This window comes from Lactuca virosa, chromosome 5 (genome assembly GCF_052849685.1).
Source record: "Lactuca virosa cultivar CGN04683 chromosome 5, Lactuca_virosa_CGN04683_v6, whole genome shotgun sequence".
In the NCBI taxonomy this organism is placed as follows: Eukaryota; Viridiplantae; Streptophyta; class Magnoliopsida; order Asterales; family Asteraceae; genus Lactuca; species Lactuca virosa.
In genome coordinates, this window is record NC_136430.1 from 425,738,230 (window position 1) to 425,810,318 (window position 72,089).

At 35.5% G+C, this 72,089-nt stretch overlaps 1 protein-coding gene and 1 long non-coding RNA gene across 2 annotated transcripts; one reads left to right on the forward strand and one right to left on the reverse strand.

Moving 5' to 3' along the window:
• The first annotated feature begins 6,619 nt into the window (after window positions 1–6,619).
• LOC145112806 (dof zinc finger protein DOF3.6-like) lies at window positions 6,620–8,502 on the forward strand. Its single transcript, XM_079048924.1, has 2 exons — window positions 6,620–6,851; window positions 7,087–8,502. The coding sequence occupies exons 1-2, from the start codon at window positions 6,798–6,800 to the stop codon at window positions 8,044–8,046; spliced, it is 1,014 nt and encodes a 337-aa protein (XP_078905050.1). The 5' UTR covers window positions 6,620–6,797; the 3' UTR covers window positions 8,047–8,502.
• A 33,075-nt stretch (window positions 8,503–41,577) lies between these two features.
• LOC145113555 (uncharacterized) lies at window positions 41,578–43,227 on the reverse strand. The gene is made up of 4 exons (XR_013710798.1): window positions 42,899–43,227; window positions 42,660–42,789; window positions 42,414–42,563; window positions 41,578–41,782 (listed from the first exon to the last, which is right to left on the reverse strand). It is a non-coding gene; the product is annotated as an uncharacterized LOC145113555 (long non-coding RNA).
• Between the last annotated feature and the right edge of the window lie 28,862 nt (window positions 43,228–72,089).

The following is a 72,089-nucleotide window of genomic DNA, read 5'->3' on the forward strand; positions in this document are numbered from 1 at the left end:
AATGAGAATTGAAGATCTCATTAATAGGAGCTCAATGATAAAAAGAGCATCGAAAACGGAGCTCGTATGCGAAAGATATGGACGGAACTTAGTCCCTACTCTTCGAGCGCGGCGAATTCGATATAGATTTGTAATTCTAAGATAGAATGAGAATTAGCCGATGGAGTCTAAATGAAAGTCATATTACTCATAAATACCAACATGTAGTTATAAAGAACGTCGAGAATAGAGCTCGTATGTTAAAGATATGGACGAAACTTAATCCCTACTCTTCGAGCGCGATAAATTCGATACAGTTTTGTAAATCTAAGATAGAACGAGAATTAGCCGACGGGGTCTAAATGAAAGTTGTAGTACTCGTAAATACCAACGTGTGGATATAAAGAACATAGAAAACGGAGCTCGTACGTGGAAGATACAGACGAAACTTAGGGCCTACTCTATGATCAAACCCCTATAAATAAAGGATGAATTCTTCATATTTTATTACACCATTCCTCTAAAACTCTCTCTAGAATCCTTCTTTCTTTCTTGTTAAGTTTCTCCAAGTTTTAGGGTGCGATAGAGAAACTCCGAGTGGTCAAAAAGCCTACGAAAGAAATTTTTATAGTCGGAATTTTGCCTGCGTAATTTCCCGGTTTTCGTTAAAACCCCGGTAAGTTAAGCTACACTATTATGTTTTTAGTGTAACTTATATTTATAGTCATAAGTCGTTATTATGAACCTATAAACAATATATGTGCTAAGTATTACAAAATATAAAGTGTTATTATAATATCTTTTAACTACTTGCGGTACGGGGAATCTGGTTTGAAGGGCCGCATAGGGTTGTTGGATTTCAGAAGTGTTATAATGCCAAAATGGGCCTGCCCTCCGGTGTTTCATGTTTGACCCGTGTCTGTACATAGTGGTTGAAAAGTATTGTTTAACACTTATAAAATAATAAGGCTCGTAAATTCTCGCGATAAATATTAGACTAAAATCTATTGGTAATAATACTAGGTTTCGTCGAAGGAAAATAAATTATTAGAAGCGAAGCGCTGCCCGAGTTGGGAATCATCACTTTAAGAAGTGAGTGCATAGTTACTTTCATCTTACACATAGATATGAAGTATTTAATATAAATTACGTGTTATGTGTGCATATTATCTATGTTCTTGATATTTATATTGGATGAACAAAATATACATGTTTTATTTGATTTAAACTGTATATGTATTTTATACCTATAATTATGATGGGTAAAGATGGGTTGATGATATAGATGATGAAATAAATGAACAAAATATGGTAACCAGGATATCAATCCAATGGATCTAACGTATCATAACATCATAGCAAAATACGGTAACCAGGATATCAATCCAATGGGCCGGCCTTGGTGTCTTTGACTCGTAAGTACAGTGATGAAAACTCACCTCACAATCTGACAAATAGCTGATCAATACTCTGCTCCCAAATACCAGCTCAATCCAAATCCTAAATGTCAAAGCATTTCCATTCTAGATCAATAACATTTCCCAAAAAAACCCTTAGTCAAAACTGGTCAAAATCAACAAGTCAACCGAGTCGACTTAGGCTTCGTATGCGGGGCGTACTAGCTGTATGAGGCATCAAGGCTAGATCTACGTACGCCAAGCATACCCTTCAGTACGCCCAACGTACGTAACAGTCCCCCTCTTAACTTATTAAGTGCTTATTTTTTCGACTTAACACGTCCAAATTACAGATCCAAGGCTAAAATACCATCGAGAGTCATAAAGTTTCCAACTTTATAACTTTACATGTCCATTAATTGCTTAATACACAAAATCTCAACATCTTAATGCCTTAAGACCTTCTATAGAATGCATGGAGTAAAACTAACCATCAAGACCACAATGTTATGACTTAAGACCCCCCATAAGGTCTGAGACGACAACGTATTTGATCAAGAACATGCCATTCTAAAGAATCACCATATGTGGGACCAAAGTGCCCTAAAGGAAGAAATGGCTAGATCTACAAGATAAAGTGATCAAGTTATGAACTTTTTACATCCTGGAGGTTGCTAGCAAGTGAGGAATCCCAGATCTAAGTTGCTTCCAAGCTTCAAGTTTCTTGCACCAACTTCTCCTTCTTCAAGAACACCAAAAAGGCACACAAATAAGCTCAAAACACTCTTCTCACTTAGGGTTCGCTAGAGGGTCAAAATCTCAGATGGGGGCTGATGAGAGAATGGTAAATGAGGCTATAATGGTGTTTATATATGGAACAAACCCTAAAAATTAGGGTGTGGTGTTTTTCCACGTACGAGGTGTACGCCCAACGTACTAGGGTCCACCCTTGTACGCTCAATGTACACCCATCGTACTACCCTATTGCCGAAAATCACCAAAATGCAACTATGGGCCATTTTGCACTCTTTCTTATACTCAGGGACTAAAATGAAATATCTAATCATACATAAGGTTACAATTGGAAATACCTTAACATCGAGATATTACATTTGTCTACATATAAATATGAAACTTACTTGGAAAGGGTAAGTATATCAGGAGTTGTAGAATTATGGAACTTTTAGTAGTGTCCGATATTTAAATAAGGATATTACATGAAATTCCACCAAAACACTAGGTTAGGTCACATTTTACAAGAAGAACTTATAGTGACATGTTATTAAACAACATATGTGAGGTGTTCAATAACAAGTTGAATGATGAAATAAACAAACTTATCATCACGTGTTTGGAATAAATATTAGGGAATAGATGACAAAAAGATTGGAAAATATGTATAAGTAATTATCAAGGCCAAAGGACTTTTGACACCAACAACAACTTACATTTTAGGTAGGATCAAGACCTAGATCATTTAATGAAATATGATATATTGTAGAAATTTCAAGTATTAGGTAATTGTCCTTAGGATGGCCAATATGATATGTATGTTAGTAAAATGACTTGATCATGTAGGAAGTAGGAATAAACAAGTATACCGTGTAAGCATATTGTTACAGTGAATTGTTGTGACACCCGTGTTTCAGACTGATTTAGCTTTGTAATTACCAGGGGATAAAGATGGAGTTTGGGGAAAAACTCTATGCCACGATGTGGTGCAAGGATGCCCATATCGTGACATCAAATAAAAGAACGCACATTTCATTGAGCCACCACAGTGGCATCTTTTTTGGCCAAAGTCCATGATTCTTTTAAGGTTCCCTTCATATTTAAACCTCTCTAAGTCATTTCTAAGGCTCATTACCAGCCTATAACATCCTTTTACCTCAAGGAGACACCCCATACTTATTTCCCTTGGTGATTTGTGGCCTTTTTGGAGTATTTGTTGGCATGGAGAAGAAGAGAATATGGAGAAGAAGGTGCTCTATGGGTGGATATTGCAAGGAAACAACATCTTTAACATCGTACATTGCTTTTGGACCTTTGTAAGTGTCAAAGGTTCAAACTTTATGGCTTGAAGTGGTTAGATCTAAGATATCGTCCCATGTTCTTCATGTCTAAGCATGTTTGAATGGAAGGAACACATAAAGTTGGAAACTTTATCACGCTCCTAAGTCCCATAAGCAACATATATTATAGATCTAGACTTTGGTTGGGGGTTCTTGACCATGCGTGAGATTTTGGTCATTTTAGCTCATTTTAACCTAAATTGGATTCTAGACATGTATTAGACATTCATCTCTATAAAGATTTCATCTTTATGTTAGATCTGGTATTAGAAACTCCTCTGGAGTGATCGGGTTAAGGACTTTTTAGGATTAAGCGCTTAATGGTTAAAACATTGTTGTACCTAGCCTCATTTGGACCTAGGGTTTGAGATCTTGACCTCTTTGAGCGTCTTAATGGATAAAGTTGGAAACTTTATCCATTTAGATCATAGAATGGACGATATCTGAGCTTTGGAGCTCTTGGAATTAAAGAAAATGGCTTAATCCATTAAGCTATTGGAAACCCAGCTCCCACGATGTAGCCTTAGGCGGCCACGACGTGGCGACTGGGAAATGCTCATCTGTTCGACTGTATGAGGGCCACGGTGTGGCGATGGATGGCCACAATGTGGCAGTTGACTAAAGTCAATGTTGACCGTTGACATTTGGCATGGGTTGAATTTTGGTTAATTTCTATTTTTAAAAGTTAGACTTAGGTATTACCTCGTGTGGATTATTAGGAGGTGTTTAGCATCTATCTTTTTTGTGGTGAGAGCTATTAGTTGTGGTCGGCGCGACATTAAGCTGGGTTCTAGTCAGCTTTGTGATTTAGACAAGTCTCCTCACTATACTTGTGAGTCGAAGACACCAATACCAGACCACTAGATATTATATATGTAGGAAGACTAGGTGGTGGCCCCTGGAAATTGTAAGAAAGACCTGGATATGGCTCCTAAAAAATTGTATGTAAGACCGGGGTCTGGAACTTGACAGTTATATGTAGGATGCTTGTTGTCTTTATGATACTTGCATGGAAGACCAAGAGGTGGTTCTTGGCACTTGTTTGTAAGACCTGGGTTGTTGGCCCCTGGCTTAGCAAGAAAAGACCATGAAACAGCTCATGGCATGATAGTAATTGTAAGAATATGGTTGACACACAACATTCTCTGTTCTATGCGTGGTATGTGGTATTTTGGGGAACTCGCTAAGCTTTGTACTTACATTTTTATGTTTATGGTTTCAGGTACCCTTGATTCCAAAAGGAAGGGTTCAATGTGACTGCACCACATCCCCCATAGTTTTGTGCATCGATAATTTATGATTTTACTCTGTTGTTTAATTGACATAATCACTTGATTGGTTTTGGAACAACTCATTTGTATGGTTTACTGTTTTTTTTTAAATGAAAATTTTACTATAAATTTTTGGGACGTTACAATTGTAAAATGGTGGTATGTCATAAAATTGTAGGTAAAGCAAAGAGTTGGTTTGATTAGTGATACTATATACAAACATGGAAGCATGTGGCCTAAAGTTTTCCTACATTGTTATTTGTGTTTATATAAGCCTTGTATTAGTACACTATGTACTATGAAGAGTTAGTAACTCGATCCATCTATAGTAGGAATGTTGTTCCACCAAAGATTAAGGTTCAATAAGGAATCAAGGTGGTTCTTATTGCACTAGAGCTCAATTTTTGATGGGAATCATGGTGGTTCTTATTAGATTGACATTAAACCATCACCTGAGTGGCCTTGCGGTCGAGGAGAATGAGAATATAGCCTACAACAAGGAGGACATCATGTCAAATCTCGACATGTTTTATTTTAGAGGTGGCCATAAGGTTAGGCAACGACTACATATTGCATGTATAAGCATCTTTACTAAAGATGAATCCTCTCACTGAACCTCGCAAACAGGGCTCAATGGGTAGTACGAATATAGGCAACCAATTTGATTGCCATAACCAATCACACACACACACACACACACACACACACATATATATATATATATATATATATATATATATATATATATAGATCCGGTAAGAAATTTTTTTTTGGTAGGAAGTTAAATTTTTTTTCGTCTTATTTTTTTTTGGCGAACAAAACAAATGAATCACTAGATGAATCAATAATAACATGATTCACCAAAAAAAATTCCGAAAAAATATTTCGATGATTTATTTTTACGATGATTTTGTTGATATTCACTAAAATTGTCATAAAAGTGAATTTTTTTCTTAATTTACCTAAAAATGAATCATAAATGTGTTTTTTTCGGAATTTTTTCTTGTGAGTCATCTAATGATTCATTTTATTTTTTTGCTAAGAAAATATGTATATAAATTTTTTTTCCCTTCCTACCAAAATTTTCCTTCTTATTTGATCGACTCTGTGTGTGTGTGTGTATATATATATATATATATATATATATATATATATATATATATATATAAAGTAATTTTAACAAAAAAAATTACATAAATTTGGAAAATGCTAAATAGTGTTTTTAAAAATTATTCTAAATTAGACATAATATACTTTTGAGTGTTTTTATGGTGTAAACAATTATGAAATGAGTCATAGATAATGACTATTTACACCAAATACACTATTTATCTCGAAAAAAATGGAGATTGGGTTTGAGTCTGGTCTTCGCTTTGATTTTCTTTTTTTAACTTAAGCTAAAAATATATAAATTAAAGAAAAAAAGATAGCAAGACACTTATTAGAATACCATAGATCACTCTAAAGTATGTCTATAATCCACCATCTAATATATTGACCATGACTATTAATCTGAATATAAAGACAAAACTTGTGTACCTTAAGTATTTGCCTAGCCTAAATAATGTGCATTAAGCTCGTCCATTTGCAAGACAGTCCCCCCTCCCACCCACACACACACAAACACACATCCATAGTACTTTTACATGCATGCAGAAACAGATACCGATTTTTGTGTGGGCGTATCAAAGGAGTCAGTGTTCTCTTTTTTACCCAAGCACTAAGAAGAAGTACTGTGGCACAGCGTCACTATAAGAAAGCTTAAAGGCTAAGAAACTTCGTCCACTCACTTCAAGAACCCTAATTATTATAATGAATACAAAAAGAGAGATGCAAATTACAAAATAAAAATAACAATAGAAATAAGCAAAACAAAAGCCTCCTCTCCCTTATCTTTGCCATCCCATCATCTTCTTCTTTTTCTTTTTATCCTCCTCTCCTCATCCTCCTCTCTCACTAATCTCTCTTTTCTGTATATTATTCTCTTGTGTTTGATTCCCCACACTCATATATTATCAAAATTAAAACCCTTGAAAAGTTTCTAAAAGAGAAAAGGAGAGATCAAATTAATTTATACCATGGTTTTCTCATCTGCTCCACCCTATCTAGATCACCACAATTGGCATCTCCAGGTATGATCTTTAAGCTTATCTCTTTGATACATGATCCTTTTTTTCAATGTTTCATATTAATTTTTCATTCAAATGAAAAAGGAAAAGCATATATGTAAAAGAAGGATGATATATACTCATTCATACATATTCTCTTCAAATCTTTTTCTTGAATATACCATGTACATAACTACCTCTTGTAAGCTCATCTGTTTTCTTTTTTCTTTCTGTTTGCTTGTTTATTTTTTCTTATCAGTTGCAACAATCCAACCATCAACAAGCAAGTGGTGCTGGTGGCGAAAATCCTAATCTCCCACCACCACCTCCTCCTCCACAACCTGGTGGCGGGGGTGGTGGTGGTGGTGCAAATGGAGAAGGTTCGATCAGACCAGGATCTATGGTAGATCGAGCAAGGATGGCCAAGTTACCCATGCCGGAGCCAGGATTAAACTGCCCACGTTGCAATTCCACCAACACCAAGTTTTGTTACTTCAACAACTATAGTCTAACCCAGCCTCGACACTTTTGCAAGACATGCAGGCGCTATTGGACCAGAGGTGGTGCTCTAAGAAATGTTCCAGTTGGAGGAGGTTGTCGGAGGAACAAAAGGAATAGCAAAAACAGAAGCTCAAAATCTCCAAGCCAAACCGGGCTTAAATCTGTTAGTGAAAGTCCATCAAGGTGTAGCACAGAGACTATGGCAAGTACTCAACTCCCTCATCCTCCCTCTCTTCAATTGCCATTCATGAGCTCTCTGGGTCAATATGGAGGTGGTGGTGGTGGAAATATTAGTTCAAATCTTGGTGGATTTCAGTCTCAAAATGAAATGGGTAATTTTCAATTAGGAAGTGGGAGCTCAACTGGGAACAATTTTAACAATATTTTATCAATTGGAGGGGTTGAAAATTGGAGATTGCCTTTCATGGCTGGATTTGAGGTACCCAGTAACAGTAATCTATTTCACTATCAAAGTGAAGGTGTAGCTGAAGCACCATCATCATCCATGGGAGGAGGAGACATACGAATACCAAACTCTGAGATTGATAATAATCAGGTAGATCCTCCAGTGAAGATGGAAGACAACCGAGGCTTAAATTTATCAAGGCAGTTTCTTGGTGTTTCAGAAAGTACAAATAACCAACCATGGGTGGGAACTGCATGGGCTGGATTTTCTGGTGTCAATAGTACTTCCACTACTACTACACATTTCCTATAATCTGATTTGGTTTTTCAGGGTTTTCAGAGGGAGGGAGAGAGGATTTCTTAGTAGATTAATTAAAGGATGCATTTCAAGTACATTTCAGCTCAAAGTTGCATGTAGCAGTCTTATAAGGGAAGCAATGAACTGAAACTTGGATCGTTTAATCTCTAGGTAGCTAGAAAGAATGTGATATTCTCTCCAAGGTCGACTAATGTAGTGTTTCACATCCGCCATCCACTGATGAAGCTAGGGAGAATTAATGGGTTGATGTTGTATGTTAAGTTTAATTTTCCAGTATTATATGATGTTTGTTGATTTTATTTATGTGTTGGTGAGTTTACTTGTACTTCTATGTGGAGTGTTCCGATAATTTGTGTGTGCTTGTGTGGTACATTGCTAATCATGTATTATTTGTTAAGAATAATCTGTTTATTTGGGTTTTCTCTAATGAAATTTTGATAGCTTCAAGAATGTTGACAACTTCATCCTCAATCATCTTGGCTTGGTTGTATATATAAGAAATTAAATCACATTAATGTGCATTCGGTGCATTTTGTTAGTATCTACAACGATTACTTATATATAAAAATGATGATGTTCCAAAAATGCATGTTTATGGAATTCGTGATATATGTGTGTTAGAAAATTTTGAGCAACGTTGTCTTTTAAGAAAATAAATGATCTAAGGATTTAATCTGTAGGAGATGTTTGATTATCTCACTAGGAAAATTTGATTTGCTCATTGTTGTCTAGAAATTTTATATATGTCGCAACTATTTTCCTTTGCAGTCACTCTTGGTGGCTGTCCAAAGAGCAAATCTGAAAGTATATCAAATAATATATGTATTTCAATAATGTATAATAGTTATGAGTATATATATATATATATATATATATATATATATATATATATATATATATATATATATATATATATATATATATATATATATATATATATATTGGCAAGCTCCGTATATAAAAGATAAATCAGAAAGATTTTAAGGTTGTAATCGTCCATGGCAAGTGATTTCTTACTAGCAAGTCACTTTGATGCTAACAATTGTTTAGGGTACCATAGACAGCTAGATATTAATCCTCCCTAAGCATGACCAAATACATGCCTAATTATGAACCATTTTCAGTCATGCCTCACGATCCTTTTTTGTAGTTACTGTACTTAATTTGTTGTGCTTGAGGCAGAAACAAATGATTCAGCTTTTCCTTGCGTCTTGTTTTAAACTTAGCTTCTTTATTTGTAGTTCTAAATCTAATATCATAAACGAATATAAAAGGAAAAAGGAACGTGCTGTAAAATCTTATTAGTCATCATGAAGCACACACAAAAACGTGTGTGAGTATATATATATATATATATATATATATATATATATATATATATATATATATATATATATATATATATATATGTGTGTGTGTGTGTGTGTGTGTGTGTGTGTGTGTGTGAAAGTCTCTGTAGAAAACGTCAAAAATCTACTCAGAACCATGCAACTATATATTTCACCTTCACTTATCTCATAAAGATTATTGATTTTGAAGATGATGGCGGACTACAATAGCATTGATTATAAGTTCAAAAGAATAAATTTGGTCTCTTCATATTTTGAGGGGATGACCTGTGTGTGTGTGAGAAAAGATAAAGGAGTACGTAGTTTGAGAGCAAATCTTGGACTGATAACAAGGGGAAAAAAGTGAAATGAAGGGTGATTGCTTGAAAATAGTGTGATGAGAGATTGATTGTTAATTTGTAGACTAAAAAGTAAGGGAAGGAATCTGGCAAGGATAGATATTGCTTTATTGAAAGGACCAACACCCTCCATTAAAGCTTTATGCCCAACCCATGGAACCCTAAGCTCTTCCTACCCCTTAAACCACTCAAAAGAGAAATAAAGCAATCATAGAGAAAAGAAGGTGGCTCAAAAAACCATGAGGTTGTTTCTTCGGTTAGGTGTTATTTGCACAACATTTTAGTATATGTACAATTATTACTCTCTTTGTTTTGGAAAAGGTACAAGGATTGATGTATGGTGTAATTTAAAAATAGATTATAAAACGTGAAAAAGTGATGAACACTTACTGTTATCAGAAAAACATATTTAATTGATTGTGAGATGCTTGTTTATGATGGTACGATTTTAAATGCAGCATGTAGTGGATAGAGCTTCATCTCAAATAATAACCAGATTGCAAAGTTCAGCATCAACCTAGACAACTTCGACGTCGTTCTATTGTAGAGTGTATGGAGCGGATAAGTTATGTTTGATACCCTTTGATACTAGATATCCGTTGAGCATATCATTCATGAACTCACTTCCTTGATTTCCTATGATTGGGTGCAATATGAAGGCATCAAGCACATTGAGATCGGAATTCATTTTGTTTAGGATCAGGTAGCCATGGCCTTGTTCATGTGGTTCACATGCCTTAGAATTCGCAGTAAGATGATTTCTTCACAAAGGGCCACCCTAGATTGCTATTTAATGATTTTAAATCCATTTTGAATGAGTGGGCATCTCCTTTCGATAAAACTCTATGGTATGTTAGACAATATGTAAATACATTACTTAATCTAGACATGAACAAAAAGATTAGACTTGGATTGGTCCAAAAAAGATTGAGACCAAACTGAAAAAAGACCGGACTAAAAACACCTGATTCTAAAAAAGAACAAACTGTTCGGACACAAGTCCCAAAAAAATTAGACCGTTCTGAGACCGACATAAGAACAAACCGACCCAAAAATGGTCAGAGACGGGTCTAAAAAAACAAAAGCGAAAGTTTATATACCTATACTTTTTTAGTTAACTTCACATTTTTTAATCACACATTACTCTACTTCTTCCTTTCTTTTTTTTATTAAATTTAAATTTATCATTTTTGTTAAATTTTAATATATCATTTTGATGTTAATCACATATTTATTAACTATTAAAACTCAACATTAAAACTAAAACACCAAAAAATATCGAAACCGGTCCAACAAATAACTGAACCATTTTGAGACTGCCCATGCACATCTCTAGCGTCTTGTACAAAATCAGCCCATTGTCCATCGTGTTATGTATATTCTCAAAACTTAAGGAACATTAAAGTTTTTTTGTTTTAAACATTTGCCACTAAATTTTGCTATTCTTACATTTTGGCCCCTTATTACAAAAGTTTGTGGTCTTCAAAAGCTTAAGGAATAGTAACTTTCCTTTGTTTTAAACATTTTCCACTAAACTTTTCCATTTTTATACTTTTGGTCCCTTATTACAAAAGTTTGTGGTCTTCAAAATTTAGCCACAATATTTTTCACAGTTTTCCAAGTTTAGTCTTTTAATTCTCAAAAGCTTAAGGAATAATAAAGTTTTTTTGTTTTAGACATTTACCACTAAACTTTTCGATTCTTACATTTTTGGTCCCTTATTACAAAAGTTTGTGGTCTTAAAAATCTAGCCACAATATTTTTCATAGTTTGCCAAGTTTAGTCCATGCTGCCTTTTATTGTAAAAGAAACCGACCCCGGGCGAAACCCGAAGTTTTTTTACTAGTTTATACAAATCAACAAATAATACATTGGATCTTTTTTTTAAATAACTTGCCTAAAAGTTGTGATTGGAGAATAAACCCGTTGATCAGTATAGAGGCGGTATATGTTTGAAAACTTATAAGTTGTCGATAAGTTAATTTTGTTTTGCATATAAAAGAGTAATACATATTTTTTTAACAGCTATCATAAACACCTTCTAAATCTTACCCTTAAAGGACCTAAACTATACATTTTGCTAACAAACAAACACCTTCTAAATCTTACCCTTAAAGGACCTAAACTATACCTTTTGCTAACGACGTGACTTGAACAATCAACCCATTAGGGGATGAACACATCTTCAACACCTTGATACGGCTAGACCAAAAGTCTTGATAAAAGAGTAATATGTTTGAGATCTTTAGCTTTAACCATTAGTATATATGGTTCAAATGATGGTGATTCTTATGTATCGTGCTGTTATGGGGCAGGAACGCCTATAGTTTCGGTTAAAGGCTCATCTTAGATCTCAGATTTGTTTTGTTACCGTATAAAATTTACATTAGGTTTATATGGGGTCTTTGTTCACTTATACTAGTTGGAAGAGATTGTATCTAGTGGGATAGTTTGTGACTCAAAATGATAAGTGTCAATACCATAATTTAAGTTATATAACACTTAATTAACAACATGACACGATTGGTTAAAGTTTATTAACTTACAATTAACAAGCTATTTATATTAACCCTTTATTTTTATATGAAACATGATATTTATGTGGGAGGAGTTTGCCCCACTGGTTAAGTGTTGGTTTCCAAATTAAGTAAGATAATACTTATTTAATACCACGACACGAATTTACAAAGTTTATAAATTCGAAACTTTTGAGTTTTACATATAAACTATACAAATGCTTGTACAAGGTTTCAAGAGTAAATTTGGCTATTTTATGTTTTCACAAAGAGTGATATGACTTTCTTTTATATGAATTGGAATTCAAAATCCTTATATAAAAAGCATTTTGGTCATGGGAACCGTAAAAGCATGTTATAAGTTTGATTTACTTATATATTTATCAAATGGTGTATTTTTGGACTTGAGCAAATGATATTTCTAAATGAGTCTAAATATACCTTTATAACTCTTTTATACTTTTGATAGAAAAATATGTATTTATAAAAGCCGGTCAACCAGATAAATTTTATAAAAGCATGTATTCTCATGTTATTTAGCTGGTCGGAAGTGTTTGTTTAGAAGACTCTCCGTTATTTTTATTATACCATGTACACGTCGAATCGTTAGGCATGTGTTGCGATTTAGCAATAGTTATTGTCAATGTAATTTCTAATTCCTTAATAATAAAATATTTTATTTGTACTGTTCAATGTATATTTAATAACTGTGATTACTGATTTACGTCACGCACCTCGGCGTTTCCGCCGATGGCCAGGGGTGTGACAAATATATTCTAATTAAATTGATTTGTGGTTTTTAGGATGAATTAAAAGTCGTAAAAAGATATTATTAGTATTGAGGGACTAAATAGTCAGTAAAGGAAATTAAAAATGTCAAGTTATTAGGTCATGCGTGATTGGATTTAAGTCATGGGGATATTGCGTTATTTTGCAAATATCACTTATAACTCCCCCAAGGGCATGCAATCTTCGATTGAGGGGTATACTCGTCCATTTTTTTTGTCTCGCCATTTATGCATTTCCTTTCATTTTTTTCGAATTTGTACACACCAAGATCGCTTAGTGCATCCTTGGGCATGTTGCTGCTGCGTCACTCAATAGGAGGAAGAACAAAAACTCAAACATAGAGGGATACAGATTTCTTTCACTCCAATTCTTGTATTTCATAGGTGGAATTTTGCTTCTTAAAAGTATGCATGTTGAACCATTTATAAGTTTCTTAAAACAATCGGTAAGTGTCTTGATATGTGGCTTAATGGTGGAGGAAACCCAAACCCAAATTGTGTTTTCTCTTTTAGCAACATACTTTCGTTTTTTCCTTTAAAGCAATATACTTTAGGTCATGGTTTAAAGTTTGAATTGTATTTTTGACTCAACGAAGTGTTGCTGCTGGTAAGATCTTAGTTTCTTACCGGGGGTCATTTTTACAGTGAATTAATGCATTAAAATGCCAATTAACTCTTAAAAGCAAAAGCTGGGAAATATTGTGAAATTACCTAATATGTCGCTATTTCGTAAAACATCTAGAAAAATCACAGAAGGCCAGATTTAGGATCCGTCAGTCCTCAAAGTTCAGATTTTGGGTCTAGTATGACCCTTGTTTTTCCCTTGATTTGATGTTGGTTCTAACTCGGGTGAAAATCACCATTTTCACTAATTAGTCAGAAATTAGCTACACTGATACCCTGTTTTTAAAAATCCATAGTAAATTGTATAAAACATGTATGGACCTGTACAAGTATTCCTAGAAAGCTAAAAGTCTAAATTACTAGGATATGGAAAAATATTGTAACTTTTGTAGGCTTTGGTGTTGTTAAAGTGGCCTTGAACAAGTTGTTGTTTCAGGTCAAAATCTGGAAATTTGATTTAGTAATTTGTTTTCATGTTTGGGGTATAGAATTGCCATTTTTACAAAGTACCCTCATTTGATTTTTGATTTTAAAATTATTTCATGTCATTTTAATTGACATAGAAATGTTTTTTATATATTTTTTTCTATATAATATTGAATTTTATTTTGTGTATATAATATAGTACATTAATTAATTAGTATATAATAAAAAATAAATATAAAATATAATTACAATGAATAACATGATATTTTTATGAGATAAGGGATTTTATCTAATGCCTAATAAATATAAATTGTTGAAAAAATTAAGTGGTCAATAAATATTAGTAAAATATGGTATCTACCTTATTGATTGTTTGATATACTATTAACAGTTCATAAAAACTACTGTTAAAGATGATCTAAGTTGTGAAAATGATGTTTTTTTATTTTACTTAATATTTACGAAAAACATTTATGAGTAATTTATTATAAATGTTTTAGAGTAATGTTTTTAATTAATTAACCATAACAATAGTTAAAAATAATACTCAATAAAATAAATACTTTTTTTTAAATTATTTAACAATAACAATAGTTAAAAGTAACACTGCATAAAATATGTATTTAATTTTATTCATGCGTAAACCGCGTGTAGAGGTCATTGCATAAAATAATGGCATATGACAAGTTATTAAAACCTTAGATCATATGACAAGATTTCTCACTAAAGCTTTTCTTGTTTTGCATCTCGCTTCTTGCTAGACTCGTAAAAAAAATTTCTTTCTCCAAAAAATATATTACAAGGTTTCATAATTTAGACTCTCTTCTTTACTTAGAATGAATAAAGATTAATGATTAATTATCAAAAACTCTAATACAAATAGAAGACATGAATAGATTTCTAAAGTCAATGACTTTTATTATTATTTTATTAGCTTAGAAACAAATTAGAAAAGTAAAGTCACATAAATCTTCAGATATTTTTGTAGAACAAGATATATCAAAAAGCAAAATTCAAATTTATCAATGTTAGGCATGATTCAAAAAAGAATAGGAAACAACTAAAATTAATGAGTAGATCCGATTGACAGGAATATACTAAATAGATCTTGTTATCTTTACTTCCCCGTCAAAGCAACTTCTTTGTGGTTTCCAAGTTATAAAACAATAAACTCATGGCATAATACAAACTACAACAAACTCCGTGAGTTTGATCTCATATCTCTTCGAAAAAAGGAATTAAAATCTTCTACCTTTGAGCAAGGCTAAAGAAAGGTTTTCTTACAGTAAATATGTAATCTGAGATTTCTAATATCTCATTCAACTTGTTAATTATATCTTGCATCAACTTGCTAATAACTTCATCCCCCATTTCCAAAAAATTAGTGAGAAACTAATTGTTTTGCAACTAAAGATAAATTTCAAATGCGTTCGAAGAAAACTAATGAAACAAAATGACAATCACAATCCACCCGGAAACATGAGAAGGCATGAAAAGAGTGCAAAGTGCAAATGCGGATGAATTCGGTTTGGTGTTGGAGGACTTTGTAAGGTATGATGTGGTCTTAGTCTTGGTTTGTTGTAATTTTTTTTGGCTTTTTGCTATTTTTTAGTTGGCACTCAAGGTGTAGTGTACAATTCGGTTTTTAAGATTGCTTTTATATTGGTTTTTTAATTATTATTTATGACACAAGTCAAAAAAATGGATGTAACGTGGCCTCTATTCTCAGGTTATTTTAATTATGTGTTTTCGTTATAGAGTGTTTGATATACTATTAATAATTTATAAAAACTACCATTAAAGATGATCTAAGTTATGAAAATGATATTTTTAATTTAATTAACATTTACCAAAAAGTTTATGAGCCATTTATTATAAATGTTTTAAAATAAGGTTTTTAATTAATTAACCATAAAAGTAGTTAAAAATAATACTCAATCAAATAAATAATTTTTAAATTAAATAATCATAACAACAGTTAAAAATAACACTACATAAAAAAATTGTATGTAATTTTATTCATACGTAAACCCCGTATAGAAGCCATTGCAAAATTTGATTGCAATACATGTTTATGTTATCGTATTGTTAAAAAAAAATACAATTTTACATATCAGCATAACATAAGAATTACAATTTCGTTGCTAATATTAAAAATAACATAATCTTAACCTACGTAACAGAATTCGCGTAGTTAATTTAAAAGAAGGAGAAAGAAAGCCGAATATTACTTTTATGGTAAAAAATGAATACAAAAATATATAAATTGGAAAGAAAGAAAAATATAAATAAAAAAACCATTTATTTTATCAATTATAAGTTTGTAACCGATAAATTAGACAAATGAACCTAAGAATAGAAGCCACGTCACATCTACTTTTTTTGACTTGTGTCATAATTAGTAACAAAAAGATAAATATAAAAGCAAATTTAAAAACAGAATAGCTCATACACCCTCAGTTCCAACTAAGAAATTGCAAAAAGACAAAATTTACAATAAATTGAGACCAAGTCGTTATTAAAGCTCACAAAATCATCCAACCCCAAAAAGTTTATCCTTATTCAAAGATTTTATTATTCTTAGGTTTCCTGGTGGATTGTGATTGTAATTTCCTTTCATCAATTTTCTTAGAAATCTTTTAATATTTATCTTTAGTTGCAAAAAGAAACAAATTTTTCACTGATTTTATGGAAATGGAGGATGGAAGTTTAGCAGGTTGATGCAAGATATAATTAAGAAGGTGAATGAGATATCAGAAATCTCATATTACATATTTAATGTAAGAAAAACTTTCTTTAGTCTTGCTAGAAGGTTAAAGATTTTAATTCCTTTTTTCGAAGAGATACGAGATCAAACTCACGAAGTTCGGGGTAGATTGTATTATGCCATTATTTCACTATTTTATAATTTGGAAACCACAAGGAAATTGCTTTGACAGGGAAGTAAATGCAGCAAGATATGTTTGGTATATTCTCGTCAGTCGGATCTACTCATTAATTTTAGTTATTTCCTATTATTTTTTAATCATGCCCATAATTGATAATTTGGAACTTTGATTTTTGATTTATCTTGTTCTACAAAAATATCTTAAGATTTATGTGACTTTACGTTTCTAAGTTATCTTATCCCTTAAAACAAGTTTTCCAAATCCTAGATCATATGACAAGATTTCTCACTAACAAGTTTTCCAAATCCTAGATCATATGACAAGATTTCTCACTAAGGCTTTTCTTGTTTTGCGTCTAGTTTCTTGCTGGACTAGTATAAAAATTTTGCTTGCTCCAAAAAAAAAAAAAATTCAAGGTTTCTATAATCTAGACTCTCTTCTTTGGTTAGAATGAAATAAGATTAACGACTAATTATCAAAAACTCTAATACAAATAGAAGACTTGAATAGCTTTCTAAAATCAATGATTTTTATTATTCTTTTATTAGTTTAGAAACAAATTAGAAAAGTAAAGTCATAAAAATTTTCAGATATTTTTGTAGAACAAGATAAATTGAAAAGCAAAGTTCTAATTTATCAAATTTAGGCATGATTAAAAAAAATAGGAAACAACTAAAATTAATGAGTATATCTCACAGGAATATACCAAATATATATTGCTGCCTTTACTTCCCTGTTGAAGCAGCTTCCTTGTGGTTTCCAAGTTATAAAACAATAAAATCATGGCATAATACAAACTACCACAAACTCCATGAGTTTGATCTCATATCTCTTTGAAAAAAGGAATTAAAATCTTTTACCTTTGAGCAAGGTTAAAGAAAGGTTTCTTACAGTAAATATGTAATCTGAGATTTCTAATATCTCATTTAACTTGTTCATTATATCCTTCATCAACATGCTAATAATTTCGTCCCCCATTTCTATAAAATCAGTGAAACACTAGTTTTGTTGCAACTAAAGATAAATTTCAAAAGATTTCGAAGAAAATTAAAGAAAGAAAATGGCAATCACAATCCACCAGGAAACATGAGAAGGCTTGAAAAGAATGGAAACTACAAACAATGATGAATTGGGTTTGGGGTTGGACGACTATGTGAGCTTTAATGTGGTCTTGGTCTTGGTTTTGTGTAATTTTTGTCTTTTGCTATTTCTTTGTTAGCATGGAGGTGTAGTGAACTATTAGGTTTTTAAGAGTGCTTTTATATTTGTTTTTAATTATTAGTTATGACAGAAGTCAAAAAATTGGATGTGATGTGCCCTGTATTCTCAAGACATTCGGTTTATCAGTTACAAATTTACTATTGATAAAATAAAATTTTTTTTACAATTTCTTTCTTTCCATTTTAGAAAAAAATATATGTTTTTACGTTAAACATATGATAAATTAAATATATTTCTATATTTTTTCCCACTCCTCTTATCTATATTAAATGGTGACATGTGTCATATTTAATTAAAGTAATAATATTTTAATACACTTGTAACCATACAAAATTGATAAAGGATTAATAAAAAGAAAATATAGAAAATATTTAATTTCTCTAATCATAATATTTTCTTTCTCTTTCTTTTAAATTAATAGTCACATAAATATTGTGAGGAACAATCCCTTATTGCAAAACTCAATATAACTGTATGTTATAAATTTGAAAGATTAAACAATATCATAATATGAGATAAGTATTATAAAAGCTCCAAAACAACTTATATTAAATTTACAAGAATTAAAAAATCTACAATTTGACAAAATCAAGTTCACGTTTAAGTAAATAATACAAGAATTAATTGAATGCTTCAATATTTTCATGTAGTAACTATCTTTGATTTATTGAAATTATATAGTAATGATGCAAACATCAAGTGTAGGACGGAATACATACAATGTAAAATACAATAGTAATAAACTATATACTAAAAGATTAGGTTGAACAAGTTGATTTGAAGAAGTTGGTATCAGAGCCTTGGTTTGAGGGATTCAGGCTAGCATTGGTTGCATCTGAACTCTAATTGAGGACTAGAGGATATCTTTTATAAACACACTTTCTGAAAAGTTTTTACAAAAAGAAAATTGTGTGACTCGTATAATCAATCGAAGCTCAATTAAGTTATTCTCATAATACCCCTACATGTTGTTATGTTATATTTTTATAATATGGTAAGCATGATATTAGTAACTGTAAGGATCTGCTCATGATTGCATGCTAGAACGCCTGCGTAGAGAGATGTCATTTATGCATGGTATGTGAGTTGTTAGAGATTCACGATAACGTTTAGGCTAAGGATATTCCAGGAATTTGTAACGACCCGAAAATCCTTTTGTTAACGATAGCTTTTCCTTACTCGAATAATTATTGAAGTTAATGATTCTACATTTATGATGTTAAAATGGAATAAATTAAATAATAATAGTATTATTTAAGATCCAAAAGAATTAATCAATAATTAAGAGAAATATAATCTAATTAAATTGATTTGAGGTTTTTAGAATGAAATAAAAGTCGTAAAAAGATATTATTAGTATTGAGGAACTAAAAAGTCATTAAAGGAAATTCAAAATGTCAAGTTATTAGGTCATGGGTGTTTGGATTTAAATCATGGGGATATTAGGCTATTTTGCAAATATTACTTATAACTCCCCCAACGACATGCGTCAATTGAGAGGTATACTTGTCAAATTTTTTGTCTGGCCATTCATGCATTTCCTTTCATTTTTAACGAATATGTACATACCAAGATCGCTTAGTGCATCATGGGCATGTTGCTGCTGCGTCACTCATTAGGAGGAAGAACAAAAATCCAAACATATAGGGATATAGATTTCTTTCACTGCAATTCTTGTATTTCTTCGGTGTAATTTTGCTTCACAAAAGTCTACGTTTTGACCCATTCATAAGGTTCTTAAAAAATTCGTAAGTGTCTTGATATGTGGCTTAATGGTGAAGGAAACCCAAACCCAAATTGTGTTTCTCGTTTAGCACCATACAATCGTTTTTTCCTTTAAAGTAATAAACTTTAGGTCATGGTTTGAAGTTTGAATCGAAATTTTTGACTCAATGAAGTGTTGCTACTGTTAAGAACTTAATTTCCTACTTGGGGTCATTTTTAAAATGAATTAATGGGTTAAGATGCCAATTAACTCTCAAAGTAAAAGCTGGGAAATAATGTGAAATTACCTAATATATCCATATGCTTTGTAAAACATCTAGAAAAATAACATATAGGGAAATAATGTGAAATTACCTAATATGTTCATGTTTTGTAAAACATATATATATATATATATATATATATATTGTTGAAAATATTACGTGCTCAATAAATACTAATAAAATATGTTATCTAGGTTATTGAGTGTGATATACTATTAATAATTCATAAAAACTATCAATAAAGATTATCTAAGTTAGAAAATGAAGTTTTTTATTTTACTTTATATTTACCAAAAACGTTTATGATCCATTTATAATAAACGTTTTAAAATAAAGTTTTTAATTAATTAACCATAACAATAGTTAAAATAATACTCAATCAAATAAATAATTTTTAAATTAATTAGTTGTAACACCCCGTTTATTTAAATAAATTAATAAATGTAATTCCCGGATTAATTTGTGAAGCATTTTAATAGTGGAGGGTTGTTTAGTAAGTTACGGAGTTGTTTTGAGAAGAATTTTAGAAGCAAGGGTACGCTTGGTAATTAATGGATTTAAATTGAAAAGATTTTATGGAATCATGGACTAAAAGTGTAAGTGTTGGATTCAAATTGAGAATAAATTGTGGAGGAGGGGCTTTTTAGTAACTTTTGGGATTATATTGAAAAGAATTTAGGAGCTAGGGTCTAAAGTGTAAATAAAGGAGCAAAACTGAAAAGAAATCGGATTGGAGGGACCAAAGATGTTAATTGATCACAAAGTTGTGTGATCGGGTATTAAACCTGTCACCCTACTCCACCCATGCGAACCCTAACCCTATATGATGCAGCCGCCAACCTTATGACTCCCTCTCTCTCCGACGCCGCCACCCCTCTTAGTCTCACATCTCCGATCATCGAGGTTGCCGCCCACCGCCACGCCACGGAACCGCCACCATCAAGACTCGTTGCTGGCAACGACGTGAGTCACCGAGAGTTCCACCGAAGACCGGGAAGAACCACTGCATCGTCATCGTGTGAGTCGTACGCCGTCGTGTGAAGCACCAAGGTTATGGTTGTTGTTGTCGTGTCAGGTGAAAGTCGCTATCGCGACGCTGACTGCCGGAGACGCCGGAGTCCATTGCTGTTGTTTGTTGCCGGCGATTTCTGGAGACGAGGCTGACGTCGGGGCCGTCGTACCTCTATCTTCTCCGGCGGGTTTGGGTTCATTTTCAGAGTAAAGACTTAATGGCGTGGGAGTTTGCTGGTGAGGAGTCACGGACCTGTTGGATAAGGTGTCTAAGTCCATAACTATTTCTGGTATGTACTTGACCCGACCCGGCATGGTCCATTTGGGTTGCATGGCACCATGCAATTGGATAAACTAAAATGAGAGAAATAACACTTATGGTTTATTAATATATTATAAGTTCTAATATATTAATAATATTATTTAATTAGTTTGATCAAGAATTAATTTAGAATTAATTAAGTGATCAAAAGATAACTAATTAAATATATGGGTAGATTATGTAAATCTTCCATATCTTATATAGTGGGCTAAGAGGCTCCATGGATTATCAAGTTGGGTTCCACCCATAGGATGCTCCATGGGAGTTATAAACCCATGGGTCATGGAAATGAAGAGTCATGACATATTAGGGTTTACATGAACACTATATAAGAAACCCATTCTCCACCAAAATCGGTTACACATAAGAAACAAGAGGGCTAGGCCGATTTTAGAAGTGTGTATTCTCTCTAAAGTTATTCCAAAAGTATTTGGTGTTGTGTGAAGCATTTGAGGCATTACACTTGGGGTGCTAGGCTCACAAGGTTTGAAGGATCATAATCAACAACAAGGTAAGTTATTCTATCTTTCATTCAAGTTAAAAAAATGTTCCCTATGTATGCTAGATAGGAATATAACCTTGAAATTCAACTTTCCATGATTATTAGACAAACATAGATCCAAGGTTATTAGGGTTGCATGTACACTTAGGAAGTGTTAGAATGCTCAAAACCCATCAGTGGTATCAGAGTCAGGTTCGTTTGTTGTTGTTTTTTTTTTTGTGTGCAAGCAGTTTGAAAAAAAAATCGTTTTTCTGTTTTCTGCTCGTATGAAAGTTTGCACATTTGTTGCTGGAAATGGACTAGAAACATTACCCTAAACTGTTTTGATGTTTTAAAGCTTGTTTTAGATGGTGTAATGTTTATGCTAATCCATTTACAATGGCAATTATTAAAATTACAAGTTTTTTTTTAAGTGTAATTTTTGATTCTTGAAAGTGTTCATATTCATGTTCTTGAACTTATGAAGATTAGATGATCATAGGAATTGTTTGTAACCTTCATGGTAGTTTAATTCATGATCATAATGTGTTTTAATGGAGTCCATAACTTGTCCTCAAGTTATGGAAAACCAAAAGTCTCACTTTTATTAAAGTCATTAAAAGAACACAAGAGTTATAAAAATGAAGAGTCTTCATTTTTATTACTCAATTAATTCATAAGTTATAAGAAATGAAAAGTTTTGGAAGTTTACAAAACTTGCCCTCAAGTTTTGGAACATGTAAAGTCTTGATTAAAACTTTAGTTCCAACCCTTAGAATTTTAAAAGTTAAAATTCAACCCTTATACTTTATAATATTATAAGTTACTAATATATATATGTATAACGTCAAGTCGTCTTACCGCTAGTACGCCTCATTCACGAAGCCGGTCTATAAGGGGGGTATAAGGTTGTTGCCTATAAAATGGCAACTTAATGGGTGTCCACTCTCACCCACCGTTTCCTTGATCGGTGGAGGGTCGTTAGCCGAACGGGTAAGACAAGGACTTATAAATTCTCATTAAAAGTATGATGAATATTATAAAGTAACTAAATTCTTTTATTAAATTCCCAATCTTAGTTACTTTAGGAAAATGTGAATAAGGTTCTAATCCATGAAATTACACTTTACACTTTGTTTAAGTCGTTGGTGGAGCGTGTGTGGTTAACCGGCACACTAACTTGGACTTAACAAGGTAGGTAAAGGGTGACTTAAGGTTTACCATAGCATCGGTGGAGCGTGTGTGGTTTATCGGCACATCGATTGAGTGATAAACCTTGAGGGTACCAAGTGATTTGCATGGTTACTTCACACCTCGTTTTGTGATCCTCGGTATCCCAGTCACAAAACTTGGAGGGCACACTCGAGATTGAAACATGCCTTTGAAAAGTTCATTGAATCTCAAAAGAATCTAGGAATTTCTAAGAACCAATTAAAAACCTAATATTTATATTTCGTTTTTTATGGTGGAAATTGGTGAATTGTCATTCACCTACCTTTCAAATATGTTATAGCTTGGATTACGGAATACCTCTTCTAAGTTATAATATATTGTGATTGGATCCTAGCCTTAATATTACATTTGGGTGTTTTATTAAGGACTCTCTTAATATCTAAACTAATCTTGTTCTCTTCTTTCAGATGTCTTCAAACAATGCTGCTTCTGGCTCTAATCCTAATGGCTCCTTTACCCTTATGAACTTGTGTGGGAAAGTCACTTTTGATGGATCCAACTTCAATGAATGGATCAGAAACATCAGGATGATTACCCGCTATGAGGACAAAGAATATGTCCATGACAAGGAGCTTAAGGAGATTGATGAGACCACTGCAACTCCCCAGGAGATCACTGACTTTCGGGCACATGAAAAGGATGCTACAAAAGTGGCATGCATCATGTTGGCCACCATGACAGCGGAACTCCAAAAGTCCTATGAGGACTTCTACCCTTTTGAAATGCACCAAGATCTGATGGAAAGATACCATCAAAGTGCACGACAAGAGAGGTATGAAATCATATGCTCTATCATAACAACCATGATGAAGGACGGGGAATCCGTCACGAGCCACATGCAAAAAATGCAAAGGTATGTGGATCGGTTGCTGAAGCTTAATGTGAACTTCCCTGAGGAGCTTGCAATAGATATCATTTTGCACTCCTTACCATCGTGCTATGATCAATTCCGCATGACATATCACATGAATAAGGAAGAGGTCACACTCAGCAAACTTCAGGGACTCCTCAAGACCGCAGAAACAGGTCTTAAGGGTAAGTCGGTTGTTAACACTCCTACTCCAAACTCCGCCCCGGTTTTGGCAATCGGGAAAGGTAGAGGGAAGAAGAGGAAGAGCTCTTCGAAGGGTACCACGGCTAGGACCCTTGATGGCTCTTCTTCAAGTGGAACCAAGAAAGGTTTTGTCACTCCTTCTTCTGACCCTAAATAGGCTGAATGCTTCTATTGCCATGAAAAGTCACATTGGAAGCGGAACTGCCCAAAGTATCAGCAAGATGTGAAGGATGGGAAAGTTAAACCCAACCATGCAGGTATTTACACTATCTTATCTAATAACTCACCCCATTCTAACTCTTGGGTCCTTGATACCGGTTGTGGTATTCATATTTGTTCTGATTTGCAGGGACTAAGAAGAAGTGAGAATGTGGAGCATGGAAGAATAAACTTAATCATGGGGAATAGGAAAGCTTTACCTGTCACCAAGATTGGAGTTTATACTTTATCGCTAAGTAGTGGGTTTAGTTTAGATTTGAATAAATGTTGTTATTCGCCAGAAATGACAAGAAATATTATTTCCTTTCATGCATTGTATAAATAAGGTTTCACCTTTTCATTTGATAATGAAGTTGGTTCGATTAATGCTTTCTTTAATAATCTTCTTTATTTTAAAGCATTACCTTGTGATGGTGTGTATGAAACTGTATTTGTGGTTGATAACTTAGGAAATAATGTATTGTGTATTGATTCTGTTAATGATAATAACTTGGATAAAGCATCATTATGGCATTGTCGTCTTGGACATATAAGCAAGAAACGCATAGGCCAACTCCAAAAGGATGGAGTATTGGAGTCATTTGACCTAAAGTCAGATGATAGTTGCGAATCATGCTTACTTGGAAAAATGACAAAGTCACCCTTCACAGGTTCTTGTGAGAGGGGTGAAGGTTTGTTGGATCTTATACACACGGATGTGTGTGGGCCCTTCAAACATGCCACAAGGGATGCCAATCGTTATTATTTGACTTTTACTGATGATTACAGTAGATATGGATATGTCTACTTAATCAAGCATAAGTCAGAGACTTTTGAGAGGTTTAAAGAGTTTAAACAGGAAGTCGAGAATCAATTGGGCAGGAACATTAAGATGCTTCGATCCGATCGAGGTGGTGAGTATCTTAGTTCATAGTTCCTCGACTATCTTAGGGAATGTGGGATTGTCTCACAATTGACACCTCCCAGGACACCGCAGTTGAATGGTGTAGCTGAGAGGCGTAATCGAACCTTGTTGGATATGGTTCGTTCCATGATGAGTCAAGCTTCGCTACCAATCTCATTTTGGGGGTATGCCTTAGAGACTGCCGCCTATATCCTTAATCTAGTTCCCACAAAGAAAGTTGCCAAAACTCCTCATGAGATGTGGACTGGTAAAGTACCCAAACTAGACCACATTAAGATTTGGGGTTGCGAGGCTTTCGTGAGACGCGAGACTCATGATAAGCTCGAACCTCGAAGTGAGAGGTGTATTTTCATCGGCTACCCACAGAAATCCTTTGGTTACCTCTTCTACAGACCTAGTGAGAATGTGGTCTTTGTAGCTAGGAGGGCTTTCTTTCGAGAGAGAGAGAGTTCATAAGCCAAGGAGACAGTGGGAGGCAAGTTGACCTTGAAGAAATTCAAGATTCAAGTGGTGAAGGAACTTCAAACCCTAGCACTCAACTTGAGGAGGAAACTTCTGTTGAGCCAATTGACAAGTCTGTACCTCTGAGGCGTTCCACAAGGGTTAGGAATGCACCTGAGCATTACTATGGATTCCATATTACTGCGGAAGGTGATACACTTATCAGTGATGAGACACTGATAGGTCTGGATGAACCTAACAGTTACGCGGAAGCCATGGCAGGCCCTGAGTCAGCCAAGTGGAAAGAGGCAATGGACAGCGAGATACAGTCCATGTATGACAATCAATTTTGGAACTTGGTTGAGAATGTACAAGGTCGTAAGACTGTAGGGTGCAAATGGATCTTCAAGAAGAAGACCGACATGGATGGTAATGTACACACTTATAAGGCACGACTAGTTGCAAAGGGTTTCTCACAAACTCCGGGAGTTGATTATGATGAGACCTTTTCTCTAGTGACCAAGATTAAGTCTATTAGGGTTCTGTTAGCCATAGCCGCATTTCATGACTATGAAATATGGCAAATGGATGTCAAAACCTTTTTCCTTAATGGAAAGTTGGCTGAGGATGTTTACATGAGTCAGCCAGAGGGTTTTGTCAACACAGAGTACCCTAATAGAGTGTGTAAGCTTGAGAAATCCATTTATGGGTTAAAGCAAGCACCTCGCAGATGGAATCTTTGCTTTGATGAGAAAGTCAAGGAATTTGGCTTTTCTAGGAGTGAAGATGAATCTTGTGTATATGTCAAGGCTAGTGGGAGTATAGTTAGCTTTTTGGTATTGTATGTGGATGACATACTACTCATAGGAAATGACATCCCAACTCTGCAGGAAGTTAAGTCCTGGCTTGGGAAGTGTTTCTCTATGAAGGACCTAGGAGAAGCTGCCTATATTCTAGGGATAAGGATCTTAAGAGACCGGAGTAAAAGACTAATTGGACTTAGTCAGAGTACGTACTTGGATAAGGTGTTGAAGAGATTCGGCATGCAGGACTCCAAGAAAGGAGAGTTACCCATCCAGAGTAATGCCAGATTGAGTAAGACACAAAGCCCTAGTACTGAGGCTGAGATAGCATAAATGAGTCGAATACCTTATGCTTCGGCTGTAGGATCGATCATGTATGCTATGACGTGTACTCGACCTGATGTAGCCTTTGCTTTGAGCATGGTTAGCAGGTATCAGGGGAACCCTGGCAAGGCACACTGGACTGCGGTAAAGAATATCCTCAAGTACCTACGGAGGACTAAGGACTGGGTCCTTACCCTCGGTGGGAGTGAAGACTTGAGAGTTGTAGGGTATAGTGATGCTAGCTTTCAGACTGATAGGGATAATTTCCGCTCTCAGTCAGGCTGGGTCTTTACCTTAAATGGAGGAGCAATTTCTTGGAAGAGTTCCAAGCAAGAGACAGTGGCTGATTCTACTTGCGAATCAGAGTATATAGCAGCTAGCGAGACAGCAAAGGAGGCGATATGGCTGAAGAACTTCATTGGAGACCTTGGAGTTGTACCAGCTATTAAAGAGCCAATGGAAATTTTCTGTGATAGTGAAAGTGCAGTTGCCTTAGCCAAGGAACAAAGGGATCACGGGAGATCCAGACACATCGACAGAAAATACCATTTCATCAGACATCGAATAGAAGAAGGACTCCTCGTGGCAAAGAGGGTATCATCGGATGAGAATCCAGCAGATCCCCTCACGAAGGGACTGACTCGGGTTAAGCATCTCCAGCATGCTCGGAGCATAGGGCTGAAGGATGATATTAGATTTAGTAGTTAGATAACCTTGAAATTTGTAAAGTGTAATTGACATTAGATGATGAATAAAAGGTGTCTTATTTATGAGTAAAGTGTTGCTATCTCTTGTCGATCGTTTACTATATTTCTTTTGCATGTTTTGACTTCCAGAATAATTATGTTTGGTATATCATATTATTCGAACCTCCACAGTCGGTCATATGTCGGAAGTAGGTATGAATCAAGACTGTCATGATTGGTTGCAGAGGTCTAAGTTGTTGGACATGGCTACAACACTCATGAGTGCTCATAAGTTCTGAGTATTGGACTCAACCCACGCTCACTGGAATCACTTCATGGAATTTATCTCGAGTGATCGTGAGATGGTAATATCATATAAGTCTTCAAACCTAGAGATATGATTTGTTACTTATGAGTTGGTTATGCATTGATTGTACGTTAACGCATTGGTAACTCGATGTTATAAAACGTGCTTTTGTGTATAATTCAATGAGTGGTAGAACAAACATATGAGTCGAAGTTTATCTGTTCCTTCTTGGATTAGAAGCTGGTATCTGGGCCCCTCGATGATTTTGTTTTGACCTATGTACCGGGCCCGGTCAGAACTAAGTTGATGTGTTCAATTAAGTTCTTTGTCAAACAAATCGGAAATCGGGAAACAAACTGCTGGACAATAAGTAAGACATTGTTCCATGTATTTGTCCGGCTGATATCTAGAACAGAGGATTATATGATCACTTATCTTAAATGGCGTATCATCATCTTCTCAGTTCCGAGAGACCTTGAAAGAGCTACGATTGCCGATCGGTTCCTGAAGTATTGTAGTTATAGTTATTAGACTTATCCAAGTGGGAGATTGTTGGATAAGGTGTCTAAGTCCATAACTATTTCTGGTATGTACTTGATCCGACCCGGCATGGTCCATTTGGGTTGCATGGCACCATGCAATTGGATAAACTAAAATGAGAGAAATAACACTATGGTTTATTAATATATTATAAGTTCTAACATATTAATAATATTATTTAATTAGTTTGATCAAGAATTAATTTAGAATTAATTAAGTGATCAAAAGATAACTAATTAAATATATGGGTAGATTATGTAAATCTTCCATATCTTATATAGTGGGCTAAGAGGCTCCATGGATTATCAAGTTGGGTTCCACCCATAGGATGCTCCATGGGAGTTACAAACCCATGGGTCATGGAAATGAAGAGTCATGACACATTAGGGTTTACATGGTGTAACCCTAGATGTGTCAACACTATATAAGAAATCCATTCTCCACCAAAATCGGTTACACATAAGAAACAAGAGGGCTAGGCCGATTTTAGAAGTGTGTATTCTCTCTAAAGTCATTCCAAAAGTATTTGGTGTTGTGTGAAGCATTTGAGGCATCACACTTGGGGTGCTAGGCTCACAAGGTTTCAAGGATCATAATCAACAACAAGGTAAGTTATTCTATCTTTCATTCAAGTTAAAAAATGTTCCCCATGTATGCTAGATAGGAATATAACCTTGGAATTCAACCTTCCATGATTATTAGACAAACATAGATCCAAGGTTATTAGGGTTGCATGTACACTTAGGAAGTGTTAGAATGCTTAAAACCCATCAGGACCGACATGGGCGGCTGTCAAAAGCCATGGTCACCGCCGTGTCGCTGTTGTTGCCGATGGACGCCGTGTTGCTGCTGCTGCCAGACCACCGTGAGCCACCAGGTGGGTGGTTGGGTCCATAGTGCAAATGAGAAACATGTGCAGGTGTTGTGTGTTTATTTGGCCGGAAAAAGTCATCGCCGCCACAAGCCACCGCTGGCCACCACTAGGGTGGCTGTGTGTGTGTGTGTGTATTACGTTAGTTAGTGTGTGTTTCTATTTTTGGTTTTGAGCATTGTATATGTAATTAGCATTGAGTAATGAAAAAGATAATAATAACCACCACCGTAAGGTGGTGGCCGCCGCCGTGAGCCGCCATTAACCACCACTACCCGAGGTGGTAGTGGGTGGTGCCCCACAAACAAACCCTAATGGGCTTAAAGTTTAATTTTGGGCCATGGTTGGGTGGAAACCCTAATTAGGGTTTAGAAAATCCTAATTGTGAGTATTTGGGACTTAGACTTATTGGACCCACTTTTGGGCCATTGAGATTGGATTGTGTATTAAGCCCAATCACTCCATAGCACTTATCTAGTAGAGTAAAGGACTTAATGGATTAAGTCCTTAATGAGTTAAGTAAGAACACTTAACCCTAATCGTTAGTTTATGTGAAACCCTAATTTCACTTGGGTTTATTGTTGGGCCTTTCTTTTGGGCCTTGATGATTAGGCTATTAAATGGGCCATCCAAAATCAAGCAAATGGACTAGAATAATTAATAGGCTTTAGGGTAAGGCCCATAAGAGGGGTTGGGCCCAATTTGGAAAATTGGGCCATAAATGGGCCATATGTTGGGCTTTAATTCCTAATTGACTTTGGGCCTTGGGCTTGAATAAGCCAAGCTTAGGGTAATGTAGTAATTATCCAAAGTATGTACTTATGGTTATGTAGTGAGATCCAATTATTAATTGGGTGTTATTTTGGTGTTGACAGTTCGGGAGTCTGTCATTCAGTAGCTGGGGGTTGAGTCTGCATGACTTCAGCAGTGTGGGATCGAGCCTTCTGGACTTCAGCAGTGCCAAGTGAGTCTTCTCACTATACCTTACCCAGAGTGGTAATTATGTGTGACCGGAAGGTCTTATGTGCCTATACGTGAGATGTGATATATGTTTTATGTGAGTTGCTATGTTATGAGTTTGCCTGGTTTGGACCGGAAGGTCGACAAGGTTTGGACCGGAAGGTCAACAGAGTAGGACCGGAAGGTCTACAGAGTTAGGACCGGAGGGTGTACAGAGTCAGGACCGGAAGGTCTTATGTGCTTACATGAGTTATGCGATATTATGCAATTTGTTTATGTGATATTATGCATTTTGTCTATGTGATATTATGCATTTTTTTATATGGTATTATGCATTTTGTTTATGTGATATATGTTCTTATCTATGTGATATGTATATGTTATGCCCTGAGCTTGCAGGGTGTGGACCGGAAGGTCAACAGGGTATGGACCGGAAGGTCATCAGAGTATGGACCGGAAGGTCAATAGAGTAGGACCGGAAGGTCTACTCGGATTGTGGGACCGGAAGGCCCCTGAGACACATTGACCGGAAGGTCTCGTAAAGCTTTAGCCTCGAGTGGCTAATTATATATACGTGGTATTTTGGGGATCTCACTAAGCATGTGTGCTTACCGTGTTATGTGTTATGTGTTTCAGGTACTTTGTTTCAAAGGAGAGGAGCCGGCTTAGTCGCAACGCATCACACTATGTTTTCCGCACACGGGATCCTTGGGATTACACTCTGATATGGTTTTATGATACTATGTTTTGATTATTGACACTTTGGTTTTGACATGAGATATTATTATGAAAGTTTTTATATTGATCGGTTTTATGTAATAATTTAATAAAAATGAAATTTTTAGCCTTAAATTTTGGGATGTTACAAGTTGGTATCAGAGCCTTGGTTTGAGGGATCCGGGCACACTCTCGGGTGTGTCTGAACTCAAACTAAGGACTTGGTATGGAAATTTTCAAAAGTTTTATAAAAGAAGTTTGAAAAGAATTTGAAAAGAGAACAGAACTTTGAAAAGAACAAGGTGTGTGATGCGTGCAATCAGCCGAGCTCAAGTAAGTTTTCCCCAAGATACCCATACATGATATGTTATGATATGATATGATTGTGAGAACTGCATGCTAGATTAAGCTAAGGATCTAGGGAGGATGCCTTATATGCCTGTTGTATGTGTATGAGAACTGCATGCTAGATTAGGCTAAGGATCTAGGGAGGATGCCTTATATGCCTGTTGTATGTGTGTGAGGACTGCATGCTAGATTAGGGCTAAGGATCTAGGAAGATGCCTTATGTGCCTGTTGTATGTACTTGTTGAGCTGTATGATAGTACTGATCAGTTAGTAATAGGATAGCATGGTTAGGTTATGCCTGATTATATGAGCATTTGAATGGCATGTACTGATCCCTGAGTAAAGGATAGAAAGGTTTGATTGGAATAAGATGGTTAGATTTTCCATTGTCTGAATGTTGTTTGCTTTGTGCTTTGTGAGACTCTTAGTAATGTGAGCTAGCTATATTCATGAGGTAGCTAGTTGACATTACTGGGAATCTTTCAGCAGCTGAGGACTGGGTAAATTCGGGAACCTAGGAAAGCCTAGGATATGTTTCAGTGGGTTAGTAGCGAGGCTCAGAGAGACTTGGGTACCAGTTTGAGGAAGTGACTTGGAGGATTCGGGAGGATTGCTGAGGAAAGTATGGATAGGTGTGGAAGGTAGTATTGGGCCCGTACTACTGAAAGCACAAGATCCATACGCGAATCGATGAGAGTCTTGGAGAATCTGAGAAGCTTCGGGGAGAAGTTTGTGACCCGGTTTGGGGGACAGAGGATGTCCCAGTTGTTGCATCTTAGTCATTGGAAAGTGAGTTAGTAAGCGTGGCGGGGTGTCAGACCCTGAAGGATATGATTTTCAAGAGGTTGCAAATGCGAGATCGACTTGGAGCACTTTGAGCAGCGAGGTTTGTGCTAGGTGCGTATAGTAGAGGGTCCCGGGAAGAGACCCATGACTTCTGATCATCGGGTGAAATGCCAGCAGGGCCTGAGACAGTGTAGCACATATAAGAAAGTACACAAGGGAGTCTGTCACTCCAAGGGTTTAGACTACTACAGGTGTGGCAGGGTTGGTCATGCCAGCTGAAGGTGATCAGTATTCCTCCAGATGTTCGCGGATATTTTATCTTTTGCCACTTCATGGTGGATGTTGGGAATCTGTATCGCCTTGGAATTGCGACTGAGCTTGGACAGGACAGATCTCAGGTCGGTTTTCTGTTAGTGTTTGGGTTATCAAGGATCATATATGCCATCCTGCATGTTGAAAGGTCCTTGATGAACCCACAGAGGGACGTACCTTGCGGAGTGGGTTCCGCGTGTACCATTATCATTCCGAATCTTTGACGAGATCGGTGCAGGAGTATTATTCAGAGAACATTGGGTCAGGATTAGAGCGATGGTTCTCCAGTGAAGTCAGAGATCAGTGGTTCTATCATTGTTTGGATATTGTCATTAGCTACCTACGGAAGAACTTTGGAGTTCAAGGCACTACCATTGCTAGGGAAGGACTGGTAGCATGAAGACAGTGGACTCAGTTACAAGTGTTAAATGTATGGGTGTTCGATCATTGAATGTTCGAGAGAATTGCATGTTTTTGCATGGGTTGTGCTTGGTTAAAGTTCAGTAATGCTACGACAATGGAAGTGAGAACGAGGATTCGTCAGCCAGAGTGAAGATTAAGACCTCTGGTTGTCAGCATAGGAGGTGGATTGAGGTGTCAGACTGGACCAGATTTCATGAGTACTCTTCAAGATTTCAAAGGATGGGCGATCTTAGGATGTAAGCGGTGATCGATCGCTAGCATTAGTAAGCACAGGGTGTCATCATTGGGATACTAGGAAGCGAGAAGGATTGGGAGTCCTTTAATTCTCACGAACCGTGAAGACTTAGCTGAAGCTAAGTGGGGGAGAATCGATCAAGTGTCCAGGAACAGAAGTAGGTGTGAAACTAGGGTGAGTTTCGCATCCCCGTTAGGGGGAAAGTGTTGGATTAATGTCTAAGTCCATAACTATGATTGGTAAGACTTGACCCGACCCGGCATGGTCCATTTGGGTTGCATGGCATCATGCATTTGGATAGACTATAATGAGAGAAATAACACTTAAGGTTGGTTAATATATTATAAGTTCTAATATATTAATAAGGTTATTTAATTAGTATTGATCAAGAATTAATTTGGAATTAATTAAGTGATCAAAAGGAGACTAATTAAATATATGGGTTGATTGTGTAAATCATTCATTCTTATATATGTGGGCTTGTGATCCAAGATTTGTTATGTTGGACTAAGTCCATGGGGTGACCCATGGATACTTCATGGAGGTTAAAATCCATGGAGCATAAGGAATGGGTAAAGTTATGAGTTACATGGTGTAACCTTAATAGCCACCATATAAAAGAATCCCATGGCTCAAGAAATCGTGCACTAATGTGTGAATATGAGGGCTAGACGATTTCAAGGAGTGTTCCATTTCTCTCAAGTCATTCCATGTGCATTTGGTGTTGTGTGAACCATTTGAGGTGTCACACTTGGGGCACTAGGCACTCAAGCTTCATGGAGACAAGCTACATCAAACAAAGGTATGTATTCTATCCATTTGATTACCCAAGTATCAAGTATTGTATGCTAGATAGGGTAATACCTTGGAAAGTTCATAATTGCATGTATAATAGAGAAAACATAGATCCAAGGTATTTAGGGTTGCATGTACACTTAGGAGTGTTAGAATGCGCAAAACCCATCAGAAAGACGGTCGAGTGGCCGTCTAGGTTGAGGATTGGATGAGTTGGAAGTTTAGAAAACGTTCCAACGTTTGGTTCATGTTTTTCCTAGCAGTCAGATAGTGATAGAGTGTTGTAAGACTGCGGGTGTATCCGTAGCATTCACTAGGTTGGTAGGCAGCATGAGCGCGTTGTCAGATCTCGTAAGGAGCAGTAGTAACCATCAGCTCGGGTGCAACATTGAGGATATGGAAATCCATGGATTGGATTTCGGAATTACCCAGAAGGATTAGATCAGGTTGAGCCAGTGATACGACTGTAGGAGTGCCACTACAGTTATGGGATCAAGGAAGCGATGGACTGTATAAGATTGCTTGTGATATAAGGCTACCATCGGTTAGGTAGCAATCACTTTTAGCCTGTATTTGGTGACGTTAGGATTCGACGTATGGACCCGATCGGTTGGATCGGGAGGTTGTTAGAGCCACAGTGACATGATAACTAGTGGTAACTAGTTCCAGAGAAAGGATTTCGTTTAGAAGTCGTGTATAGCGACTGTGTGTGAGTCCTTTGGTCTCCGTAGTCGGATTGGAACCCGATATTTCAGACGATTGTCGAACGAATCGAGGCCAGGCAGGCCTCGGGGGGGGGGGGGGATTTTGGAGAGCCGTCATGTGGCAACATGCTGCTTCAGGCAGCTCAGTGTTCAGGCAGTTCCAGCATTTTGGGCAGTATTAGTATCTGTGTTTTAGTTTGCAAGTACGGTCGAATAGCAGATAGCTTGGGATATGCTAAGTCACTTACAGCAGGACTATCTGAGTTTTGGCCAAGTATAAGTAAATCACAGGGATAAGTGATCTGTGATTCTGTTTTTCTAGTGGGAGCCTGGAGATTTTAGGAGATGAGTAAGCAGCTGAGAGACAAGTGGAATGGACTCGGCAATAATGATTCAGTAAGAGTGGTCTGTCAGGGATTCAGACCATCTCGAGACATCAGACTTCAGATGAAGTAGATGTGATCTTGTCGTGAGGGATTAGTTCGCCTGCAGATGTTAGGGCTTCGTGATGATTGGTCACAGCTACCCTGAGAAGGCTAGGGTGCGCCCATGATGGTGACCATGTTACTAGAGTGGTTTGGCGTATAAGAGATGGTAAGGAATGATTTCGAGGACGAAATCTAATTTAAGTGGGGGAGAGTTGTAACGCCCCGTTTATTTAAATAAATTAATAAATATAATTCCCGGATTAATTTGTGAAGAATTTTAATAGTGGATGGTTGTTTAGTAAGTTACGGAGCTGTTTTGAGAAGAATTTTAGAAGCAAGGGTACGCTTGGTAATTAATGGATTTAAATTGAAAAGATTTTATGGAATCATGGACTAAAAGTGTAAGTGTTGGATTCAAATTGAGAATAAATTGTGGAGGAGGGGCTTTTTAGTAACTTTTGGGATTATATTGAAAAGAATTTAGGAGCCGGGGTCTAAAGTGTAAATGAAGGAGCAAAATTGAAAAGAAATCGGATTGGAGGGACCAAAGATGTTAATTGATCACAAAGTTGTGTGATCGGGTATTAAACCCGTCAGCCTACTCCACCCATGCGAACCCTAACGCTAAATGATGCAGCATGAAAATTTTAGCCTTAAATTTTGGGATGTTACATTAATCGTATAAATAGTTAAAAGTAACACTAAATAAAAAGTTACATTTAATTTTATTAATGCGTAAACAGCATGTAGAAAGCCATTGCAATATATGTTTTTCTTATCATATTGTTCAAAAAAATTACAATTTTGCATATTAATACAATATAAGAATTACTATTTCGTAGTTAATATTAACTACATAATCTTAACCTACGCAACGGGAATCACCTAGTTAATTTAAAACAAGGAGAAAGAAAGAAGAATATTACGTTTATTGTAAAAAAAATGAATACAAAATTTATAAATTGGAAAGAAAGATAAATAAATAAAATAACATTTTATTTATCAATTATAAGTTTGTAACCGATATAGAAGACAAATGGACCTATGAATAGAAGTCAAGTCACATCTACTCATAAGTTTGTAACCGATACACTAGACAAATCGACCTAAGAATAGAAGCCAAGTCACATCTACTTTTTTTTACTTATGTCATAATTAATAACTAAAAAATAAATATAAAAGAAAATTTAAAAACCGAATAGCTCGTTACACCATCAATGCCAACTAAGAAACAACAAAAAGACAAAAATTACAACAACCCGAGACCAAGACGTTATTATATCTCACAAAACTGTCCACCCCAAAAGATTATCCTAGCTTGTTCATAGATTTCACGATTCTCAAGTTTCTTGGTTGATTGTGATTGTCACTTCCTTTCATCAATTTTCTTAGAAATCTTTTAATATTTATCTTTAGTTGCAAAAAGAAACAAGTGTTTCACTAATTTTACGAAAATGGAGGATGAAAGTATTAGCAGGTTGATGCAAGATATAATTAAGAAGGTGAATGAGATATCAGAAATCTCATATTACATATTTACTATAAGAAAAACTTTCTCTGGAAAGCCAAAAGTCTAAACTACTGGGATATGGAAAAATATTATAACTTTTGTAGGCTTTGGTTTTGTTAAGGTGGCATTGACCAGGTTGTTGTTTCATGTCAAAATCTAGAAATTTAGTTTAATAATTCATTTACATGTTTGTGGTATAGAATAGTCGCTTTTACAAAGTAACCTCATTTGATTTTTGATTTTTTATTTTAAAATTATTTGATGTAATTTTAATTGACTTCAAAATGTTTTTTTATATATATTTTTCCATATAATATTGAATTTTATTTTGCCTATATAATATAGTAGACTAATTAATTAGTATATAAAAAAATATAAGTATATAATATAATTTAAATGACTAAAATGCTTTTGTTACGAGATAAGGGATAATATAAAATACATAATATATATATATATATATATATATATTTGAAAATATTATGTGTTCAATAAATACTAATAAAATATGTTATTTAGGTTATTGAGTGTCTGATATACTATTAATAATTCATTAAAACTATCAATAAAAATGATCTAAGTTATGAAAATGATGTTTTTTATTTTACTTAATATTTACCAAAAACGCTTATGATCCATTTATTATAAATGTTTTAAAATAAGGTTTTTAATTAATTAACCACAACAACAGTTAAAAATAATATTTAATCAAATAAATAATTTTTAAATTAATTAATGAAATAAATATTTAAAAGTAACACTACATAAAAAATTACATTTAATTATATTCATACGTAAACCGTATGTAGAGGCCATTTGGATTGCAATATAGGTTTATCTTATTATATTGTTCAAAAAAATTACAATTTTGCATATCAACTTAATATAAGAATTATTATTTCGTAGTTAATATTAACAACTACATAATCTTAACCTACGCAACGGAAATTCGCCTACTTAATTTAAAAGAAGGGGAAAGAAAGAAAAATATTATGTTTATGGTAAAAAATATATACAAAATATATAAATTGGAAAGAAAGAAAAATAAAATAAAATAACATGTATTTTATCAATTATAAGTTTGTAACTGATATACTAGACAAATAGATCTAAGTATAGAAGCCAAGTCACATCTACTTATAAGTTTGTAACCGATATACTAGACAAATGGACCTAAGAATAGAAGCCAAGTCACATCTACTTTTTTTGACTTGTGTTATGATTAATAATTAAAAAATTAAAGATAAAAGAAAATTTAAAAACCGAATAGCTCGTTGCACCGTCAGTGCCAACTAAGAAATAGCAAAAAGCCAAAAATTACAACAAACTGACACCAAGACGTTATTAAATCTCACAAAATCGGCCACCCCAAAAGTTTATCCTTGTTCATAGATTTCATGATTCTTAGTTTTCGGGTTGATTGTGATTTTCATTTCCTTTCATCAATTTTCTTAGAAATCTTTTAATATTTATCTTTAGTTGCAAAAAGAAACAAGTGCTTCACTGATTTTATGGAAATCGGGGATGGGAGTATTAGCAGGTTGATGCAAGATATAAGGAAGAAGTTGAATGAGATATCAGAAATCTCATATTACATATTTATTGTAAGAAAAACTTTCTTAACCCTTGCTCGAAGGTTGAAGATTTTAATTCCTTTTTTCGAACAGATATGAGATCAAACTCACGAGTTCGTGGTAGTTTGTATTATGCCATGATTTCACTATTTTATAACATGGAAACCACAAGGAAGTTGCATCGATGTGGAAGAAAAGGCAACATGATCTATTTGGTGTATTCCCGTCAGTCGAATTTACTCATTAATTTTAGTTGTTTTTGTTGGAACCTGAAAGTGAACTCTAGCAATCTCTATCTTTTGGATGTTCCGGAGTCAGTCAGTTTCGAAGTGAAGAGTGTTCCGAAGTCAGCTGTGGTCCGAAGTCATTTGGTGTCCGGAATAGAGAAAATATTCAAGTGTTGATGTATGCTTCCGAAATCAGTTTATCAATATGTATTAATTACTTTTGTCATTTAGTTTGATGTAACGTATCATAGAACTTAGTCTCTTTTGTCAACTTAGATAATCAGAGTGACAGGAGTAACTCTATTATCCAGTCCTATGTATGTTTTTGGTTTGTACGATGTAACTTGTTCTCCTATTTCAAGAGCATTCAATGACAAACTAAATGGCGGGTTGTTTTTCTCCAAAGATAGATATTTTCACATTTATTTCACTTGCACCTTTCTCTCAAATCATTCTTTCAAACATTCCCAGTGTTCATTTATTGTCTTTACCTTGATCATATTCATAGTCTCATATTCAATACTTGAAGTACTTTGTTGATACTCATATTTAGTCTTGACTGGTCTTGCCAGACTTGACTGGAACTATCAATAAGAAGGAGACACTGATCTTAAGCATTAAATCAAGGTTTGAGTTTTCAAACCTTGTCCCTGCGTAATCAGATCCTTGTTCTCACAATTGGTATCAGAGCTTGAGTGGTTGTCCTTTGAATCCATAAGAACAGATTATAGTTGATTCGAGATTACCTTGGTATTTCAATCATTTTTGTGTTCAGGATAAAAGTTCTTCTATATACCACTTTTGCTCAAGATATCTTAACTTCAATGTGTAAGGTCGAAAATATATTGTAATGTGTCGAAGTATGTGTAATAGATGTCTTCGTTAGTTTTATTATGTATTTACTAAGGCACCTTTTAGTCGAAGCCGAATTCTTGCCTTAGTATTTTTTGTATGCTTTACTGTTTTCCTATAAATAAGAAACGTTACTTAGAGTTAGATAAGAGTTTTGGGAGTCTGTCTTGTCTATTTCTCTCTTTGTAATTGTGAAGCATAATTGAGCTGAAACAAGATCTTATTTACTCTCGGTGTTCTTAATTCTCGTAACTCTGATTCTACTTTCATTATTCGATTCAATACTTCATCAATTGGTATCAGAGCAGGAATCATATCTCTGCGATCTGATTTTCATTCTGAATCAAAAGGTTTTTGAATCAATTTTTTGATTCAAAAGTTTCCGCACCTTTAATTGTGAAAATTGTTCTTGATCTACAGTTGTGATTCGATTTTGCAACTGATTTGTTGAATCGAGTGTTCTACTTGAAATCTCTGATCGTTTCAGCAATTTGCTTTCAAAATCTCTTAAGTTTTTCTGAAAAATCCATACGTTCATGGCGAATTTCAACCTGAATTCAATGATTTCTTATTCTCATCTGCTAGGATCTTCAACTAAGATTCCTATGCTCATCTTGAATACTATGATCAGTGGGCTGATCGCATGCAAGGCTACTTGAACGGGCTGGATGAGGAGCTTTGGTCATGTATTACTGGAAATGGTACTCCTCCACCAAATGTTCAAGAAATTGGATCTCCATCTGAAACTTCAAGTGTTACTGACCAATCTGATAGGCTGAAGAAAGCTTGAGAAAAGATGTATGATAGAATTGCGTGGTGTGTTGCCTCCTGTTGTGTACAACTATGTCAGAAGCTGTACAACTGCAAAAGACGTCTGGAACAATCTCAAAGAAAAGTTTCAAGGAAGAGAGAAAACTAAGATCAATTCAGTCAAGCAATGTTTGGTTGAGTTGGAGGAATTCAAGCAAAAAGACAACGAAACAATTGAAAGCTACTATGATCGTTTGAATGAACTTATTTACAAGTGTAATCGCTTTGGGATTACAAGGTCAACAATGGAGTTTAACCTTACTTTCATCATGGAGCTTCGAAAGGAATGGAGAAGTGTTACTTTGATGGTAAAAACACAATCAAGTTTTGATAATTCATCTTTGAATGACTTGTACAATCTTCTGAAAACTCACGAACGAGAGGTAAATGAGATGGCAGAAGAGTCGAAACTAAGTTTAGGAGGTCCTATGGCACTTGTTTCGAAAGTAACTGAGAAAGAGTCGATTGAAAAAGAGAATTCTGATGAAGAAGGACTTCTTATGAATTCAGATGATGAGGCGATTGCTTTTTACTCAAACAATCGAGTAAAGAAATTTTTCAAGAAACCGTTCAATCCAAAGATGAAACAAGGTGATGCTAAAGGAAGTTTCGTTAAAAAGTCAGCTAGTGAGGAAAAGAAAAAGTTTGAGAAAAATGAAGCGAAGACTAATGAATCCAAAGCTGAGAAGAAACTTAAAGGAGATTCGGGAATTGATTGTCACTACTGTCACGGAGCTAATCATATGGCGAATGATTGTATGCTTCGTAAGAAAGATGAAAAGAAGAATAGAGTCAAGGACGAAGCATACTATGTGGAGCGTTTAGAAGAAGTTCGGGCAAAAGCGAAAGGAACTTCTCTGGTGGCGAAGAGTGAGGATGATGATGAAGGAACTTACCAGATTTGATCATCAGGTTCGGATGATGAGGAAATGTGTAATCCTACGCATGGTGCCATGTATGCAAAGTATGAGGAAGAAAGTAACGAAGCAGTGATTGGTCGTTGTTTTATGACCAAAGGAGGAGATAAATCACCCATGTCAACAAAGGTACGTTCTATTCTTCAAACTTTTAATATTCCTTTAAGTGCATATGATTCTGAACTATTTGATTTTGATGATACTGTTGCTTCACTACAAATTAAATGACATTTAGTGGCATAGAAAAAATGCCACTAAAAACCGAAAAAGTGCCACTAAAGACCCCCCTAGCAATCAGCGGCACAAAAAAAAGTGCCACTAAAAGAGCTGCCACTAAAGACCTTTAGTGGCACTTTTTGGTTGTGCCGCTGCAGACTAATCTGGTTTTAGTGGCACTTTTTTATTATACCACTAAAAAACTTGTAGGTTTTAATGTCACTATTTTTATGCTACTATTTAACTACAAAAATAATTAATTTTTTTCATGCTTTTAGTGACATTTTTTAACAAAAAAATTTATATTAATAAATTAAATCCATTTTTTTAATTTTAAATGAAATATAAAACAACAATAAGACAATTAAGATAATAAATGTAAAACACAACATCTTTACTTCAATTCAAACTTTTCCTATAACAATATTCTCAATAACTAAAACACAATTGTCTTGAAAAAATAATAAGTCTAAATCGTGCTAGTACTCAAAACATAATGTTTCTAACTTCAAGATCAACAACATTACAAAAATCAAACGGATTGCGAGATTTTGTAGCAACTCCATGTGATTGTGCTCCATCCTGAACCAAACAAATATAAAAATAATAATAATTATAACTGATATTTGTAGGTTGTGCATGCTTATTGAAATCAAAGAAGTTAAAAGAAAAAATAAGAAAATGAGAATTAGGCTTATTAAAATCATTATGTTAGCCAAAACATGTAAAAATCTAACATAAAAGAAACATATGGTCTTTAGTTAGACTTTTAACAGATGCATAACTCATAGATCAGATCATAGTCTTCTCCATATTTTATATTACCGTGTTCTTAAAAGTCTTGAAACAAATATAGTATGGATCATAAAATGAAACATGCTATGAAAACAAGATTTCATTGGCTCCTCTTTTGTTTTAACACAACTATTTCCTCTTCAATTTATTCATAATACAATACCTAATACATCATGAAAGTATACAAGAGAAATACAGGTTATGATAGATTCAGAAACAACTAAACTGTTCCAAACACATACACAAACAAATATAAGAATCAACATACACCCTAGAACACGTATCATATCACGACTTAGAACAAAACCCACATACATAAAATTAAATCAATCTTTAAAGATAATCACATGACGTTATTTTTACATAAATCTAAGTGATTTAAGGAAATCATAGTGATTTACGGATATGAGAAACAAACCTGTGAATATTTGTTCAAAAATTAAGGACAACAACAATAAGAACCGCATCGATCTTGGAAGTGAGATATCAGTCATCTTTCTATCTCTCTTGTCCATCCTCTCTGTATCTCTTTCCTCCTCATTCGTTCCTTCCTTTGTCCATAGCTTTCCTGAAAAAAACGAAAAAGAAAGTGTTTTTAGATTGCTACAAAACTTTTAATTTCGAAAATGGAATGAATTAATCAATGAATAGAAAAAAAAATTACCATTCTGTGATTCCTTTTTCCCAAGAGAGATAAGCAATTTGTAAGTTCACATCTATTATGAAGCATGTGCTGGTCCGATCTAGGGTTGCATCCCCGTCGCCGAGAAACCTGTATTCGTTCGATGGTGGGGCTGCGTCACCGTCGAGAACCACGTGTGGGTCACCGTCGACACATTTGGATCTTCTTCATCAGAATCACAAACATCTAAAATTATATAGAGAAATTAACAAAAATATTACCTTTTGTTCGCTAGCCAAAAGAAACTTAGAAAGAATTTCACCCTAAATGGGTCGTCGATATGCTTAGAGCTCCTGATTTTCCGGAAATGTATGAAATTAGGGCCGGATACTGAGAAGAATTTTGAGATGGAAAGAATCCATATGTACAGTCATCGATTGACTATTGTGGCCATCAAGATCGTCACTCCGTTCACAATCACCTCCCTTACAACCACCTCTATAACATAATCATGCTTCCCCTCCCTTCCACTATGTTCGTATCAAAGAAGAGAGAGAAAGAGCGGTATGAATTTCTTTTAAGAAGGGAAAAGGGTGACTTTCGTTCGGGACTGCTACCGTATCGTTTAGGAAGGAGAAAATGGAACGAGTTTAGGGATGGTGATATGTAGAATTGAGAAGAGAGATAGAGAGCAATTGATTAGGGCTCTTCTGATTTTCATGTGAGCGAGGGATTTTTCCCTCTTTAAGATTTTGGGGATAAAAGCGGGGGTTTTAAAAAAATTCGACGTATCTCTCCTTTCATTTTTATGACTGAGCGCGTTTTTTCTCTTTTTTTTAAGATGTGCCACTAAAATATAACAATAGTGGCACAAAATTAATATGCCACTAAAAAATTGTGCCACTAAACGTCATTTTATTTGTAGTGCTTATTTTGATACTTTGGTTATCTCTGCTAGTAACGAAGCTAAGAAATCAACTTCTCAGTTGCTAGAGGTTCAGAAGCAGTTAGATTTCAAGAAAATAAAAATAGAAAGTCTAGAGTTACAAATTACAAATATCATGTATGATAGGGATTCATTGAGTAGTGAAGTAAAAATGTTGCTAGCTCAAAGGAACATATATTGTGATTCTGCGAAAAGACTTTATGCGAAATTAACTGCTTTGCATCATTCATCTGATATAAGCAAGGAACAACATAGAAAGTTATTACCTTTTTTAGCTTACGAGAGAGAGAGAAGGTTGATAACATTTCTTATGATTGTGAGAAAACAATTGCCGAATTTGATAAAATTCCTGATGATAGATATGCTTATGGAATTGTGAAAATTGATGAATATCTTGATGCAGATGAATTAGTTGATATTGTGAATGATACCTTGACCAAAACTGAACAAATTAAAATTTTGAAAAGAACTGAGAATTCAACATCTGATTCTAAATCTAATTTTGCTGATATTGAAGATAATTTTGATAATATTAGCGAAATTAGTGATTTTGAGGATGTTCTTAGTTGTCTATCGTTAATGTTGCATCTAAGTCTAAAGGAAAAGAAAAGTGTAATGATTCGAAGGTTAAGATTGACACCGACAAACCCTCAACTTCGAAAGTTTTTGATTTCGATCATGTGAGTCTCAAAGATAGTCAAACTGATAGTAGTGATGATGAAAATGATGATGAAGTTTCGAACAAAACACCATCAATAAATAACGAGTCGAAAGAAACAGCAATTCCACGAATTGTTGTTGATCAAGTGTATGGTGACACTGAAATATTCGATAAGATAATGACTGAAAAGGGTGCTCATTATCTCGAAATTAATCAAGTGGTGTATCCGAACTTCAAATGCTCAGATGATGTCGTTTTTCCAAATCAAGTGTTTGTGACAAAAGGAAATGTCGAAAGCATTAAACCAGAATTTAACAAATTGGTTGAGGAAGATAACAAACAAACATCTGATGAAAGATTTTTTGCAAATCGGAGTGTTATTGAAAACAATCTCACAAAGAATACATACACTTTTCAAAGACAAAAACCTCAAAGAAAATGGATTGAGAAACAAAAAGTTTCAAATGAAATTCCAAAACAAAAACAGCAGAAAACTGAACAAATTGTCAAAATCAACTCAAAAGAATTTAAAGATCAAATTGACAAATTTTCGAAAGATAATGACATTTCAAAAAGACAAGCACGAAAGAAAGTTTTCTGGCAAACTGTTGAGTCTCGAAAGAAACAAAACAGATTGACAAAGAAAACATCTGAAAAGACAGAATTCAAATCTGTTAAAACAAAGTCTTTGTCAAACTCAGGCAATCAGAAAAATCCCGCTCAATTTAAGAAATCATTGTCTGAATCCATTTCACAAACTACATTTTCGAAAGATAAAACTCAAGCCACTACATCATTTTCGAAAAATTTCAATCAATCATCACAGAAATTTCCAAATCAAAATTTTCAAAATCGATTTTCTCCTCATTCACAACAAAGATTTTCTCAAAATCAAAATTTAAAACACACTCATCCATCAACTCAATCAAAGAATTTTCAAAATCGATTTTCATGAAACACAAATGTCGAAAACAGTTTTAAAAATCGACAATTTGAAAAATTTCGTCCTAGATCAAATGTTGATTTCACTCCTCAAAAACCAAAATTTCCAAATCCTTCTGGGAAGCAGAATTCAAAAGTTTCATACACTAAGGATTCGTCAAATGTGAAGAATATCGACCATTGGCTTGAAGGAAAAGGAAAGATGTTCCAATCTCGAAATTTTTCCCAACAACAAATTCGAGTAGCTTATGAGAAATATGTGAATTATTCTTCAAACGAAAGTTCATCTTCAAAAGAATCAAATATTTCTGCGAAAACATGGAAATTAGTTTCGAAAGATAAACATGTTGAAACACAAGCTGCGAACAAAAAGGCGAATGTCTGTGACAATCCTAAACCTTCGAAAACGTATGTTTCTGCTCCTTTACCTAATGATGTCGACTTAATTGATATTTTCAAATCAAAAGTTCGTGATTGGGTTTTAGGTTCTTCATTTCACTCAGTTTTCAAAGCTAATAACCAAGGACCCAAACAGCCTTGGGTACCTAAATTCTTTCGTTAATTGCAGGTTTTGTGTGACGAGCAATATGATGATAAATGGTACATAGATAGTGGTTGCTCTCGTCACATGACTGGAAAGAAGGAGAATTTGCGTAATTTTCGAAGTTTGGACAATGCAGGTGTAGTGAAGTTTGGGAACAATTACAAGTGTCAAGTAAAAGGTTACGGGAAAGTAACGAATGGACAGTTTACTGTAATTCGTGTTGCTTATGTCAAAGGTCTTCAACATAACTTGATAAGTGTTTCACAACTTGTTGTGGGCACTGGAAATCAAGTGGTGTTTAACGAAGCAGGAAGCATCATTTCAAATGTTAACACTAAAGAAGTTTTGCTCACATCCAAACGACATGGAGACATGTTTACTCGCGCTATCAAACTAATCGTAGGAAAACCAACTCAGTGTGTTTACTTTCGAAAGCTTCAGCTGATGTTAGCTGGCTTTGGCATCGAAGACTTTCTCACTTGAATTTTCGAAATATCAATAAATTGGTAGTTGATGATCTTGTCCGAGGTTTTCCTGTGTTAAAATTTGATAATGATACTTTATGTGCATCTTGCAAACAAGGAAAACAACATCGCAAAGTTCATCATGTGGTTATTGATTCAAAGATTGTTGAACCGTTGGAATTACTTCACATTGACTTATGTGGACCATCGATTGTTGAGACACTCAACAAGAAACGATACATTTTAGTTATTGTTGATGATTTTTCACAGTTTACTTGGGTTTATTTTCTCAGGTTAAAATCTGATGTTGCTCAAGTAATGATCGACTTTATCAAAAAGATTGAGATCAGCTTAAAGAAGAAAGTTCGAAAAATCAAAAGTGACAATGGTTCTGAATTCAAGAATAACTTTCTTGATTCGTTTTTAGTTGATCAAGGGATTTCGCATAATTTCTCTTCACCATACACACCTCATCAAAATGGTGTGGTTGAGAGAAGAAATCGTTCTCTCTGTGAAGCAACACGAACAATGCTTACATATGCGAATCTTCCTCAATATATTTGGGCTGAAGCTGTTTCCACTGCATGTTTTACTAAAAACAGATCGTTTATTCATCGTCGTTTCAACATTACTCCTTATGAAATACTAAATAACCGAAAACCTAATGTCAAATTTTTTCATGTTTTTGGTTGCAGGTGTTTTATCATGAATCTAAAGGATAATCTTTCGAAATTTCAGTCTAAAGCTAACGAAGAAATTTTCTTGGGATATTCTCATAATTCGGTTGCATACAAAGTGTTGAAAAAACGAACACGAAAAGTGGAAGAAATGTTTAATCTTACCTTTGATAATTATTATGTTAAACAAGTCGAAAAATGTTTTGATCACACACCAATTATTAATGAATCAAATGTTGAGTCTGAAATTTCAACTTCGAAAGATTTTGATTATGATTTAGTTTTTGGTACTCCAGATATGGCTGCTGATGCTGAAGTTAATGCAACTGATAATCGCATACCTGAAGCTTCAAAGCATCTTGATGATTCGACATTCACACAAGATATTTCAGACTTAAATTCAACATCGAATTCTCCAAGAAATGACGAAAGCATGCTTAATGATCAAGTGGAGGGGGAGCACTTGAATTCGACAACTCAGGTTGAGGGGGAGCATCCTTTCGAGGGGGAGTATAGGAGATTGGATAATGATGTTGAGGGGGAGCATCCTGTTGAGGGGGAGCGAAATGATTCAATAATGTCGAATAGTGATCATAATGAAAATTTTTATGATTCAAATGACAATGTTTCTGTTACAGAATCTGAAAATGACGAAATGTTTGAAGATGCACCATTGGATTTTGATCCAGCATATCCACCTTTACATAAATGGACAAGAAATCATCCAAAGGAACAAGTTCTTGGAAATCCACAAGACGGTGTGTTAACAAGGGCACAACTTCGTGCAAAAAATGAGGTACTTAATGAGCATCAAGAATTTTGCATGTTTAACGTTTTCATTTCGAAAATTGAACCAAAAACAGTCAAGGTTGCAATGGAAAACTCAGATTGGGTTGTTGCAATGCAATCTGAATTGGCTGAATTCGAAAGAAACAAGGTTTGGAGATTAATTCCTAAGCCAAAAGACGTTTCGATAGTTGGGTTAAAATGGATTTTCAAAAACAAAACAGACAAAGATGGTAATATTGTTCGAAATAAAGCTAGGATTGTAGTAAAAGGCTATTCGCAACAAGAAGGAATAGACTATGAAGAAACCTTCGCCCCTGTCGCAAGACTCGGGGCAGTTCGAATATTTTTGGCCTATGCAGCTCATAAATATTTTGATGTTTATCAAATGGATGTGAAATGTGAATTTTTGAATGGAGAGCTCGAAGAGACTGTGTATGTTGAACAACCCCCAGGTTTTATAAATGAAGAGTATCATGATCATTGTTATATTTTAGATAAGACTGTTTATGGGTTAAAACAAGCACCAAGAGCATGGTATGGCACTTTAACTTCTTTCTTAAAACAATCGAAATTTAAACAAGGATCATGTGACAACCGTCAATATTTGGCCAAGTCAAAGTCAACCAAAGTCAACAAGTCAAACCGCTCAACTCATCTAACCCTTGTATATTAGGGTTTCCATTATGATTCTTATTGTACTACTCGTAATCTTAATACAAAGTATCACTTAGAGTTTTCACGTGTTCGGAAATTCAAAACCCTAATCAGGGCAAGTGATGAAACTATTCGATAAAACATTATTCCTTAACCCTCGGGGGCATATAACAATCATAACGAGACTTAACGAGATGTACAAACCTTGTGTTACAAAGCCAAACACTTAAAAAGATCGCAATTGAAATCTCTCCCAAATCTCTCCAAGTATGTGAAATCTCTCCCAGATCTCTCTCTGTATGAGAAATCTCTCCAAGAATGTGAAATCTCTCCAAGTATGTGAAATCTCTCCCAGATCTCTCTCTGTATGAGAAATTTCTCCAAGAATGTGAAATCTCTCCCAGATCTCTCTCTGTTTGAGAAATCTCTCCAAGAATGTGAAATCTCTCCCAAATCTCTCTCTGTATGAGAAATCTCTCCAAGAATGTGAAATCTCTCCCAAATCTCTCCAAGTGTGTGAAATCTCTCCCAAATCTCTCTCAAAATCTCTCTCAACTTTTTATAATCACTCGGGGCATCCCGACCCTTAATTTAGTCGAAAACCGCTCGAAAACGGAAGTTTACGCGAAAAACAGCCTTAAGGAGCCGAACCCTCTTAAGGATCCGAACCCTCTTAAGAACCGAACCTCACTTTAGGAACCGAAACCTCCTGAGAACCGAAACCACCTCCTGAACCGAACCTGCTAAGGAACCGAACTTAACCTTCGGTCCGAGAGGCTACCTTCGGTCCGAGAAGACTACCTTCGGTCCCTTCTGATGAGTCGCCTGCGAGACCTCTCGGTTCCCATATACAACCGAACCCTACCTTCGGTTCTATGCTCCTAAGGAGCCGAACCTTCGCACCTTCGGCCCTGAATTTCGGATTTTAGCAATTTCTACCCGGTTTTCAATATTTTTAGCGTTTTGAGCCCGTTTTTCGTGATTTTAACGCGGGATTTTCACCAAAACTCGTATTTTAACATAATAAACCCTAAATATTCATATTTTAATTTTATTTTGGGGAAAATCCTTGCCTAAGAATAAAATCTAGTATGTAAGATTTATGGGTGGAGTGTTGACTTTGCCTTAGTGTATGACACAAGCAACCACCCCATACCCACTCAATGACCAGCCCTTGTCCTTCCACCATACCTGGTCATTTCATTGTCCTTTCCCACCATTTCTCCAGCCACACTCTTGGTCAAAGGCTGGAAACTCTTATCCCTCCTTACATTTCTCTCATTCTCCACCAAAGAACAATCTCCATTCTCTCTCACTTCTCTCTCTAAATTTCGAGATTTCAAGGCTGATTTTCAAGTTCTTCATCTACTTTTTGTAAGTACCTTCATCATACACTTTATTTCCTTACATTTCTTCACTCAAATCATGAGTTCCTTACACAAATATCGTCATATTTGTTGTTAGATCTTCGAATCTTCAAGCATCTCCCAAGTATTCTTGAGTTGAACACTTCTTTTCTTCACCATACATATTCTGAAACCACTCAAGGTGAGTTCATACCCCTACATTTTTATGTTTTCATCAAGTTCTAGGGGGGGGGGGAATACAAGTTAAAACACCAAGAACACAACTAAACTCAAACAACAGCCTTCATCAGAAAAGTTGAGTCTTAATCACGGACTGTTTTGACTATCTTAAACTTAATATCTTTCAAAACTGATTAATATGCAAATAGTTCAGGTTCATACCTTAAAAATTACTACTTGCACATCTCCATACGATTTTTCTACGATGTATGGTGATTTTTACAAAACTGCCTATCATTTCAGAAACGAATTCGGACCAATCTGTGAATATGAACATTTTAACACAAGTTAAAGACTTATAAAAATCATAAAAAAATTATGAATAAACTAGACACATTTTGGGAACTCTCAGAATTTACGGATTTAGTTTTCGACTTGGTATGATTTTTCTATGAATTTTATAAAATAGTGTAGAAAGGTCAAAAACTAGTTCACAGCTTACAACTTTCATAACACTTTGTAGTATGTTGAGCAAAGTGCATAACAATAAGTTCTAAATATCAAATGTATTTTCTTGTTAGTTTATCATCATAAACTGAAATTTAGTCATTCATGGTAAGGTTTACTCATTCATTTCGAACACATATAATAAACTACAATAAGCATAGTTTATGGATTTTTACTACGTGAAAAAGGTTTTACTCTCAAAACAAATGGGTTTTTTTATATACTACATGATAAACTATAATAGTAATAGTTTAAGGATTTCATATCACTGATTTATTCATATCCTCCTGAAAACACACACATATCCTCGGTCCTGGGATTTAAGACTACATGATTTTTATAAGGAAAATATTGGATTTTCTTTGGAAACACATTACTATTAGGAACACTATAAGTACAAAACACACACATATCCTCGGTCCTGGGATACATGATTTTTTATAAGGAAAATATTGGATTTTCTTTGGAAACATATTTCTATTAAAACTACATCTCATCTAGAATTGCTAGACTTCAGCTATAATTGCTAAGTGTATATGCTAGAGTTATATAAGAATCTAGTCTCAATCGACTTAGAATTGGTGGGCCCGCCTTATCTCCTGTTCCTTGTTTGGTTGTGGACCTAGGGCAGACCCATTATATTCAACGGTTTATTTAACTTAAATTTTATATAACTTATATACGATGGGCGATTATAGAAGGAATCTATGGGTCTTTCTAGGGTTCATTATCGCATAACATAGGAGCATTCATTTCATACTTAACAAAGAAAATATTGGGTTTTCTGGAAACATACTCTGTCGCTTTTACAAGGAAAACGGTTTCTTTCTCAAACAAAACTCTTATGAACTCACCAACTTAATTGTTGACACTTTTCAAAACTACTTGTATTCTCAGGAAATCAGTGAAACAGGAAACCAACAGCATTTTGAGGATGGGACGTTAAATCGTCAAACAGTTCATTTTGTCATCATAATGTAATTGATTTTGAAACATGTAAACATATACTATGGTGTAACCTTTTCAATTATATTTATGATGGTTGTATTTACTTTGAGCACTATTATACTCATTGTTGTGATACTATACATGAAGTCCTCCACCCCCGGACGTTTCTGCCATCCTTGGTTTGGGGGTGAGACAGATTGGTATCAGAGCATTGTTTATAGTGAACTAAGTATATCGAATCACATAAGATATACAAACTATAAATGCATTGGGACTAAAGTCTATGATTAAACATTTTCAAAAGACTATACTTTTAGAAATAAATAGTTTCGTGTTAAAAGTATACATGCATGCATACATACTAAGGACAGCATCATACTAGAACAAAATAAAAGCAGTGATTGTTGAATGACACAAGTAGGCTTAGGGATGTATAGTCAGGTCTGGGAATGACATAGCCTGATCAATTATGTCTATCCCAGAAGTGATTAGCGTATGCTCGGGAATGGTTGTGTTGTTGCAACAAGACTAAAAACTTACCAACTCTATCTACAAAGAAACATTGAAAACATAAGACAAACATTAAAATACTATAGGAGTATTTGGTGATACTATGATCAACTTATGTGAAAACTAAAGACCCCTATTTGTAGGTCTATAATGACTAAGTGCATACGCTAATGTTATATATAATTAAAGATATTATAGACTCCGAATCTATGACTATTGCTCTACTTCCTGTTCCTTGTTTGGTTGTGGATTTAGAGTAGAGTCATTTATTCGAAGGTCTATCTATCTCAGATTATGTATAACTGGTATGCACTATGTGATTATAGACATGACTAATAAGGATCACCCCCTATAAGTAATTATAGGATTAGACGTCTATTAATTATCTCTTCCACCCCTATTCTCGCACGGACATCACGACAAGATCTTACATACCAGGAGGCCCCTACTTTCCGAACCTGGAGAGTTAGTGGGTGATGAGGAAAATAGTCAGAGGTGGAGCCAGATGTCAGCAACTCTCCTCACATAGCCTGGGCTCTCGCGAACCATCTCGACTCCATCGAACCTGTGCCCCGTTGGGCAGCATTGATCGAGGGATGGAGTCGCCATCAGCAACAGCAAATCGCCATTTGGAGACGTATTATCGTAAGCAGAGTTCAATTTTTTTACTCACAAGACCTTGTAGATTAGGTCTATGAGTATGCGTTGGTGCTACACCCCTCCATGTGTAGGCCCGACCCCGCGAGTTAGTGATTCCACTAGTCGAGAGATTTATCTGCGGTCCAAACTTTTCTTGCAATGATGTGGTGTGGACCTACATCAGGCTCAAAACCTTTCTCTAAAAACTAAATATACTAAAATCATACAAATAAAAGGGGCATGCGTATTATTTCATTGCGAGCAATACTACTAAAAATTTATAAGATTATCATATATAGACTCTCGTTATGAATTGTTTTCAGAACACCATAAACAACTGGAACACGATACACTCAGAACTAAGATAAAATAGCTCCCGACGTATAAGCCCTTATTCAAGACTCACTATCATCTCACCTTTTTAAGCCTCATAGTTGAAAGGTGCCTTTATTTTCGTAGACCTATAAGGGTGCGATCATATCAGCACTAATGCACCGGATCCCATCAAAACTCCGCAGCTAAGTGTGTTTGGACAACCATGATCCTAAGATGAGTAAAGCTTAACGCCCGTACGAAACCTACTTCTACCCACTACCATAACTCCGTCTCAGGGAAGTTAGCAAAAACATCGAGAATAGTTCAGTAAAGGTTATGTCTTCACAAGAAGGTAACCAGCCAGCAAGCAAGGCAGCAATCCTGCAGATAGACCCTTCTACCTTTCAAGTTGCAGTCACGGCAGCCGTGACAGCCGTCATGGCGCAACTCAATGCTAACAATGCCAGCAGAGATGGAAGCGGTACCGACGATACAAATCGTTGTAACAATCAGGAACACCGGCGGGTGTCTACCAACGAAGGCGCCTCAGGCCACAAACCTAAGAACAAGAAACGAGAGTTTTGGAACGAAAAGAAGTGTAACCTACCTCAAAAATTTGCTAGAAGACAGCAATCCGTGGATGCCCCTGCCATTACAACATCAGTCACGACACATGCTTCGACACTAGCCACAAGGTCTGTCACCCCAGCACCGGCCAGACCATATAATGGAACACTCCCAAAGTGTAACAAGTGTAACTTCCATCACAATGGGGCTTGCCGGGAGATGCACTGTAAAAACTGCAACGAGAACGGACATACTGCCCGTTTCTGTAGGAACCAGACCCAGCACCTCGCTTCAATCACCAACACCAGGGTAGGCCCAGTATGCTACCTATGCGGTGAAACGGGACACTTCAAGAGAGAATGTCCAACTAAGAAGAATGACGGGGGAGCAGGAGGAGTGTGACGAACAAACCAGCAGGAGCAACAAGGGAACCCTATTAGGACTCTTGTAATTTTTCCAATGACAAAAACGTTTGAGTACCATATGTTTGTAATGAATTTGGAATGTTGCTAAAATTACCGTCTTTCAAAAAGTAGTTAAAATACTCTCTCGTTCAAATCAAATCAAAAACACTCATATATGACCTTAGGATCATTATCGGTGAGCTGTGACGACTTTGTGCCTACATCGGGGTTAATTATAATCAAAATACTAAAGACTTAAAGCGAATAATTCCGTCTTGACTCCTGTTCCATGTCCTGTTCCATGTCTAGCAGGAGCAACAAGGGAACCCTATTAGGACTCTTGTAATGTTTCCAATGACAAAAACGTTTGAGTACCATATGTTTGTAATGAATTTGGAATGTTGCTAAAATTACCGTCTTTCAAAAAGTAGTTAAAATACTCTCTCGTTCAAATCAAATCAAAAACACTCATATATGACCTTAGGATCATTATCGGTGAGCTGTGACGATTTTGTGCCTACATCGGGGTTAATTATAATCAAAATACTAAAGACTTAAAGCGAATAATTCCGTCTTGACTCCTGTTCCATGTCTAGTAGTGGGGTTAGGGTGGATCCACTCACTCGACGATTTCACCAGTACCAAATTACATGCGACTGGCATATACCGCTCGATCATAGAGTGACCTGTCGGGGATCATGATATAAAGTATCACTACTTGCTATCAGAACACCCTCACTACCAGTGCTAGCTGCTGTGGTATGAATCATCTGCGGTAATAATAACATCGAACAAAATGGAACACACTGAAAAGAAACTCAAGATACTCTATCACTCTAACGAACACCTCTTGCGAATACAGCTTAACACATGTTTTACCTAAAAAGATACTGTTGTCATCATTCAATTTCGATTGGTATAGTCCTCACCTCCCCGATTAAACAGCTACGAGAGGACCCTTCACCTAACCCACTGAATATCGAAACCTTCGTCTCCCATAAACACAAATCTGACACGGACCTCCGGGTCATCTCTCACTGTGAAACCCCAAAAAACTCACCAGAGGAGTATTATACCTTCCGAAACCTTACCACAAGTATTTCCAGAAGACCCTTCGGGAATGTCACGCATGCAACAGATATGGTTCAAGCACAGAAGCTTGGGACGAATACGGTTAGTCTATCCCTACTAAGTGCATACACGAGGATAATATATAATTAAGATTTTACGGAAATTGGATGTGTGTTTCCGCCCTATTTCCTGTTCCTTGTCTGGTTGTGGACTTGGGGCAGAGTCACCCATCCAACTGTCTCACCAACCTTAATTACATACGACCTATATGCGCAAGTTGATGATAGATGGACCAGGTACGAGTCCTACATCGAACTTCGGGACAAGGCTACCCAGGAGTGCGAGTGAACGTCCTATCATCCGAATAAGTCTAGTCGTGTAAACCGAACCCATATGTTCCCTACCGATCTAATCAAACGAGAAACACTAAAGCAGGCCCTATGCAGCGCTCCGAGGAGAAGTTATCACTTATGACTTAGTACAATTCGAGAAAGGCTGAAAGCATCTCGAGAACACGACAAAACCCGAATAAGTCTTATCATCGATATAAAAACGTAGGATTTTTACTAGTGAATCTATGATGGCTAGTGTAAACATTATGGTCATATATCATTAAGATTCTATGGACTTAGAATGTGTGATTCCGCCTCATTTCCTGTTCCTTGTTTGGTGGAGGGCTTAAGGCGGGGTCACCGGTCCGAATGCCCTTGCAATTTTAATGATATAGGACTAGTTTACACCAAGCGATTATAAAAGATCTGGTAGGACTTATAATGCAAATTTCATCACAAATTGTTGAAACACTCGTAATGCTAGTACTCGCTAATTACATTATAAAATATTCGGAGTAGTAATACCAAGAATAAAGCGGGGAGCATAAAGGCACACATAGAATACACTATCATTCCAAAACAATAACTCCTTTTAAATCGACTCAGCTCAAGTTACAATAAGAAATTCCAAGGTCGTCATTTAACATCAGGCGGGTTGGTCCCCACCATAATCAATTTCCTGTACTATGAAAAGTTCCCCCATCTTTCCTCCAAATTCTTGAAGTCCCAGTCGAAACACTAATTTCGGGACGAAATTCTTTCTAACGGGGGGATGATGTAACAACAGTCAATTTTTGGCCAAGTCAAAGTCAACCAAAGTCAACAAGTCAAACCGGTCAACTCATCTAACCCTTGTATATTAGGGTTTCCATTATGATTCTTATTGTACTACTCGTAATCTTAATACAAAGTATCACTTAGAGTTTTCACGTGTTCGGAAATTCTAAACCCTAATCAGGGCAAGTGATGAAACTATTCGATAAAACATTATTCCTTAACCCTCGGGGGCATATAACAATCATAACGAGACTTAACGAGATGTACAAACCTTGTGTTACAAAGCCAAACACTTAAAAAGGTCGCAATTGAAATCTCTCCCAAATCTCTCCAAGTATGTGAAATCTCTCCCAGATCTCTCTCTGTATGAGAAATCTCTCCAAGAATGTGAAATCTCTCTCAAATCTCTCCAAGTATGTGAAATCTCTCCCAGATCTCTCTCTGTATGAGAAATTTCTCAAAGAATGTGAAATCTCTCCCAGATCTCTCTCTGTCTGAGAAATCTCTCCAAGAATGTGAAATCTCTCCCAAATCTCTCTCTATATGAGAAATCTCTCCAAGAATGTGAAATCTCTCCCAAATCTCTCCAAGTGTGTGAAATCTCTCCCAAATCTCTCTCAACTTTTTATAATCACTCGGGGCATCCCGACCCTTAATTTAGTCGAAAACCGCTCGAAAACGGAAGTTTACGCGAAAAACAGCCTTGAGGAGCCGAACCCTCTTAAGGAGCCGAACCCTCTTAAGAACCGAACCTCACTTTAGGAACCGAAACCTCCTGAGAACCGAAACCACCTCCTGAACCGAACCTGCTAAGGAACCGAACTTAACCTTCGGTCCGAGAGGCTACCTTCGGTCCGAGAAGACTACCTTCGGTCCCTTCTGATGAGTCGCCTGCGAGACCTCTCGGTTCCCATATACAACCGAACCCTACCTTCGGTTCTATGCTCCTAAGGAGCCGAACCTTCGCACCTTCGGCCGTGAATTTCAGATTTTAGCAATTTCTACCCGGTTTTCAATATTTTTAGCGTTTTGAGCCCGTTTTTCGTGATTTTAACGCAGGATTTTCACCAAAACTCGTATTTTAACATAATAAACCCTAAATATTCATATTTTAATTTTATTTTGGGGAAAATCCTTGCCTAAGAATAAAATCTAGTATGTAAGATTTATGGGTGGAGTGTTGACTTTGCCTTAGTGTATGACACAAGCAACCACCCCATACCCACTCAATGACCAGCCCTTGTCCTTCCACCATACCTGGTCATTTCATTGTCCTTTCCCACCATTTCTCCAGCCACACTCTTGGTCAAAGGCTGGAAACTCTTATCCCTCCTTACATTTCTCTCATTTCTCTCATTCTCCACCAAAGAACAATCTCCATTCTCTCTCACTTCTCTCTCTAAATTTCGAGATTTCAAGGCTGATTTTCAAGTTCTTCATCTACTTTTGGTAAGTACCTTCATCCTACACTTTATTTCCTTACATTTCTTCACTCAAATCATGAGTTCCTTACACAAATATCGTCATATTTGTTGTTAGATCTTCGAATCTTCAAGCATCTCCCAAGTATTCTTGAGTTGAACACTTCTTTTCTTCACCATACATCTTCTGAAACCACTCAAGGTGAGTTCATACCCCTACATTTTTATGTTTTCATCAAGTTCTAGGGGGGGGGGGAGAATACAAGTTAAAACACCAAGAACACAACTAAACTCAAACAACAGCCTTCATCAGAAAAGTTGAGTCTTAATCACAGACTGTTTTGACTATCTTAAACTTAATATCTTTCAAAACTGATTAATATGCAAATAGTTCAGGTTCATACCTTAAAAATTACTACTTGCACATCTCCATACGATTTTTCTACAATTTATGGTGATTTTTACAAAACTGCCTATCATTTCAGAAACAAATTCGGAGCAATCTGTGAATATGAACATTTTAACACAAGTTAAAGACTTATAAAAATCATAAAAAAAATTATGAATAAACTAGACACATTTTAGGAACTCTCAGAATTTACGGATTTAGTTTTCGACTTGGTATGATTTTTCTATGAGTTTTATAAAATAGTGTAGAAAGGTCAAAAACTAGTTCACAGCTTACAACTTTCATAACACTTTGTAGTATGTTGAGCAAAGTGCATAACAATAAGTTCTAAATATCAAATGTATTTTCTTGTTAGTTTATCATCATAAACTGAAATTTAGTCATTCATGGTAAGGATTACTCATTCATTTCGAACACATATAATAAACTACAATAAGCATAGTTTATGGATTTTTACTACGTGAAAAAGGTTTTAATCTCAAAACAAATGGGTTTTTTTATATACTACATGATAAACTATAACAGTAATAGTTTAAGGATTTCATATCACTGATTTATTCATAAAAGGTGATTTTACTTCCTCCATGGAAGAGGTTTTAATATCAAACTATGTGTAAACTAGTTAACTTAGGTTGTGAGACAATTCTCTCCCCGTACGTTCGAGTATGGGATCCCAATTCCTGTAAGTTATAACCAGAGTCTCGTGTAGGGAGAGCGTGATAATTGTTTATAGATCTATATTGGGATTGACACCCCACACCTCGCTGCTAGCTACAGCCGGACCGGCAGGTCTGCGGGTGACAAGAGTCATAGTATCTTAACGTCTGAAAAACGTTGTGCATGTTATTTCTCGTCATAGTATGGTTATAGCGACTCACATAGGGAGTTAACAATCTTTCAAGTTTACAAGGAAAATTCTACTTTGAAAAGGGGTTTTATCTATTTAAAACTACAAATACGTTATAAGTACAAAACACACATATATTCTCGGTCCTGGGATTTAGGACTACATAACTTTTATAAGGAAAATATTGGATTTTCTTTGGAAACACATTACTATTAGGAACACTATAAGTACAAAACACACACATATCCTCGGTCCTGGGATTTAGGACTACATGATTTTTATAAGGAAAATATTGGATTTTCTTTGGAAACACATTACTATTAGGAACACTATAAGTACAAAACACACACATATCCTCGGTCCTGGGATACATGATTTTTTATAAGGAAAATATTGGATTTTCTTTGGAAACATATTTCTATTAAAACTACATCTCATCTAGAATTGCTAGACTTCAGCTATAATTGCTAAGTGTATATGCTAGAGTTATATAAGAATCTAGTCTCAATCGACTTAGAATTGGTGGGCCCGCCTTATCTCCTGTTCCTTGTTTGGTTGTGGACCTAGGGCAGACCCATTATATTCAACGGTTTATTTAACTTAAATTTTATATAACTTATATACGATGGGCGATTATAGAAGGAATCTATGGGTCTTTCTAGGGTTCATTATCGCATAACATAGGAGCATTCATTTCATACTTAACAAAGAAAATATTGGGTTTTCTGGAAACATACTCTGTCGCTTTTACAAGGAAAACGGTTTCTTTCTCAAACAAAACTCTTATGAACTCACCAACTTAATTGTTGACACTTTTCAAAACTACTTGTATTCTCAGGAAATCAGTGAAACAGGAAACCAACAGCATTTTGAGGATGGGACGTTAAATCGTCAAACAGTTCATTTTGTCATCATAATGTAATTGATTTTGAAACATGTAAACATATACTATGGTGTAACCTTTTCAATTATATTTATGATGGTTGTATTTACTTTGAGCACTATTATACTCGTTGTTGTGATACTATACATGAAGTCCTCCACCCCCGGACGTTTCCGCCATCCTTGGTTTGGGGGTGTGACAGATCTGTTGATCCCACTCTTTTTCGAAAGAAAGTTGGGGATCATCTAATGCTTGTTCAAATTTATGTTGATGATATTATTTTTGGCTCTACTGACCCTGCTTTGTTTAATGAATTCGAAAATCTGATGAAAAGCAAATTTGAGATGAGTATGATGGGAAAAATCAACAATTTTCTTGGTTTAAATATTCGTCAAAACAGAGAAGGAATTTTTATCAATCAAGAAAAATATACCAAGAATCTACTTGAAAATTTTGGATTGACGAATAGCATGAAATTACGAGGACCAATGGCGACTGGAACAAGGCTTACACCTTCGTTAGATAAACTTGCTGTTGATTTAACTCTTTACAGAAGCATGATAGGTTCGTTACTTTACCTCACGGCAAGTCGACCTGATATTATGTTTTCTGTTTGTAATTGTGCTAGGTATCAGTCAAATCCTCGAGAACCACATCTCACTGCAGTCAAGAATATTTTTCGTTATCTCAAAGGCTCAATTTCGTTAGGATTGTGGTATCCTTCGAAAACTGGATTCTTCATACAAGCTTTTTCAGATGCTGATTTAGGAGGTTGTAATCTTGATAGAAAAAGCACAAGTGGCGGATGTCAACTTTTGGATGGGAAGTTAGTAAGCTGGAAGTAAAAAAAGCAAACATGTGTTTCGATTTCCACAACAGAAGCTGAATATGTTGCTGTTGCAGCTTGCACTTCACAAATCATATGGATTCAAAGTCAACTGCGTGATTATGCAATCAACATGAAGAAAATTCCGTTGTATTGTGATTCACAAAGTGCAATACGCATTTGTCACAACCATGTGCAACATTCGAAAACCAAGCACATTGCTCTTCGATATCATTTTATAAAAGATCATGTGGAAGATGAAAACATTGAAGTTCATTTTGTAAAAACAACTGATCAGCTTGCTGATATTCTTACAAAACCATTGGACGAAAAGTCATTTGTTAGAATTTTGCAAGGACTAGGAATGATTGAAGCAAGTTCTGTTCCAGGATTAATTTCGAAAGAATGACAAAGTGGTGATAAGCAAATGTGTCGAATGCGAGGCAATGGTGAACGATTCAGAGACCTCTCGTATTAACCATTCTGAGGTTACTGTTCATATTCAGCGCTTCGATATGCTTTGTTTTCGACTTCCGGGAAAGAAAATTTTCGTTAGTTTAGTACATACTTAAATTTCCGTTTATTGTTTTTAATTTCGAAAAATATGAAAAGACAAATATATTTTCGTTAATTTGTGTTCCTTTTCGAAAAATCAAAAATACCAAAAATATTTTCGTTATTTTTTTTCTTTTCAAAAATATAAAATCCAAAAAGATTTTTGTTATTTTGTACTTTGTCTTTTCTTCAAATTGTGCAGATTCCGAGGATGTTTTACAAGGTTCATGCTTGCAAGTCTAGGGTCACGTATTCTTTTGAAACTTTGTACTAATTAGGATGTCCCTAGAAGCATGCAGCAACATGTTGACCCAAGCCTCCATTGACTCAATGTGTGATTTCGAAAGCCTTAATGGAATTTTTCATCACGAAAATTTCTTCCCAATCAGGCTTGTATTCACATTAGTCTACTGAGCTACCTAACTCTTCTCAAATGAGTTAAGAGTTTTCTGCTTGGTCCAAAAATAGTAGAGGTACAACGGGATTCGTGAACCAATCTTTTTCATCAAAAAGTTCTTACACTTTCACACACAATGACATATGTCCAAGAGATCCCTGGTCAAACCAATCAGGATTTAGACATATCAAACTTTTGTGTTAATGATCTAACATCATGAGACCGTGATGAAAGTGAAATGCACAATATCGAACTCATTTAAGGAATTGACGGGGAACTATGTTCCAGATCTAACGAAACAATCGTTTCTGTACCAACTTTTGAAACTCCAAATCATATTCAATTCTTTTGAGTGATCTTGATCAAATGTTCGAATCCCACGATGTTTGTTACCCAACAGGATCCATCCAATATTTTTTTTGAATAAGATTTCCGGGTGAGTTTCATTTGAATTCTATGTCACTTCATATATTTTTCCAAAGCATACTTGTCACTGACTACACTGGACAAAAAAGTAATTTCTGTTACAATTATTCACCTTATGTTTAGGTTGATTTGTAACGAAATTTTTAAGCCACCCACGAAGCCATATAAAAGAAGCGCTTCGATACTCCTCTTCAAGTATTCGATTGTAATTCACGGGAAAATACACAAGCTGTTTATTATCTCTCTTGATAATTAACGAAGCAACCTTTGCCCGGGGTTTAACTACTTTTGTGTCGAAATTTTATTTTTCGACATCACAGATCCCAAATTTTCGTTATTTTGCTTCTTATCTCATTCTGTTGGCACACTGCACTCACGAAATCCTTGAGGTTCTGAGTATTACCAACTCAGACTGATGATTTCAAAAGTCTGGCATATGACTTCGTTTCTAATCCCAAAAACGAAAGAGCCTAACCTCCATGCCGAAGGTTTTTAATCTTATCCACTTGGTACTCACGAATAGTTTGATGTGACTATTTGGCAACGTGGTCCGACATTCAAGGTACTTTATCTGACATGATACTCATAACGGCTAGTGTTGCGAGTTTCAAGGACAGACGTGGCTTACTCTTTAAAGAAACCGTTTGGAATTCCATTGGGGATACATATAAAAGGAAGTTGTTATCTCCTTTTATGATTATGCGTTCAAACTCTCAGACGATCACAAAGCCCTAAAATTTATTTGTTCTTCAAGAATTTCTCAAAACCCTAATCAATGATTGTTGCTCAAACCGACACTATTGACGACATTGCATCTCAACCAATCATGAAGATTCAAAGCACCAATTATCAAGTAGAGGGTGATGTTTCAGTGTACCCTGAGGCACTGCAAATGTTGATCGTAGCCTTGAAACATTCTGTTTTATCTGCTGCGATATTCAATTCTTTCGTTGTTCCATTATCTTGGATTTCTCTAGCAGGATCCACTGCAACTTACATCAATGCCCTATATGTGATTACATTCAACCTGGTGAAAGATAAGAAGATTCGTCTTTCCAAGAAACTGTTTTGTCAAATTCTTGAAATCCCCAATTCTCCACCGTATTATACTCTAACACATGATCAAGTCATTCACATGTTCAACGAAATGGGTCATCAACCCCTACTCACCAAGATCAGTGATTTTAAGAAGTCAAGCCTTCCAAGCATTTGGAACTTTCTTTTTGGTATTTTTCTTGGTTGTTTGACTGGTCGGAGTGTTGGATTAGACAAGGGAAGAATGGAAGTATGTGTCATGGTTGTTGGGCTATACTATGATCTTGCTATTGATTTTTTGACTCAAATATGGAAAGAGTTTCTGAAGAGTGTGGAGAATACAAATGTGGTACAGGGGATTTCATGTGCACGATACTGGAGCTTAATTCTTCGTTATGTGTATGAAAAAGAAGGAATTGAGGTGTCTGCTGATGAACAAAAAGCTGAGTTTTTGTAGTATAACTTTCCAAAGGAGATTGAGGATGATGAGGAGGTGTTTCCACATATTGCAAGAATTCCTGATGGTATGCTTAAGAAGATCGATCCATCAAATTCTGTCTTGGTGGCTTATTTGCAGAATGTAAATCCTTTCATTGAAACTGGTATATTGTTAGACAACAGTAATCAAAGTTCATCCAAGAAGTCAAAGAAGTCTAAGAAGGCTACTAATGAAGTTGTTGTTCACGAAAGTCCAAAGAAAGTTCAGTCTAAATATCCTAAGAAGGTTATTGTTGAACAGGAGAAAGTTTCGAAGAAAATTGACAAGCCTAAGAAGAAGGTGGTTACTGAGTCTTCGAAGGAATTAATTCCTTCCAAATCAGGGGTTTTTAAGCGCCTAAGGAAGATGTCTCATAAACTTCGAACCTCGTCTGATGATCTCTCACCAACTGTTCGAAAGACACAGATAAACAGTAGAGGGGTAATTATTCGTGATATACCAGCCCCAGTATCCCCATCCTCAAAGAAATGACGAGCTGAAGATGTGGCAAAGCATATTGCCGAAAAGAGAAAGAGAAGGAAGTTGGTTATCTGTGAAGAATCATCTGATAGTGAAGTTGTTCCAGATACACCATTAGGATCGAATTCTCCAAAACTATCCTTACCACAAACCACTACCTTAATTTCATCAACAACAACAACAAGTCCACTCGAAATTGTTCTTACCAAGTCAGTTACTGAGGAGGTTCCAATTTCTAACATTGTTGCAAACATATCTGATACGGGTGCACCTGTTAATATGAGTGTTGAAGGGTCACAATCACTGATTACTCAAGGTATTCCTAATCCATCTCTTTTCGCACCTATTTCAACTGTTGATGTTTCACTTCCACCTTTTGTCACTCAAGTTCAAACTGTCACCACCTCACCTACATTCAAACAAATTCTACAACAGCCAGTTACCACTCTTTTCCAATCTCAATCCACCAATACTAAAAAACCAAATTCCGATGATGAAACAGATGGAGGAGGTTTCGGAGGAACGTTTGATGATCTACACTTTGATTCGGAAGAAGAGGATATACCAGATCACATGTTGATGTCTGGTAAGCAGTTTAAAATCCTGAACAGGAAACTTAACTCTATTCTATAATCACAAGCTGATTCTGGAGCAAAGAATTCAATTTCGGGAATAGAAGTTGATGTTATGTTAAAGGCTATGGAGCTTCGAATGCAGAAATAATTAGACATTGTGGATAAAAATAACGAGTTGAGGGTCAAGGCTCGGGCTGATTCATTTAACTCTGAAATCAAAGATCTTCGTATGGTAGCAAAAGAGCGTCATGTTCTTTTTGTTAAAGATGTCAAGACCGTACGAGAAGATGTCAATCGAAAACTTGAGGAGCTGAAGGTTGAAATCTCAAAAGAGTTAAATGAGCTAAATTCCAACTATTCGATAATCAAGTTGAATGTTGACACTATAGCGGCTGTATTTAGAACGATTTGTCGAATGGTATCAATCCTTAACTCCTAAGTTTGAAGCAAAGGCTAAAGAATATGGTCAAATTTTCGACAAGATGGGAGCTTTACTTGGTGAACTGAAAGAATTAGTATCAAAACCTGCTCCAACTTCGTTTTTAACTCCTGAGTTTTTAACTTAGAAGTTACACAGTTTGGATCAAGCTATTCAGAAGGCTGTTGTTCCAATTTAGAAGTTTGCCAATATGTTACCTACTGGTGCCCCACCTGTTGTCACAGGGGTGCAAGGGGGAGAAAATGATAAGAAAGCTCAAGTAGGTAAAACTTCGAAGGTTTTGAAAGAAGGAAAAGATCAGTCCACAATTGTCGAAAAAGTGATACCTAAACAAGTTTCAACAAAGGTAGTATCAACTCAAATTGTCAGTCCAATAGTTTCGAAAGTCAGTACAACACAAGCCATCAAAACCACAACAAAACCCATAATGAAAGGAATTGTGATTGGTTCAACAACTGAAGGAGGGAGTTCAAGTTCTTCAAAGCCAAAGATTTCTGAAGCTGAAAAAGATAAAGGGACAGAAATTGTGATTGAAAAATCAAAAGAAGAGAAGAAGGCTGAGATAGAAGCTGAAATGGAGAAACAGAGACAAATTCAAAGCATAATGAGGCTTCGTGAGAATGATCCACCACACATGGATAAGGGAGATCCTAAGAAGTTGCATCGTTACGAAAACATCGAAGCTAGAGTGTCATACAATCAAATGTATGCATTCGAGAAGAAACAACGAAGGAGTTATTCTATCGAAAATTCTGATATGAATCAACTTGATTTTCATGTTAACGAAATGATGTTCTTAACAGCTCAGTATAAGGTGATAGAGAAGTTCAAGAACGAATATGACTTTCTTCATATGAAACTTAGGTTTCATGCTGTTGTTGGAAAGGAACAAGATGAAGTTTGGTCTCTCATCAAGATCACAAAGGTGTTGAGTATTACAAAAGACGTAATGTTTGAGAACATGATACATAACTTTCGTTATCATGTTTTTAGAGCAAACAAGGTTGCTTGTGATTTCTCAATTGCAGATTCCCTCTCATGAACTTGAATGATCTTCTTCAAGTTGCTCTAATTTTGAAAGACATTGATGCTTCACAACTTCAAGGAACTGATAAGGAAATTTTGAGACTAGGTCTTGGTCATATCAAAATTTTCATAGACAATTACTATGATTGTCTAGCTTTGACTGATGTTGAATTGTCAACTGCTCTTGGGAAGGAAGTAAAAGTGGCTATGGAAGTGACAAAGACTCAAGATGAATTAAATAAATATGCTGATGGGGAGATATGTTTAAAGCCTTTTGGATCGGTCTTTGCAGGAAAAGATAAGAATGGGAAAGCTAAAAGATTTTTGTTCCAAGTAAGTGAAGTGGAAAGATATACTACAGCTCAATATACGAACTTCATGGTTCGTATGAATAACTACAGAAAGAACAATGATGGTGATAAAGCAGAGCTAAAGAAGGTTATGAGCTGGTATACGGAGATTCGTAGAATGATGCATTTTGCTGCACATATTCTCACCAATTGAGAAATTCGACATTATTACAAAGGGGGGATTGTAAGGTCGAAAATAAATTGTAATATGTCGAAGTCTGTGTAATAGATGTCTTCGTTAGTTTTATTATGTATTTACTAAGGCACCTTTTAGTCGAAGCCGAATGCTTGCCTTAGTATTTTTTGTATGCTTTACTGTTTTCCTATAAATAGGAAATGTTACTTAGAGTTAGATAAGAGTTTTGGGAGTCTGTCTTGTCTATTTCTCTCTTTGTAATTATGAAGCATAATTGAGCTGAAACAAGATCTTATTTACTCTCAGTGTTCTTAATTCTCGTAACTCTGATTCTACTTTCATTATTCGATTCAATACTTCATCATAATGGTTGCTTCTAATTCTCAACAAATGTATTCAATGCAAATAGCAAATAGCAAATAGCGTGGGTTGCCCTACACGTGCCCCACTGCTAGTTGTTGAAGAATATGATCACTGGAAAGTCAGAGTGGAAAGATTTTACTTGGAAAAGAAAAAGGTGAATCTACCTGGAGATCCGTTAAATAAGGTCCTCATATTCCGGTTCGAACCATTGTTAGAGATGCTGCTACAACTCGCTTGGGACAGGATCAACAACGACAAGCACCTCTCACTGCTGATGATCTTGAAAAGCTGCATGCAGATCAAGTTGCTTTTTCCGAAATGGTGTTTGGTGTTCCACCTTCTCTCTTTGAGCATATCAAACTATGCAAGTCTACAAAAGATATTTGGGACACACTTCAAGATTTGTTCGAAGGGTCAGAGAACATGAAGGGTAAGCGTCTAACCTCGGTTGTCAATGAGTTCGACACTTTCACTACAACACCTGGTGAATCTATTGCCTCAACCTCAAATAGATACATAATCGTTGTCAACAACATGACAGCTCATGGGATAGTCTGAACCCCACTTGAGTACAATCTCAAGTTCATCAACAGCCTCGGAAAGGGGTGGGGAAATGTGAAATCGTGTCTTTAGAGTAATGGATCTCTGAAAAAGCTGAAGCTCTACCAACTTTTTGTTGGGTTTTATGTACTTTAACATCCCTATGGTGCACATAAAACCCTAATGCTTTGGATCTAAGTTTTCTATAGTTATACATGCAACAAAATTATCCAAAGCATGAAGCCTACAACTAGCATACAATTTGACATTTAAATCATAAAAAACTAGTTCGAAGATTACCTCTTATTATAGGTTGTTGTATTTGGCCTTTAAGAACTTAGCACCTCAAGTGTGATGCGTCAAATGGTTCACAAAACACCACCAACAATTGGAGAACTTGAGAGAGAGGTTATGAGGCACTCAAAATCGGCTATAGTATCTCTAATATCACTAGTGTATCCAATTTTAGGCCAAGGGGTTACATATATATATATATATATATATATATATATATATATATAGTGTAGAATCCAAGAGTCATATGTAACCCTAATTATTACACTTAGGCTTATGATCCATCATCCATATGGACTAACTCTTCATGGACTCTTACATAAACTTAGCCCATCATGGATAAATAGCCCAAACCATATGTATCACTGATTTACATAATCAGTCCCCGTTAATTTAATTAGTCTCTTTTGATCACTAAATTAATTCCAAATTAATTCTTGATCAATACTAATTAAATAATATGATTTAACAATTAATATATTATACTTATAATATATTAATGAATCACAAATAACATTTTTCTCAAATATCCATCCTATCAGATTATTCTGTTAATGCAACCCAAAATGGACCATGCTACTCTCGGGTCAAGTACATACCAATTATAGTTATGGGCTTAGACATCTAATCCAACAGTTTCCCACTTGGATAAGTCTAATAACTATAACTACAAGTACGACTTAAAAACCGACTAGCAATCATAGCTCTTAAAAGCCGCTGTCGAACTCTGACGCGCCATTTAGATAAGGGACCATATATTCCTCCATTCTAGATATCGTATGGATTGAGACATGGATTATAATCATTCTCTCTGTCCATTTGTTGTTTCCCGATTTCCGATTTATGATGACTGACTAATTGAACAAATCAAATCAGTCCAGGCTTGGCCAAGCGCTTAGGGTCGTCATCACTAAATCATTGAGGGGCCCTGTCACACCCCCAAACCAGACGACAGAAACGTCCCGGGGTGGATGACTTCATTTGTAGTATCACAACACATGCATCATAGTAATCAAAGTACAAACAAACACTTTAATTAAAAAGTATAAGTATTTACATGTGTTCAATCATTGTATATTGAAACCAAAATAGTTATACAAAAGAAGAGGACATGACTGAAAATAGCTCCATCTTCTCATAAGCTCGGGGAGCACCTGTCTACTGATTCCCTGAGAGTACAAGTAATTTGAAAAGAGAGTATCAACATAAAGTTGAGTGAGTGCATAAGTATTTATGTTTGAAAGTATGTTTTTGTTTCTTGAATATGTAAACTGTTCCAGAAAATCCTATATTTTCTGCTGTATATGAAAGGTAGTTTTAATCACATAAAACCGTTCTGTTTTATAAACCAGTGTTCTGTATTGGTATCCTTTTGTATAATCTGTAAAAGTGAGTATGTCTGGCTTCACCAACTGTTATTGAATACTGAGATGTGATATTGTAAACTGTATGTTTGTAAAACTGGTACTTTGAAAATGTACATATGTTTTAGTTAATTATATACTAATCGTATTGTTAATATCTTTTTAATGAGTTATAATAACCATACTGAGACTAGATGGCCTGAGACAATGCTTTGAAGGCGTTAAAACTGTTGATAACAACTGTCACTCGTAGGCGTGTATGCCTGGCTGTAGCTAGCAGTCTGAGTGCGGGGTTGTCAATCCCAATATAGATCTATACACACTTGTTTCGATCCCCGACTGGAGATTATGGTTATAATGTCAGGACTTTAACTATGTTGTTTAAATGAATTAAACAACCTGAACCAAATGACTCATGAAAAGCATATAGATGTTACGTGTATAATGGTTATGAAAACCCAATCATTCTGAAATAATGATTGATAGTATGTTCTTGGATTAGTATTCTTAACATGTATATGAAAGATGTATACTCTTGATTAGTTTTGAATCAAACCTTTGTTCTTGTAAAACAATGTACTTTAGTATACTTGAATCGAGAGTTAATGTTTTGTGAATTATAAATTATACCTATTATAATTTATATGTACTTTCTGAATTGATATTGAGTATTCATGAATGCAAGCCCTTGCTCAGCGTATTACAAAGGGTATTTGAAACTGAATGAAATAACTTTTATATTTATATACATATACAATTATATATAAGTAAAATTTAAACGACATTTGGACAAATAACTGATACTATAAGCCCACATCCAAACAAGGAAAAAGAACCAAAGCGGGTTACCAGTCCTAAGTCTTTTCAACCTTATATATATATATATATATATATATGATTTCTGGGGAAAAATATAAGTCTATAAAATCATTTAAAATAAGTTTAATATTTTGAAATACATTTGGTGCCTTGATGTCATTTTAACACAATCTTTGAAACCATTTGATTTGATGATAACTAAATTCCATTTTGATAGATATTTTGAAATCATTTGTTTATAACACAAAATCTTTGTGTTAGACTTGTATTCCCCCCCCCCCCCTTAAAACAGTAAAAACTATGAAAATACGGGGGTATGAACTCACCTTTTGGAGGATGATTCAAATGATGATTTGATATAGGATGCTTAGTTCCACGAGTGAAATCCCGCAAGAAAACAAGTCCTATATAGTGATTTGTATAGCATATATGTATCCAATTAGCTAAAATAATCATAGGAATGATTAGATACCAGACTAATTTGTAATTATAACTTACAAATTGAAGTGTTTGAAGCTAGATTGGAGGCTGAAATGGGTTTACGGCCAGGAGTTTACGGCCAGGAGGGTTTACGGCCAGGAGGGTTTACGGCCAGGTATTCTTGAAGAATGAAGAACACTTGATGATTCTAGACCAGATTCTAAGAAGATTCAAAGGTTTTGAGGTGCTTATTCTTCGTGTTCTTCACTTGTTCTTCGTGTTCTTCGTGAAAACTAGAGAAATTAATGGATTTTAGCCTAGTATATGAAGATGGAAGGGTAATCTTGAAGTGATAACAAGATCAAGAATTGATACCTGTTAGATTTTGTGAAGAACTAGTGTTTAACACTTGAATATGATGAATAAGGATGATCTTGATGTGTTCTTGGGTAGATATGATGTTCTTGGTGGATGATACTTGAGAGAAAAGGCTTAGAATTGTGTTTGGAAGTGTAAGAAATGAAGAAAAGTCGGCTGAATTGAATATATATGCGAGCGTTCACGGTCCGAAGGTTTACGGCCGTGAACCTCGTTTACGGTCCGAGGTCGGCTAGTGTTTACGACCGAGAAAATGCCCCAATGCGATAAGGTTCGGTTTCCGAGGATATAAGATTCCGAGAGTTTACGGCCGAAGCCTGATTACGGCCGAAGCCGTTTACGGCTGCGAGGGTTTACGGTCCGAGGAGTGTAAGGACGTAAACCTTTTGCGGTCCGAAGTGCTTGCGGTCCGAAGTAAGGAATAAGATGCGAATTTTTCTCGATTTTTAAGCATTTTCTTTCCTATTTCGACCACAATTATTTTAAGGATTTTTAATAATTAAAGGTTATTATTTTAACCTTAATAAAAACTCAACACATTAAGGAAGACTTTAGTTGACCCAAGTTTGATTTTGGTTGACTAGGTGACTTTACAAACAGGAAATAACGGGATGTTACAGGCCCACTGATATCGCTTTTATCCCTCTAAGGGTAAAAGGAACGGATAAACTTCGACTCATATGCTTGCTCTATTTAGTCATCAAATCACACACAATAATATGTTTTATAATACCAAGTTACTGGTGCGTTTACATATTATCAATGTGCAACCGACTTGTAAACTTCAACTATATGTCCCTGTTTCAAGAATATAAGATATTATCGTCTCACTAATCACTCGTGATAAAATCCATGAAGTGATTAGATGAGCTTGGGTTTAATCCAATACTCAAATCTTATTACAGGAGTACTCATGAATACTGTAGCAAACTTGTGCTATGTCTAACACTTAGACAATCTACAGACGGATTCATGACAGTCTTGCCTCAATACCTACTTCCAAAGTATGATCGACTGTGGATAGTTTTGAATAATCTTATTATTCGGGAAGTCAAAACATGCAAAGCGAAACACAAGAACAATCGAATCCAATATGGTCTCAAAACTTTTGAATATAAACAAAACACCTTTTATTTAATCACAATATTGATTACACATTATTCAATTTATGATGTTTCGATTAATCAACTTAATACTTGAATTAAAAACAATAGTTATCCCATGCTCCAAGCATGCACACGATGTTTATCTATGGCCCTTTCTTTGTGAAATAAATCAATTGAACATATTTTCAATGATGCTCATTTCACAAATCCAAATCCTTATTGCAAAGGTAAGAATACCAAATTCTTGTCACTGCTAGAATGTGTTAGATTCTAAACTATCATGCAATGTACCTTTTGTAATGTCGAGATACCAAAGTCACAGAGACTTTGCCAACGATATTACAAAACTTTCCACTGGAGATTCATAACAAAACAATTCCAAGGAAGCGAAGTCTTAAATTCAAAGTACATTCCTTTGAACATCCTTCTTGCATAAAAGTTTCTAACCTACACATAGATTCTTAATATCCATCTCCCATTATGGAAACATTTCCATAAATGCCATATGACAATTCATTATAAATAGAATCATGTCTATTCATAATGTCAATATGGTCCATCCATTACTATACTTCCAACTGCCCACAAGTGACCAATCCTGAGCGAACCTTGGATTGTCCTTAACAATTGTT

Bases quoted from the DNA above. Each gene is read 5' to 3' on its own strand.
- LOC145112806 (XM_079048924.1), top strand. From the start codon at position 6,798: ATGGTTTTCTCATCTGCTCCACCCTATCTAGATCACCACAATTGGCAT. The intron at 6,852-7,086 runs GTATGATCTTTA...TTTTCTTATCAG, and splicing joins ACCACAATTGGCATCTCCAG to TTGCAACAATCCAACCATCA.